At 29.2% G+C, this 68,430-nt stretch overlaps 8 protein-coding genes and 1 non-coding gene across 11 annotated transcripts in view; 6 read left to right on the forward strand and 3 right to left on the reverse strand.

Moving 5' to 3' along the window:
• Positions 1 to 1,822, forward strand: part of LOC101515678 (lanC-like protein GCL1) — a 3,509-nt gene extending 1,687 nt beyond the window's left edge. The window contains exons 3-5 of the mRNA XM_004502349.4: positions 1 to 97; positions 637 to 1,107; positions 1,332 to 1,822. The exon at positions 1 to 97 is cut by the window's left edge and continues 15 nt beyond it. Coding sequence (XP_004502406.1) covers positions 1 to 97; positions 637 to 1,107; positions 1,332 to 1,673 — 910 coding nt within the window. The 3' untranslated portion in view covers positions 1,674 to 1,822. The remainder of the gene's footprint in view (positions 98 to 636; positions 1,108 to 1,331) is intronic.
• A 6,040-nt stretch (positions 1,823 to 7,862) lies between these two features.
• Positions 7,863 to 10,696, forward strand: LOC101488437 (serine/threonine-protein kinase SAPK2-like). Of its 2 annotated transcripts, XM_004502350.4 has the most exons (9): positions 7,863 to 8,125; positions 8,286 to 8,360; positions 8,546 to 8,647; positions 9,267 to 9,320; positions 9,414 to 9,506; positions 9,609 to 9,701; positions 9,819 to 9,923; positions 10,053 to 10,151; positions 10,252 to 10,696. In XM_004502350.4, the coding sequence occupies exons 1-9, from the start codon at positions 8,003 to 8,005 to the stop codon at positions 10,546 to 10,548; spliced, it is 1,041 nt and encodes a 346-aa protein (XP_004502407.1). In that variant the 5' UTR covers positions 7,863 to 8,002; the 3' UTR covers positions 10,549 to 10,696. The 2 variants fall into 2 exon arrangements, with proteins under 2 accessions (XP_004502407.1, XP_004502408.1); XM_004502351.4 differs by lacking the exon at positions 9,267 to 9,320.
• A 1,691-nt stretch (positions 10,697 to 12,387) lies between these two features.
• LOC101488989 (uncharacterized) lies at positions 12,388 to 19,624 on the forward strand. The gene is made up of 14 exons (XM_004502352.4): positions 12,388 to 12,694; positions 13,476 to 13,542; positions 13,636 to 13,751; positions 14,444 to 14,510; positions 14,642 to 14,690; positions 14,812 to 14,897; positions 15,077 to 15,327; positions 15,440 to 15,495; positions 15,969 to 16,054; positions 16,705 to 16,797; positions 17,349 to 17,646; positions 17,786 to 18,300; positions 18,704 to 18,938; positions 19,024 to 19,624. The coding sequence occupies exons 1-14, from the start codon at positions 12,453 to 12,455 to the stop codon at positions 19,278 to 19,280; spliced, it is 2,418 nt and encodes an 805-aa protein (XP_004502409.1). The 5' UTR covers positions 12,388 to 12,452; the 3' UTR covers positions 19,281 to 19,624.
• Positions 19,625 to 21,113: 1,489 nt separating this feature from the next.
• LOC101489316 (ras-related protein Rab11A-like) lies at positions 21,114 to 25,105 on the reverse strand. Its single transcript, XM_004502353.4, has 2 exons — positions 24,758 to 25,105; positions 21,114 to 21,871 (listed from the first exon to the last, which is right to left on the reverse strand). The coding sequence occupies exons 1-2, from the start codon at positions 24,988 to 24,990 to the stop codon at positions 21,433 to 21,435; spliced, it is 672 nt and encodes a 223-aa protein (XP_004502410.1). The 5' UTR covers positions 24,991 to 25,105; the 3' UTR covers positions 21,114 to 21,432.
• Positions 25,106 to 27,998: 2,893 nt separating this feature from the next.
• LOC101489642 (uncharacterized) lies at positions 27,999 to 30,662 on the forward strand. The gene is made up of 3 exons (XM_004502354.4): positions 27,999 to 28,858; positions 29,828 to 29,938; positions 30,224 to 30,662. The coding sequence occupies exons 1-3, from the start codon at positions 28,274 to 28,276 to the stop codon at positions 30,377 to 30,379; spliced, it is 852 nt and encodes a 283-aa protein (XP_004502411.1). The 5' UTR covers positions 27,999 to 28,273; the 3' UTR covers positions 30,380 to 30,662.
• A 1,287-nt stretch (positions 30,663 to 31,949) lies between these two features.
• LOC101489965 (uncharacterized) lies at positions 31,950 to 38,319 on the forward strand. Its single transcript, XM_004502355.4, has 13 exons — positions 31,950 to 32,267; positions 32,352 to 32,412; positions 34,076 to 34,218; positions 34,745 to 34,846; positions 35,765 to 35,815; positions 35,909 to 36,000; positions 36,094 to 36,175; positions 36,285 to 36,377; positions 36,620 to 36,684; positions 36,849 to 36,861; positions 36,949 to 37,029; positions 37,694 to 37,802; positions 37,878 to 38,319. The coding sequence occupies exons 1-13, from the start codon at positions 32,076 to 32,078 to the stop codon at positions 37,976 to 37,978; spliced, it is 1,185 nt and encodes a 394-aa protein (XP_004502412.1). The 5' UTR covers positions 31,950 to 32,075; the 3' UTR covers positions 37,979 to 38,319.
• Positions 38,320 to 48,683: 10,364 nt separating this feature from the next.
• Positions 48,684 to 53,371, reverse strand: LOC101490942 (chaperone protein dnaJ A6, chloroplastic). The gene is made up of 8 exons (XM_004502358.4): positions 53,130 to 53,371; positions 52,615 to 52,797; positions 51,008 to 51,143; positions 50,799 to 50,856; positions 50,172 to 50,214; positions 49,982 to 50,030; positions 49,817 to 49,897; positions 48,684 to 49,729 (listed from the first exon to the last, which is right to left on the reverse strand). Exons 2-8 carry the CDS (start codon positions 52,719 to 52,721, stop codon positions 48,893 to 48,895), a joined length of 1,311 nt encoding a protein of 436 aa, XP_004502415.2. The 5' UTR covers positions 52,722 to 52,797; positions 53,130 to 53,371; the 3' UTR covers positions 48,684 to 48,892.
• A 2,648-nt stretch (positions 53,372 to 56,019) lies between these two features.
• Positions 56,020 to 56,111, forward strand: TRNAY-GUA (transfer RNA tyrosine (anticodon GUA)). Its single transcript is given in 2 exon segments — positions 56,020 to 56,056; positions 56,076 to 56,111. It is a non-coding gene; the product is annotated as a tRNA-Tyr (tRNA).
• Positions 56,112 to 61,890: 5,779 nt separating this feature from the next.
• LOC101491258 (uncharacterized) lies at positions 61,891 to 64,649 on the reverse strand. 2 transcript variants are annotated; one of them, XM_004502359.4, is made up of 3 exons: positions 63,371 to 64,649; positions 63,051 to 63,119; positions 61,891 to 62,356 (listed from the first exon to the last, which is right to left on the reverse strand). In XM_004502359.4, the coding sequence occupies exons 1-3, from the start codon at positions 64,350 to 64,352 to the stop codon at positions 61,983 to 61,985; spliced, it is 1,425 nt and encodes a 474-aa protein (XP_004502416.1). In that variant the 5' UTR covers positions 64,353 to 64,649; the 3' UTR covers positions 61,891 to 61,982. The 2 variants fall into 2 exon arrangements, with proteins under 2 accessions (XP_004502416.1, XP_004502417.1); XM_004502360.4 differs by having other exon boundaries at positions 61,891 to 62,483; positions 63,371 to 64,644.
• Positions 64,650 to 68,430: the final 3,781 nt, after the last annotated feature.

Raw genomic sequence — 68,430 nt, forward strand, 5'->3', positions numbered from 1 at the left:
GTGTGGTAGAGGAGGCGTATATGCACTTGGAGCTGTTGTTGCTAATTACATGGGGGACCTCAATAAGCGTGACTTGTTTTTGGGTCTATTCGTTGAGGTAAGATCAATATTCAATAGTAGTAACACTCAATTCCTATGTCACACCTGCACATTTGGCCCTTATTAATCAATCCACCGTCAGCTGACCTCTTGTTTGTTTGAATTTTAGTATGAAACAGACAGTAATTTGTCTCTAAACATAAGGACTAAAGTCCAAATTAATATGGAATTTGAATTTGAAATTTGATTCAATTGGATTTTTTTATTTAGCTTCACAAGCTCTTAGATGAACATTTCTCCATAATCTATCATGATGGGCCTGCTTACTAAAATAAGTTTGTGACCACATGGAAGTAGGAGTGTAGGACCAATAATGGGATTAGTCTTGATCATTTTTCAAAATTGAGGTAGAAAGAATTATTATTAATAAAAGTAATATCAATGATTATTTTTCAAACTTACTATTGTTTGAGAGGATTTGATTCCATCAGAAAGTTAAACTCTTTTAACTGAGCTAACAGCTCACAGACTAATTTGATCAGTTATATGCAGCATTATAATACAAAAATCTGACCATCCCTTACCATTAATAAGCAGGTTGCAAAAGAGAGAGCCTTGCCTATTGGACCCGAGGAAGGCGGTTTCGGAATGTCATACGATCTTCTATACGGACGAGCTGGATTCTTATGGGCCGCATTGTTTGTAAACAAACACCTAGGAGAAGACACAGTGCCCAAAGATATTCTAATGTCTATTATTGATGCAGTATTGGCTGGTGGTAGAGCAGGAGCTTCTGATATTAAAGACTGTCCATTGATGTATAGATGGCATGGGACTAGGTACTTAGGTGCAGCAAATGGTGTTGCTGGTATTCTTCATGTGCTCCTTCATTTTCCACTTCCAAGTGAGGATGCTGAAGATGTTAAGGGAACTTTGAGATATTTGATAAGTAAACGTTTCCCTCACAGTGGAAATTACCCTTCAAGTGAAGGGAATCCAAGAGATAAGTTGGTGCAGTGGGGTCATGGTGCAACTGGAATGGCCATTACATTGTCTAAAGCAGCACAGGTAATGAACTAGTTTCCAAAACAAATTGTGATTCACTCAAAAGATAATACATAACTGTTTCAAAATAGAGATGAAAATGACAGTTCTTTAATTGAAAATAAAAACAAAGACAAAAACAGGATATATGTTATGTGTTTTCAATGACACATTGCGTAATTTGTAGTTGTAGGCTCTATATATATACCATGTGACAACAACTTTGGATATATGTTATGTGTTTGCAGGTTTTTCCAAGTGACAGAGAACTACGAGATGCAGCAATAGAAGCAGGGGAAGTTGTGTGGAAAAATGGATTGGTGAAGAAGGTAGGACTTGCTGATGGTGTATCCGGAAACGCCTACGCCTTCCTTTCCCTCTACAAACTAACCAAAGACGCTATATATGTGGAGAGGGCAAAATCATTCTCTTGCTTCTTGTATGATAATGCTAGAGTTCTTGCAGCTGAAGGGCAAGATGTTATGGGTGCCAATGGTTACTCTCTCTTCCATGGACTTGCTGGGACAGCATGCCTCTGGTTTGATTTGCTTGCACCTGCTAATTCTAGGTTTCCAGGGTATGAATTATAGATGGTTTTATAGAGATAACTGTTATTTTGTAATGGGAATATATTGTGTGAATATATGGCATGTTGGTCATGGGGTCTGATGGTATTGATTAAATGATGATGTGTACTAAAATATTGGATAATATAAGACTTGTTTTATTACATACAAAATTACCTTGCCCTCTTGATTAAAGTAGCAACTGGTAAGTGTCATGGTGTTTGTGTACTGATATAAAATGGAGATTAAGAGCTACCACATCGGAAAAGGTGAAACTCTCGTGCCCGTTAGAGTAAGTGTATTTTTTAATTGAAAGTGGGATTCTTAAATTGATGAAATCTACATTTTATGGCTTTTGAGAAATGTTGAACTGCACGAGATATTTTAAAAACAATAATAACATATTTACACCTCAATTTTTTCTACATTTATTAAACGGGTATTTTTCCTTATCGTTTTTTCAATTTAAACTCTTTATATATCCTTCATTAAAACTTATAAAAACATTTTTTTTATATAAGAAGTCGCATCCCTTTCATGTGTTTGTCATATTTTTTAACAAATAATTATTAAGTTAATAAATAAAAAATAAAAAATAATTAATCACATTAATTAAATCAAATAAAATATATTAATATAGTTAAGTAGATAACAAATAATCATTAAATTAATAAATAAAAAATAAATAAAATTAAATAAATATATTAATGTAGTTGAGTAGATATAAAAAAAATAACGTTTTATAATTTCTAACAACTTCCTCTATTATATTATATTTTATTAATAACTTTTTATTTATTTTACATTTTAATAAATAAAAAATAAATAAAAATATTAAATTGCATTAATAAAATCTAATAAAATATATTAAATTAAAAAAATACATTACATAACAAAAAGAAAATACATTTTCATATATATGTTTAACATGATATTTGTTTTTCTATTACTCGTACATTTTTACCTACATCGTCAGAGTTAAATATTTTTTAAAACTATTTTAATTTAATAAAATTAATTTTTATAGTTAAATATTTTTTAAAACTATTTTAATTTAATAAAATTAATTTTTATTGTTCTTATATGTATATGTCAGATGTATTTTTTTTTAATTTAATATATTTTATTTTATTAATATTTATTTATTTTATTAAGATGTAAAATAGAAGAAAAAAATTGTTAACAAAATATAATGGAGTTGCTAATTTATTTGTAATAGACTACAAAATAGAAAAAATATAAAAAACTTAACAATTAATTATTTATTAAAAAAATATAGTAACACACGTGGATGTATCCCTAGGATGAACATCTTTAGCATAAAAAATGAAAATAATTCAAATGGTCCTGCCTGGATAAATTTTAATGTATATATAGTATAATGAAGAGCTGCCTTGATAAATTTCAATGTATATAGTATAACGAAGAGTTTTGATTAAAAAAATATATATAAAAAAAATCTTCTATCAAATTAATAATACTAACAACACATTATTTATCATTCTCTTTGCATTATTTATTCTCTTGTAAAATATATATTGATCTTATTATTTTATGTAAAACTTATTTTCAAAGATATATACACCCAATGCAGTGTACAATAATACATTTTTCTTGAGAATGATGATGGCAACGACAATAAGTGGTAGAACAGCATATTGACAACGGCGATTAACCATTTGTGTACTGTTACACATAAAATAATCTACCACTACACAATCTATCACTACCACTGCAACCGGAAATAGATCCAAGACCTTAGGAAAAGGTAGAGTAATTTTAGTGTTTATGCGTCTCTTATAATGATAATTAAAATATTGAGAGAAATATGAGATATAAATGTGAATTAAGAAAGATAGAGAAAAAATCACTCTATTTTTTCCTCCTTTAAAGAAAAGCATCGCTATCCTGCTGCAATCATCAGCGAAAACATCGTCAATCAATTTTTATATAGATTTAATTAATTTGTAGCTTTCTAGACTATTTGAAAACTTTTAAAAATAGGTTTTGTGATTGAGTTCCTAAACTTAATTTTGTTTTAAGTTAAGTTCTTCCGTTAAATAAAATTTACGCAACAGTTGGTCAATATATTTTTTTTTAATATTACAAAAATTAAATAATTGCCTAAACATATTATACCTTTTCCTCTCCCCTTTAACAATAACATTATTTATCAAAGATCAAATCCTCAACAACAAATTCATTTACACTATTATTGTTTTCATTTCCACTTGAAAAAACTCTAGTGGTGCTGCTGCATGTTTCCTTCATTCACGAGTGCATCTTTAGCTGCAGCACCCCAATTGAATATCACGACAGAGGAAGAAGCAGGAGCAGGCAAAGAAGAAAGAATTAGGAAAATTCAATTCAACATTTTTACCCTTGAGATCAAGCGCAGCTACATCATAAGCAATAGCCAACATCTAAGGCATTGGAACTTTTCAGAATCAAATTCTGTTTGGTTTGTTTAGGTTCACGAATTAAAGAAGGAGGTTTCACACTATGAATCTTGAAAATGTGTTTCACACAATAACATAGTTGAATCTAAAAAAGGAGAGAAGAGGTAATGTGTTTAGTGATTTAATTAATCTTTTGTAGTATTGAAAAATATAATAAAATCATCAATTTTCCTCGAAATATTTTTTTTTAAATATCTATGAGGATGGAGATACAAATACTTCACTATTTTTGAATCACTTATACTTTATAACATCATAGCAGTCCTAGGTTATTTCGTTCACGAGTGAGCAATAATTCAGGGCATATTTATTTTATTTTTGACTAAAGGGGCATATTTATTTGGTCTGTCTAAAGCTGTACTATAAATTTATGAGTTTTATTTAAATTATATTTTAGTTGGAACCATCTATTTGAATTATTAAAAGATAAATAATTTTTTGTGCATACCAATCCCTCTAAAATTATTAATACAGACCATTTATTATATAGCTAAGTACGAAAATTATAATATTGTTTTAAGATGCATATTTTAAAATTTTAATATTCGAATACATAATATGAAAAAGAGGTTAAAGTCCAGCTAAGCTGAGTAGTGAGCACAAAAAATCAACGACAAAGATATGTGAGAATCTCCTAACCCCAATTTATAATAGATGCCCCCAACTTGCTCTTTTGATGTAATTACATTCACAACATTCTTGTACGCACGCGTCTCTCCTTCACTTCACTTTCACTCTCTTCCCGGAAACGCCAATTAAACGAACTTTCTTGTCCTTCGCAATCCCATAGATAGCGTAGCATAAATCAAATTGCACAATGGCCCCACATCCACCTTGCCTCTCTTTCTATTCACTGTCCACCTCATTTTCCTCTATTCTTTTCATTCTTTTGTTTATGATTTGAAATAATTAGATTAATTGAGTGGTTTATATATCCTTTTTTAACAAAATTCAACGAAATATCACACTTTGAAAAATATATACTAAAATAGCATTTTTTAGGAGATCGCATCTCCACCATGCGATCATTATTTTTTTTTTGCAGAGATTGTATCTTCGAATGAGACTATCTATAAACTTTTAATTTTTTTTTTAATTTTTTAACTATTTTGTCGTAGGAGGAGGGACCATCTATAAATTTTTAATATTTTTTTTGAGATTAATTGCAATTTTGGTCTCCATATTTTACTGAATCGTGAAAGTAGTCCCATCATTTTATTTCTCTTCAGTTTTGGTCCAAAAACAGAAATTTGGTCCAAAACTTGATGAAATTTCATTTTTCTTTTGCGTTTATTTAAGTCACATCATGTCTCAAGATCTCATGATGCAACAATTGTACTAGAAATCTATGATCATAAATGGTGTAGTGCGACTTTAAAAAATTATACTTCATCAAATTTTAGACCAAAATTTTGTTTGGGACAACAAAACTGAGAGAAATAAAATGGAGGGACTACTTTCATGATTCAACTAAAATAAAGGGACCAAAACTGCAATTAAATATTTTTTTTTAATCAAATTAGTTCTTTATGTTTGTAGACATTATAGTACTGAATTATTTTTAATCATAATTTCATTTCAATCATTTTTAGTTATAAATTTTTAATATTTTATGACGAGTTTTGTTATCGATCATATAAAGAACAAAATAATAAATTTTCATGTAATTTCATGATCCCGATTAAGAGAATTTCATGTTTAATTTTAGGAACTACAATATATATCTCACTGAAATTCTATCTCATTTAATCGTTTTTTTTTTTAAACTTAGATTGATGGTTTATGTTCTTATTGTTATTGCAATCAAAACTCCTTGAGAATTACATGAATGACGAGTTTATCGAAAATTTGGAAGAATTTTAGATTTCAATTGTACTAGTTTTAAAATTGAATCATCAGTGTAAATATTTACAAATATAATATACAAATTTGATATCAAAAGAAAGATAAATAATCAATTTGATACAAAAAGAAAAAAGATAAAGATAAAGAATTAATATGTTATTTTCGTGTAATTTAAAAAAACACATAATGTATTTTGTCTAATTTTATTGATATGATAAATTTTGTGAAAAATGTGTCAATAAAATTAAAGAATAGATAAATGAGATAATTTATAGTTATACTATACAATATAAGCATCAATTGGACGTTGCACCAATCACATTCAATTGAATAGAATAAAGTTTCATATTTTGTTTCAATTTCAAAATAAGGTCACAAATTAGTAGATACTCTAACAAAAAAATATCAAACATCTAATTAGGCACGATATATTGACCATTTTGGCGTTGAAATTCAAATGTTAGATGTTACCACCTAGATGCCAACAAAAATTTGTTATTACTAAAGTTGAATGTAAATGTCGGGTTGTTGTTGATGTTGCTCATGACTACCAAGTCACTGTAAACATCCAAAAAATTATATTTGCAAGATGAAACATTGGTCATGAAGTAACTGTATATTGGTGCACAAATCAAATAGTATTAGCTCAATGTAAAAATATATAGAATCTAAAAATTACAATTATCATTGATGTAATAACTTGTTAATGTGGTATCATAATTTGTTTACTGTACAACAGTTATGTTGAATACGATAACTATCGATTGACAAATTTTGAAGTAGAAATTACAATTATGCTATGAAGATATTGATTGTTAATACACATTCAAATGTCATAAGTTAAAGAAATATATAATTTGTAAATGGATTAGATGATAATATGTAAAATAAATATAACTAGATATTTGTTGTTATGAGTATGATGTTTCAAAGATGATATGTTCATGTATAAAGTATGATGATATTATTGATATCAAGAGATTTGCGACTAATTTTAGTTCTTTAAATTAAATAATTTATCTAAAATAAATGATATCAATTATTAATGATTAAATGAATGAATGATTGATATTTTCTGCACACGATTAATTATGAGTTATTATAATATCAACAAATGATTCATTCATTCTATCAATTTTTCACTTTATAAGATGAGTCAAATTCTATTTAATTTAAAATAAAATATGATGATATTATTGATATAAAGAGATTGGTGCCAAATTTTCGTTCTTTAAACAATTCACTTGAGACAATAAAATAAATGATATCAATTATTGATAATTAAATGAATGATCGACATTATGTACACATGACCAATCGTGCGAGACTATAATATTTATTTGATTCATTCACTTTATCAAATTTTCATTTAAAATAAACTGTCTCATTCAATTTAAGATATTTTTAATACGAACATAATAAAAAATTACATCCCTCTCTCCAAATAAATATGTATACCTTTATTATAAAAAAATACATACAAAAATTGCATGTATAATAATCAAACATGATATATTCATCACATTCAACGGAGGATTTTGAATTGAATTTGAACACGTTTGTCTATAATAATATACCGATTAAGATGATCGAATACAGCTCCATCAAATACTCCTGTATGAGACAAATTAATATTTTTTTTGAGAAGCCAAAGAAAATTTGGACGAGACAAATTAATTAAATTTTAGATGTTAATAGGGACGGTCATATAAAATTGTGATTTTTTCCATTAGAATCTATCAGAAACCACGTCGGATCAACTTGTTTTTAGTTCGTAAGAATTTGAGCCAGTAGATTGTGAACACGTGCTACTTATGTCATTTCTGTTTTAGCCCTCTTTGTGAAGGCACATTGAAATTCCACTTGTAGATATAAATTGCAACAAAGCTAAACATCTTTCATTTTCCCATTGAAATTTTTGAGGCCAAAAATAAAGGAGATTTTCTACATATAGAGGGAGAATATTGTTCAATTTGCTAGCTCAGATATTCTTCAACACAAAAACACTCTTAATTGGCTGTTGTAAATTGTAATATTATTAATATAAGAATGGAAGAAAGGTATGAGATTATTAAAGGTATTGGGTCAGGGAACTTTGGGGTAGCAAAGCTTGTAAGGGAGAGACAAAGTGGTAAACTATACGCTGTCAAGATCATTGATAGAGGCCTCAAGGTTTGTAGTTTTCTTTTTGTTTTTTTCACTTAATTTCTTTGCCTATGTATGCTGTTTTTGTCTTAGGTTATCTTAGGCTTTAAGTTATATATTTTTGGCCTAAAGTTATATGCATGTATGTTATCTAGTACTTTGGAATATAACAATTTGAGTGTTGCAGATTGATGAGCATGTGCAAAGGGAGATTATAAATCATAGGTCCTTGAAGCATCCTAATATCATTAGATTTAAGGAGGTAAGAACTTTTTTTTTTTTGTTATTACTTTCTCCAAACTAGTAAAGAGAATGGGAGCATAATTTTTGTATTTGTTAGTTGTTGCAATTTTTTTCTTTCTTTCTAGATTAGGTGGAACTTGTGAATTTGATCTTTAACTGTAGTAATATTTATTATGATTAAGATGAAATGGAAAATGATTGCAGGTTCTGTGTACTCCAGCTCATCTTGCTATAGTGATGGAGTATGCTGCAGGGGGAGAACTATTTGAAAGAATATGCAGTGCTGGTAGATTCTGTGAGGACGAGGTACATCAAATTTTTTTCCCTAACAAATTTAGCGGCAAAATTTATACACATTAAAGTGAAGAAAAAGAGGTATCTAGTGTCCGAACCTGCACGCCACCATATCAAATATTTTTGCAGCTATCATTTAAATTGTATATATGAAACATATTAGATTTATTATAATTGATGATTATTATCATAATTGAAAGTTCAGTTGACTTAATTATAGTGCTTTTGTCCATGAACCCATTATATTAGTTATGTAATTTATTTACCACTAATTCGACAAAAACAAATAGGATTAGATTGCATCCACGTTACAATTTGTATTAAAGAAAGTTAAAGTGTCATTTCTAACTTTATATATCATTTTTTTATTAGTAATCTAAATTTATATCCAATACCTTAATGTTGAATTTTTCAATAGCAAGTTGTCAGATAACTTGTCCCGAAACTGTTCATCTGATGTTAACTCCTTTAACTATCATGATCATATTCAAATAATAAATGCTCATTATTATAACAAGGTTAATTTAATTTCAAAATCACGTACTAGTACATGGTATCTACCGGAAAAAAAAATGTTTCACAGTAACACATTAAATAGTCTGCATTATAAATTCTTGTGTTGCATGTATAGGCAAGATATTTCTTCCAACAGTTGATTTCTGGAGTGAGCTATTGTCATTCAATGGTATTATTCTTGTCACATTTTGCTTTAAGGGAATATTTTTCTTTAGTCCTAGAATTATTTTAGCTAGTTTAAAAAAAACAAATTTTGATGCAGGAAATTTGCCATAGAGATCTTAAGCTAGAAAACACACTTTTAGATGGAAGCTCAGCACCACAACTCAAAATATGTGACTTTGGATACTCCAAGGCAAGTACTTTCCACTTATTTTTCCATTTAATTAGTAACATATATCAAATATTCAAATGTTAGATAAAAACTGTTACCAATTGTTCTGCCTCTTTCTTTCAGTCTTCTGTTCTGCATTCTCAGCCTAAATCTACAGTAGGAACTCCAGCATATATTGCACCAGAGGTACTGTCAAGAAGAGAATATGATGGGAAGGTAATTTTTCTGCTAATTTTGATTTATTTTTTGTTAAATAATAGTTAATTTGATTTTGGTGTTATAAGAATTTGTAGCTAACATTGGCCACACAAATATTCTTTTGTCTGAGAATAGGTTGCTGATGTTTGGTCTTGTGGGGTAACCTTGTATGTGATGCTTGTTGGAGGTTATCCTTTTGAAGATCCAGATGATCCACGAAATTTTAGAAAGACAATTGAGGTTAGTTTATTAAGCAAATACATATTTGCATTATAATTATAATTAATTTCTATGTCATTTATGCCTAGTACGTACACTTCATATTGAAGATGTGTCTTGTCACTTAATTTTTTGGGGATGTTTTGACAGCGAATTCTTAGGGTCCAATATTCAATTCCAGACTATGTTCGAGTCTCCAAAGACTGTAGACATCTTCTATCTCAAATATTTGTGGCCAATCCTGAGAAGGTAAAATAATTAGTTTATTCTTAAATAAATATTTTTGTTGAATCAATAAAAATATATGGGGTTTTAATTATAACCATATGTTTCTATGTTGTTCATGCAGAGAATCACCATCCCAGAAATTAAAATGCACCCTTGGTTCCTTAATAAATTGCCAACAGAATTTGTAGAGGAAGGGAAAAGTAAGTTACAAAATGATGTGAATAATGTGGATGATTCATGTCAGAGTATTGAGGAAATACTGTCCATAATTCAAGAGGCAAGGAAACCAGGTGAGGGTCCAAGAGTTGATGGACAATTTGTTGGAGGAGGCATGGATCCTGATGAGATGGATGCAGATGATGATTTTGATAATGATATAGAAACAAGTGATGATTTTGATTTTGTGTGTGATATGTGAGTGAGTATTAGTTTTTTTGTGTTTTGTTTTGATGACCAATTGTCTCTCAAACAGTAAGATAAGATAAGATGCTTCTCTTTATGTGCATTTTGATTTTTGATTTTCTGATTAAAAAGTTAGAATAAAGGGGTATCACGGCTTTTTTGCTTTTCTTGTGCATAAATATAATATACTCTTGTTGTTTTATTATTTGGGATTTTAAACAAAATAAAGACAAATATGAAGTGGGACTATAAATAAGTGATCGATCAGTATTGCATAAAAGCAGTAGAGAACTGGTTTCTGATGTGAAAGAGGGCACTATGTATTGTATGCTGCATAACACGAGGAGGACGTGGTTTAAAGTTTGAAGCTAATATGAAAGTTATTTTTTGTTCGAGTGCTGAGTCCTTTTCATCTTAATTTGGCAATAAAGCTACAGCTACTCCCAAGGATGCAAATTTGGAAAGCTTGAAAAAATTAAACTCTCGGACTTTTGTACTCGTGCCTATCTTTTACGGCTCAAGTGCTGATTATTCCATTTCATTTTGCCTTTTTTTCTCCCACACACTATGTGCGGAGAGGAGAGTAATGCGGGTTCCGACGCGCAACAAAATACATTAAATGTCCTTATGATCTCTTTTATCATATGAATTGTGTTGAGAACACTGCTGCAAAGGACTATAACACTGGCAATTAAGTATCATAATAATAATAATAATAATAATAATAATAATAATAATATAATTCTTCATAGTCATCGTAATGATAATAATAATAATCATAATCATTTTGATCATATCCACAAGTTATAATTTACATTTATTTATTAATCCATCTAATTATTAAAAATTCTCTTTATTTGAAAAAAAAACATCCTTTTAATTTATGTGGAATTTTGGGGATGCAATGATTTTTTGGCAATATTTGGGGATGCAATCATATTAAACTTTTTTATTACTTTTCTCACAAATAAACTCTTAAAATTTTATTCTTAATTCCTAATTCAACTCACAAATATTAATATTAATAGATTTGACGTCTTGTTTTGGATTCAAACTAAAGATCTCATGCGAGTTGAATATGAATCTAAGATATAAATAAAAATCTTAAAAAAATATTAATATTGTTAAATTGGATACCTAGTGCTGTGTTCGAATTCATCATCTTATGGTTACAAATTTCTTTACCATTTACTTACATAAATTTTTGTTTTTACATAAAATCTTTACAAATTTAATTTTTAAAAAAAATTAAATTTGTGTGGATTGATAATATAAATAGATTAAGATATTCAATTACTTTTTTACTATTTAAATATCTTTATAACATATTTAAATAATGGGATCTCATTTGGTGTCAGTCTATTTTACTACATTATCAATACATATACATTAAACTTTAAATTTACAGGAATCATGATTTACTTACCTTTCAATCAAACTCTAAATTATTAGGTCTTATTCCAATGGTAATCAAAGTGTTAAAGAAAAAGTATCTCTTAATTAAATTATTTACAAATTTTATTTTATTCCAAACTCCCCACCAAAACATTATATTTCAATCAAAAGTTAATCTTAATATTCGTTCATTGTAAATATTAATAATATCACATCCAACAAAAATTCTTCAAGTTTCATTAAATCTTCACTAAACCTATAAAATACCAAGCGCATACAATTATATCTATAATTTTGTTGTCAATTTATTTTTATGTAAAATTTTAATAAACCTTTTAATTTAAATAAACTTATTTTAAAAGAAAAAAACTTAAACCTTGATTTGAGAGAAAGGCCCAGACCAATATTGAGAGAAAGGCCCAAACGAACTATGTCTTACCGGCCTGCAAATGCTAAGTGCAAACAGCAACAAGCACACTCCGAAACTGAAACTGAAACTGAAACTGAAACTGAAACTGAAACGCAATGGGGAGAGGCAAAGGAGGGAAGAGCCGTACTCAGAGGAAGCATTTTCAGCAAAACAGAGAAAATGTTTGGAAGCAACCGCGTCCAGAATCACTTCCTTCCACCACAAATCTTTTCGATATTCAAAACCCCGATTTCGATCAATATTACAAGGAGCAGAACATTGTGTCCCTCCAAGAATGGGATTCATTTGTGCAAGTTCTCAGAACTCCATTGCCTGCAGCATTTAGAATCAATTCCAGGTTTTCATTTCATCATTCCAATTTTCTACTAAACTTAGATCTTGTATCAACTACTGCAATAGTTCAACTGTCTAGTGTCTACTAACTGATTTCAATTGAATTCAAAGCTAGTTACCAAACTGTAACATAACAGAAGCTATAACAAAAGCTGTAAAACGGTGTTTGGATAGAAAGTGCTTATTCAATAAGAACTTACTGTATAGGTGCTTTTCCATAAGTTGTTTTTACAATCGAATTGGAAATGAAGGAAAGCTCTACATAAACTATCATGAAGAGCTTATTAAAATAAGTTGAAAACAACTCATGTTCACAATGAAGTTATTTAGTAAGCTCTTTCAAATTGTTTATGTCATAAGCCTTAGTAAGCTCTTCCTAAATACTGTCTATTGGTCCAAGTCCCTGTGATGAGAAGTTTAGTATCCTTAAGCAACATCTTGGATTCAAGCTTTCTTCCAAGAGTAATCCATCCAACTTGATACAAATACAATAATTATTTGATTTCCAGATACCAAGAGTCTCTGACAAAAATATTATTGTGTATATTTTTCTTCATAGTTTGAAAAGTCTTATGTCTTAAATTTATGTATCTTTATAGTTTTAAATATTTTCTTTCTTTAATAAGTTTCTTTTAATGGTATTTAATTTTTTTTAAATACCCTGCAATGTACAGATACTAGCTAGTAATATTCAAATCCATTTGAATGTAGATTAGTTCATCCAAATAGTTTTGATGCATAGCTCACTTTCATTTTTATTTATTTATTTTGTTTTGTGATTTCAGTAGCCGGTTTCATGCTGATATTCGGTCCCAACTGGAAAATGACTTTGCACCTGCTCTTCAGGCTATCGTAAGTCATCAATGTCAATGATGTATCAATACTCAAACTGCTTCTTTTTTGTTTGTTTAAAGTCTCTGTTTGGTCCTGAACTGTTGCATATAGGTTGTTGAAAGGGATGAAGAGAATGCTATTAGACCTTTGCCATGGTATCCTGAGAATCTTGCTTGGCATTCTAATTTTTCCCGTATGCAGCTCAGGAAGAATCAAGCACTTCGGAGGTAAATAAGTTATTATCTATGATTGTCTGAGTGCATCTGATTCAACCGAGTTTTGCATTGAGTATCTATGTAGTCAATGGTGGATAGCGGCTGACCCTCAAAAAGCTATAGCAGTATAATGGGTAGTGTTTTGGCCGCTATGTCGAAGTTTAGGGAAACAGTACAAGAATTTTATATCATACACATAAAAGCTAAAAAATAGAAGAATACACAACATTGAAGGTATATTGTTAACTAATAGTCAAAGTTCATTGTTACCAATTTCCAAGCCTCCAAGGCTTAAAATAACTTGCCTAAACATTTAAATTAAAACAGATACAAGTGATTCTTTAATGGAATCACTATCTCCAAGGTGAGGAGGGGAGTTGAAGCTTTCAGATTAAATGACAAGACATAAGGGCCCTATTTTGTTGTCATTCAGAATTTTAGGGTGAAATGACTAAATAGTCCAAAAAGAAAGAGGAAGTGACTTTTAGTTGAGAGAAAACGGCTATTTAAAGGTGAAATGACCAAAAATTCCAAAAAAATTCTGAATTTCTCTAGAGTTTCACTGTACCCACTGCTATTGGTGGCGCTACAGCCGCTAATGACTAGAGTTGGATATGTAGTTCTTAAAATATGGTTATTTCCTTAAATGCTTTTGAGTCTTACTATTACGCCAACTTGTGCTTTTTATTATGTTAATATCTCAGGTTTCATGAATTCTTAAAGGTAGAAAATGAAATTGGAAATATTACAAGACAGGAAGCTGTCAGCATGGTAGGCCAGTCTACATACTCTCTATCCCTTGTCATGACCATATAGAATGATTTGCTTTTCTGTTAACCTGGATGGTTTAGTGCATGTAGTTTACTTTAGACACTTACCTTTAGAGAATTTAAAAAATGCAGGTACCTCCTCTGTTCTTAGATGTACATTCAAATCATATTGTACTTGATAGTAAGTAACTTATGCTGCACCAGTACTTTTGTCATTTTTACCAGCTCTTGTCTATTCTTTTTATTTGATATGTTAATTTCAGTGTTTCTAACTATTTCGCTTTTACATTTCGTCTGCTCAGTGTGTGCTGCACCGGGTTCAAAAACATTCCAATTGCTTGAGATTTTACACCAATCAACTACAGCAGGATCACTGCCTGATGGAATGGTTTGTGTCTCTGTATAAGTACATGATTTTTTTTTTGTAAAAAAAGTGGGAATATATAATTGCATCATGTTTTTCTCTATTACATTTGCTTTTCCAAACCACGTAGTTTTCTGATTGTCACCTGTCCTCATCAAGCTTCATTTGCATAATTTATTGACTAGTCATTGTTTAATACTAAGGTTGTAGCAAATGATCTAGATGTGCAAAGATGTAATCTTCTCATCCACCAAATAAAACGAACATGCACAGCAAACCTAATTGTCACAAACCATGAAGCTCAGCACTTCCCAGGATGTTGTTTAAACAGGCATTATGATAAAATGGGTCCAGATCAGCAGGCTTCCGAATTGTTATTTGACCGTGTTCTGTGTGATGTACCATGCAGTGGAGATGGTACCCTCCGCAAGGCACCTGATCTTTGGAGGAGATGGTAGTTTTTTCCTTCCATCTCCATATCCTTTTTATTCTCTTTTTTTTCCCGTATTTTTGTCTTTAGCCACCATATTCTTCTTATTGCTAAGATTAATTTTGCTTGTATGCAGGAACACAGGGACAGGAAATGGGCTTCACAACCTACAAATTTTAGTTGCCATGCAAGGTATGTTTCAATTGATGTCAACCTGTTTTTAGGGCCTGCTTTTTTAGGCTTGATTTTATTTTCCTTTTAAGATGTGATTGATGTAAAACAAGTTGGGTGGGTCAATCAAAATTATGTTTTGGTTTATTGGGCAAGGACACTGTATAATGCTGTTATGAAGGCCATCTGTGGGTAAAGTGAAAACATGCTTATTTTTCCATTAGGATCACTATGGGTAAAATAAAAATACACTTATTATTGGGACGGGAAGTCGTAGTGAAGATGAAAAGTATTCCTTATACCAAGTATCTTTTTTTAGCATAAACTGACTGTGTCTTATTGCCTTGGTTCTAAAACTGTCAAAGTTAGTAATGGCCTACTAAGATGAAAACATGCTATTTATTGTCTTACAAATGTATATATGAACTAAGGATAATAAGACTTGTCTCGTATTATGACTTTGGCTAACTCAGATGCTATTTTGATGTTATCAGGCCTATCTTTACTTAAAGTTGGTGGAAGAATGGTTTATTCAACCTGCTCAATGAATCCTATTGAAAATGAAGCTGTTGTTGCAGAGGTAATCAGCCTTAAATGCTCTGTAATTATGTCTGGTTCCGACCATGCTAAGTAGTCTGTCAGCTGGGAGATTTGTAAATGAAGTGTTTTGTTTTTCATAAAGTCAAGTAAATAATCCATGCTTTGTTAGGTGAAACCTGGACTTAGATTTGAAGGAGTATTTGATAGCAGTGTGTACTTTTAATGGAATCTAACTGATGGAATAATAGAGTTCTGGAGCTAACTATCAACAGTACAATTATCTACTCGCATCTATCTTATCCTGCCTTGTCCTCATTTCTACATCTGTCAATTTATAATTCAATGTTAATTCATCGTTCTTACTACAGCTAAAATAAAGCATTTAGTTGTTGTGAACTTGTGATTATGAAGGACAAACTCCACTTGAGATGTTACCACTCTATACTTAATATACAACACAAGGAGTTGCATTTTGTTTATCTTACACTGACTTTTTTATAATTTAAAAAATACTAGTAAGTTTTTTTCGAAAAAAGAATAAAAATTTGTTTTCAATGCTTTGGTCTTGATAGTTGATATCTATTAGAGAGTACTTTTAACACTGCTTGTGGCCCTTTTAGTATGTTATACTACAGTGAGGGGCTAGGCTTTATTGTTTCCCTCTCAGCCTACTTTTCTTGTCTATTACAGGTTTTACGGAGGTGTGGAGGGTCCGTTGAACTTGTTGATGTTTCCAGTGAGCTTCCCCAACTTATTCGTCGGCCAGGTCTGAAGAGATGGAAGGTTTGTGTTTTCTGTGACCGTTTATTGCCTTCAGTTCTAGGGTTTTGAAGATACTACTTATAATGTCAAGAAATGGGTATCTTGATTGGGGTACACATGGAAAAGTTGTTCATGTTTCCTCAGCTTTTCCCTTATGGTTATAATCAATATTTTGATCATAGTATAATTCTCATATAGTAGCTGTGGGCAGAAAATCTAGCTCAGACTGACAATTATCTCTTAACGCTTGCCACTCCTTAGTTGATATGTTGTTTAATCAGGAAAGACATTCATTGCCAACTGTGGACTTGGACTGTTACGTTTCTGATTGGCTTATTTTTTAAATGTGTCTTAGTTGTTGATTTTTTCCATTTGTATCATTTGGATGTTCGTCTAGTTATTCCTATGTTCATTTTCATTGGGAACAATTGAGTCTCAAACTTTCTTAATAGAAAATTCATATGTATGTAAAAAAGCTCATATATCCAAATCTAGAAGACTAGAGAGGGTTGAATTTGTCATGCAGCTGTATGCATTTAAACACGTCTGAAGATGTGACTTTGGTGATTCAGGTATGTGACAAGGGCAAGTCGTTGGTTTCCTGTAAAGAGGTTCCCAAGGATCGTAGAAGTGTTGTTCTTCCCAGCATGTTTCTGAATGGCGGAAGCTATCGAGATATTGACTGTAACAGAATTTGCGATGTTAATGGAGATTCTGAAGATGGTGTTCAAGCAGTGTATCCTTTGATGCACGAGTTTACTGAGGAAGTTTCTGATTTTCCACTAGAGCGATGCATGCGGTTGCTGCCCCATGATCAGAACTCTGGAGCTTTCTTTATAGCTGTATTGCAAAAGGTTTCTCCTCTGCCAGGTAATTTCTTATATGATTTATGTTGTTTTTCTATCTCTCTCAAGTCCAGATAAAGATAGCCAAGGAATTCAAATTAATATTAATGATATTCAAGCTGACGTTTTTAATGTTTTGTATACGTTTCTTTCCTGTTTTGCAGCAATTGAGGTAAAAACTAGAAAAGAAGTTGATAATCAGCATGTAGAATCAGTAAACCAGTGCAATGAGGACGCACAAGAATTGCAGAATAATCCATCAGAAAGTACACATGAAGTTCGGGAACAAATTTCCGAGGATGATAAAAATGAAACCAACAATGCAGATTTTAAATTGAGTCCTCTTATAGGTGAAGGGGATTCCAAGGAAGCCGAGGCGCCCCGTAATGTAGAAAACATAGCAAAGATCATTCCAAGCAAAAGAAAACTTCGGATACAAAGCAAATGGAGAGGTGTTGATCCTGTCGTCTTCTTCAAAGATGAAGTAATTATTAAGAACATAAAGGCATTTTATGGTATCCACGACCAGTTTCCATTAGATGGTCATCTTGTAACAAGAAACAGTGATACAAGCCATGTAAAAAGAATTTACTATGTCTCCAAGGCAGTCAAGAATGTTCTTGAGTTGAACTCAGTTGGGCAGCAACTTAAAATAACTTCTGTTGGCCTGAAAATTTTTGTAAGTATAACATATTCTTGGTTTCACTTGTTGCTTTTGTTATCGATATAATATTACTTAATGCACACGCTCCTTAGTTTAAATAAGTCCAATGCAATAGAGAGAACAATTACTTTTAAAGGCAGGGAAAAACGTACATAGCTAAGGATGGTAGATCTAGCCACCAAATTACAGAAATAATTTATTCAAATTGTGTTTTATTAGCAAAAGTATTAATTAGTATTGTAAACACTTTCATATTCAAGAAGTTAGCACCCATTACTTTATGCCATAGACTGTTTTGATTTCTAATAATAATAATTATTGGTCAGTCCTTGACTGTTGGTGAGAAATCATGTTCTTTGATTAGTTGTATCATTTCTTGTCAATAACCAAGTGAAATCCACTTGCTTTCATCATGTAGGAAAGACAAACGTCGCGTGAAGGTAGATCTGTACAATGTGCTTTCCGGATCACTTCTGAAGGATTGCCCCTTATCCTCCCTCACATCACCAAACAGATTCTAAGTGCATCTCTTATAGATTTCAAGCATCTTCTGCAGTATAGAAATGTAAAATTTGCAGATTTTATCGATGCCAAGTTTGGTGAAATGGCAGCAAATCTAATGCCAGGCTGTTGTGTGGTAGTTCTGGGTGAAGGTATTTTACCACCTTGATGCAGAGAGCACATGCCCATTGGGCCATTAACTAGATTGTTAACTTGACCACACTCACTTTTCTGCAGGGAACAGAGACGAAGCAGAGGCCCTCAAGTTGGATGAATCATCAATAGCCATTGGATGCTGGAAGGGTGGGGCAAGTTTGACCGTGATGGTTACATCAATGGAATGTGAAGAACTGCTTGAAAGGCTTTTAATGCGTTCAGACAGGGTAACCGAAAAGGGATCCTCCATGCACGAGGACGAGCTGTCTAACAACGTAGGCAATGTAGAACAGGAGTCAGATGGTAACAGCAAAGATGTGGAAACTATTTGGTGTTAAAAGCCAGATCAGTTCTTATTTATGGGCACAACCAAGCAGGCATCAAAATTCATTTTGAAATTATTTTAATATTATCTTGATTTTTTTATTGGTTGAGTTTATAGTCACGTGATCATGCAAGACATCAAGCAAATAGTTAAATCTTGAGTAGGTTTTTGTTCATGGCTCCCATTCCTAATCTTACACATTTTTAGTCATGGCTCATAACCGTTAGTGTTCTCATCGTTCTTCATAGAAAAGCTAACGTACTGCTTCCATTTTGTATAACTATATCAATATTAATATTCGATGGCTTAGGAAAGTTCATTAACATTGCTTGAACGCGAGAGATGTGTTCCTTTCTAGTTAAACCATCCATACATCTGAACATTGAGGAGATACCCAATTTGATCTATGACTTTAACTTTTTCAATGATCAAGTTAGTCTCTCCGTTAAAAAATTCTACTAAACAATTTGATACTTTTTGATTTTTGATGTGTTCTCAATGTTGGGTGACTTCTATCGTACATTGAAAAATTAATATGTTTTGATGATATCAACATTAAATCACTAATAGTTGAATAACATATAATTTATTTTTTAAATTTTTAATTTAATCAATTTTAATAAATATTATAGTAATGCGTACTTGGAGAGATTAAAAAAAATTATTGGTCAAAAAATTTGTATTGTTGTCTTATCTTTTATTATCGGTAGAACTTGTCATGTTGGGAATATATTTTAATTTAGTTATATACCAAATAAATAAAAAAAATCGCAGAATCATGCGATCATCTTCTTCCTCTACTATCAGATTAACCTTTTATATTATCTCAAATCACTCATCATCGTCGTTCGTCTTTTTTGTTTGATTATCAAAGTTAAGTTTGCAAATCATTTCTCTATGTTGCAGTGAGGTTTCTGAGCTTTTTATTTTTATATTAACTTTTAAGAAATATTTATTTTATAATAGCAACTAGTATAGTAATAAAAAAATAGGTTTAATTGTAGTTTTAGTCTCTTATTTTTATTGATTCACGAAATTGATTCTTTTATTTTAAAAGTGGTCCCTCCTTCTGATTTTTTAACTAAAAAATTATTAGGTGAGATGTTTTAAATAATATGATATATGATATGATAATGTAAAATGATTAACCCAACGAAATTGAAATAAAACGCTATAAAAATTAAGCTTTCTACTAAGGAAATTTTTTATATTTTTAAAATAATTAATAACATGAATAATTAATGCATCTAGATAGTTCTATATCATAAATTGTATGTTACGTCATTTAAAATATGTCAAATCGTTATTTATTTGAAAAATCTGAGTGAGTGACCAAAGCTATCGATTTTTAAAATAGAGAGACCAATTTCGTGAATAGATTATAATAGAGAGACCAAAACTGCAATTAAGTCTAATAAATAAATGCAAATAGTAGAGTAATAAAAAAATGAATTGTCGTTAGAAATAACACAGTGAGAAAGCTTACTTCGCTGTCATCAATAATGAATTGAACAATGCATCTTTAGAAATGTGTTGTATTTCGCTTACTTCGCTGTCATTTATGCACCAATTTTTGTATCTTTTAACTATGGGGACAAGCTCGTAACACATTTTTTACTGATAAATATTTTTTTAAAATTAATCATTCGTGATTAATCGTTAGGAATGTGTTGTATTTCTCTTAAGGTTATGTTGATATATAAAAGATTAATAAATCCCTGATCTTGTAGCACTCGCGATTTGGATTGCCCCATACTCCTAAGTTCTAGCAAGTTCTCACAATAATGGTGATCGATTTGAATCTGCAACTTCAGTAAAATATAACTGCAAGTTCAGACGTGCAATATGTAGATAACCAAGTTCTATATCAGGCTATTTGGCATGTCAATATTACAATCAACTACAATGTTCCGAATCCAACCACCTACGAAATTCTTAAGGATTGCAACAAGCAATTTGTAATTAGCTCCATCTGGGATTGCAACAAGCAATTTGTAATTAGCTCCATCTGCACATCTTACTTATATCGCAAGCAACCAAAATAGATTTTGAATGATTAAAATATACAAGTGAAATGCGCCAAACCATTAAAAATTGGTCATAGGAACTTAGAACCATGAATAAAATCTAGTAAATTAAAAACAAATAATAAATGAACACATGATTTACTGACAACACATGCTCTTCTTAGGGATTTCTTGTGCAGGACCAGGAACAATAATCTTCTTGCCAGCTAGAGATGTCGAGTTGCCATTTTCCTGATTCTCATCAGCAGCCAGGTTCTTCTTATTGACAATGTTAAATATTTCTGTCAAAACAGTCGTGAAGGCTGTCTCAACATTAGTTGCTTCAAGTGCAGAGGTCTCTAAGAAAAATAAGCCTTCTTTCTCAGCAAATTCTTTTGCATCCTCTGTTGGTACTGCTCGCTGGTTCTCAAGATCACTTTTGTTTCCTATAAGAATTATGACTATATTCTTATCAGCATGGTTACGCAGTTCTTCTAACCATCTAGGTATGTGATCAAAGCTCTGACGTTTTGTAATGTCATAAACCAACATTGCCCCAACAGCACCCCTGTAGTATGCACTTGTAACTGCTCTATAACTGCAGAATAAACCATTTATATATATCAGGGAAAACTGCAATCAAAATTTTGATGAACTTGTAATTTAACTAGCCGTGATGAAATTGTCAATAAGTAATTAGACACAACTTTATATGAAGTTATTAATAAATCCTAGAAAAAATAATACAAAACTCTGCAGACTAAAAGAACATGGAAAATGACTTTAAGACAATATTAGCAACATTCCCCACACAGAAAGATAATCATCCAACATTGCCGAGTTTAGAAAACATTTATTAATAACCAATATCCAATTGGATTTAACTGATATAGAGAGTGATAGTTTTAATTTCAAATAGAGGTCATTTTCAAATTATATGTGCTGTAATATAACCCAGCCCCCCTTCAGTTTCGTGGTAGTTGGGTTTTAGAGGGAAAGGCCGAAAGTATTTTGGACAGTGAAAGAGGCACTCATTTTACACACTGGTTTCTTCCTCTTTTATGACCCTGCAATCTCACTAACTCTGAGTCTCTGAGTTACTAAGGAGTTATACTAAATAAACAGGCTGTTGTGTTTTTCTTACTTTCTGATCCAGTTATGTTTTAGCAACATACCTTCTTGATTCCTTCTTCTCTCTATAACTAGGAAATCGGACCAATTCAGCGATAGAGAGTAGGTAATTAAGTTATTGTAGATGATTTAAGGTAATTAAGATGTTATCAAACCCCTATTAGCATACTATATGAATAATGAAAGTTCAAAAAGATTATTTAGCTACCATTGAAGTTCTAATATGCTGATATAAGGACATGGAAACTGTACAGGATATATTTCTACTTGCGACAAAAATATCATATGGAATTTTCTCATTCCCTTGTAAGCTTCATATATAAGTGTTACAGTATAAATGCTTATATATAAGCTGTTTATATAACAAACGATAAAATAAAATCAAACTGTTTTCGAATAAATTATAAGTTGTTTTCAAATAAGTTAAAAGCTTTTTCTATAAGTTATCTCGGAAAGCTTATGAAAATAAGCTAAAACCAACTTATTAGTATGTCATAAGTTGTTTCCATAAACTCTCTTAAACAGTGTCACAAGTAGTTATGTCAGTAGAAAAAGTTCATATAAGTCAATTCAAACGTGTCTTTAGTAGATTTCTAATTCACATGCTAAACCAATTTGAGTATTAGTTTCTTCTTCCTTTTTTAATTTAGTCCTCCATAAAGCACACCCGCTCGTACATCCTCAAAATCATCCCACATAGATCTGGTTCTAATCTTAAACATTGAACCTTAATATAAAAAAGTGCGATTTTAATAATTAAAAAATTGATAACATAAATTTTAGTCTCTATACACATACCAATCATTTGATTAGATTAATTCATGTAACAAGAAAAATTGTGCATATAGCATGTTAACTTCACATATTAGACTCAAATATACATTTTGACAACGACAACAACCACAATTCTACTTATAAAATACATCAATTATAGAACCCACAATAACAATCACATACACCACAATATCAATATTAATTAGCATATCTATCATGTCAAGTCTAGTCGGAATTCATCACACCGGATTAACATATATCAGACTACACAAAACACAATTATCCTATAGTCCTATATAATTTGGTTTTCACAAACTTGTCACAATTAATAATTATTCTTTTTTTAATTTTATTCTAGCATAATTTTTTTTTATAAAATTTAATTACTTTTCCATACGTCCAATCATATTCATATGTAAAAGTTTTTCTAAAATCATTGTCAAAATCACTATTTTACTTTACAATTTTATATTCATTCATACAAATATTTTTTTGTTCGAGTATCATTAATCCATAAACGTAAAAATAATACAACACACAAATAAGTGTAAGTGTGATTCTGTTTATATGGACACAACTAAGTATCTCCCAAGAATCATACTTTGTTTAATTTTACTAACGATTTCAGTTTTAACTGCCAAAACAAGCAAAAATATTAAATAATTTTGTATTTTATGTCCAAGATAAAGTAAGTGAACATTATCATTTATATTTGTAATATTGTATATGTTGTTGGACAACTAATATGTCAACAAGAATTTCCCTATTTAAGTAATTCTTTTGAAAACATTTTTTCAGTATTCCTTCATTTACTGATTAATATTCGAGACATTTTATCATTCGACTTTTTCAATATTTGACACAATTCATGAGTTTTTAAAATTTAAAACCCTAATATAAGAATTCCAACCAAATCAAGTTCCTAACGTTAGTAAATCACAAAACTCTAAAACCCTAACATTTAACATTCAAGATTCTAACATTGAGATTTGGGGCCTCGGTCATATGCTGATGTCTGGTTGCACAAGGTTAATTACCTAGGCAAAAAAACAATAATGCACAAGTTAATAGCAAAAAAAAAAAAAAGATGACTAACAAAAATTATGTTTAGGGTTTAGTTCTGACCTCGAGTAGTTGACATCAGTCAAACTAATTCAGGCGTCAACTACAATTACATTAAAAATATTTACAAGAAAAAATTAAACTCAGCAACATTGAACTTTATTTGACCATTCGCTTCTCTACAACATTGAATCAACATCACCGACACACACCATTATCAACTCACAGTACATCAACTCAGCAAATAAATCTAAGATCCAAACTCAAAGCTAAAATGACACAAAAGTCCTTCGCCGCTATCAGATCGTAAACGAAGGAGGTTAAACAATAAACTACCGCTAAATTCAATTCAAACTCAAAGACACACAACATAACACCAAAGCATGCACATATAATAAACAGTGAAAATCAAATAAGAAAGAAGATCTACGAACCAAGTGAAAAATAATACTTAATAATTAAAAGCATAAATGAAAATCATAGCAAAATGAAAAAAGTGTATGGTGAAGAAGAGAACCGTTCTTGGCCAGCAGTGTCCCAGATCTGAGCTTTAACGCTCTTATGTTGAATGACCAAAGTGCGAGTCTGAAACTCGACGCCGATTGTGGCTTTAGAGTCTAAGCTGAAGTCGTTTCTCGCAAATCGAGCAAGTATTTGAGACTTCCCTACCGCAGAATCACCGATTAGAACTACCTTGAAAACGTAGTCTATTTTCTGGTTTGGATCACCGTACCCTCCTCCACTCGCCATTTTCAAATACTGTGGCTTTTTTTCTTCTTCTCTTTTACTAGCTTTCTTGCTTTTCGATTTGAAATGTAGCTGGATCCATTGATTAGTTAATTAACGGGGTTTAAATTTAGTTGAAAGCCGAGTGGTGTTAATTGTCAAAAGAAATTCTGACAGGTTACGGGAGATTATTGGTTGGTGGGGTCCCGAGAAGATTGGTTATGTTGATTGAGACCGGAAAGCTGTAAATATTTTAATTTACTTTTACCATTTAAGTAAAAAACATTTAACTAATTTCCGGCATAAAAAAATTATAAAAAGAAATATAATTTGAGAAATTGTATATCTAAAATTTTGAAATTTTTTAAAATATGTTTTTATTTTAAACTTTTTTTAACAAATATTTTAGAATATTTGTTAACGTCGCTGAAAAAATGAAATCAAATAAAAAGAAAGAGAATGGATTATTGCATTATTTATAGTGTAATTGCACTAAACTCAAAGTTTGCAGGGAAAAAATTTTGTTTGATAACATTAATTCTTTTATGACTTTATATTTTATAACTTGTAATGCTTTTTTATGAACTATTTCAATTAACTTATAAACTTATATGTTATAATTTATTTATTTTTTTTGTCAATTTTACTTTTATTATTATAACTAAAATTATTTTCCACTCTTTATAATTTATTTAGTATAATTTAAAATAAATAAACTAGCTATATTAATAAATAATTTTTAAAAATAATTTATTACAATTTAAATAAATATTTTTAAATTTTGAAATAATTAAAATAACTACTTTATTTATAAATAATTTTAAGAAATTATATTTAAATTAAATAATTTAAAATATTTATTTATTATAATTTAAAATAAATAAATTAGTTAAATAAATAAAAATGTATAAAATTGGTAAATAATATATTTATTATAGTTTATATTATTTATAAATTTAAATTTTAAAATAGTTAATATTTTAAAGTGAATAGTTTAAAATAAATAAACTATCTAAATAAATATATTAGATTAATAAATTTTAAATTAATAAAAAAATTAACTTAATTAAACTGTTAATTTTATTAAATACTTCAAATAACTCAACAACTATAAATTATAAACTATCAATTATCATCTAGTTCGTTACCTATTAGTTATAAACTATCAATAAGTTTATCAACTGTCAACTAATTTTTATCAAACAAAACCAAAATGTCGAGTTTACATGTCGTATTTTTAGTTGTATTTATCTCGTGTGATCCATTTTCTTTTTAGTAAATAAGAAAATTGATGATGAAAATCGTCAATTATTTTCAAATTACTTTCAAAAAGAAAATAAGTGAATAGGGATGCAAATTGATTTTTAAAGTTGCAAGTATCTATCTAACTCGTCTTCTAATTTGAGTATCAGATATTACTTTAAAAAAGAAAATGAGTTTGGTGTTTGATATCATAATGTAGCATATTAATTGATCGTGACTCTCTCACATCATTTACACTTCAATGTCATCTCATTGATAACACTTTAGTTTATTCTTGAATTTAACAAGATAGTTAATTTATATTAATATGAGATCAACATAGATGTCTTATATTCAATTAGCATGTTATATCATAATATTTAACAATAACTCTTTAGACACAAATTATTTTGACGAATATTTTATAATTTTAAATATTTATTTACCAATTTATAAAATTAACACCACTTACAATTTTGAGGACTTATTTGTCTACTACTTCATTTTCTTTTTAAAGGTGATTTCTCATATTCATATTGGCTTCATTATAAAGAAAAAGTAGCTATTTCATATTTAATATTAATATATGATATGATGGTATTTTTAAAACAATGTCATTAAATATAAATAAATGAATTATATATTGTTTATTTAAGGCCAATAAATATTGATTTTTAATTCATATAATTAAGACTAAAAAGAGTTTTTGTCAAGTTAAAAAAATTAAATTAGTGGAAAAACTTCAAACTTTATATTTGTGCCCACTAAGATTTCTATATATTTTTGTATTAGTACACAAAATTTTAGCCGTGTCCCAGAATATAAGGTGGTAAAGTTTTGTGGAAGACCGTCTTTGTTTTTACTATTTTGCTCACTCACAACTGTTATAAACTCACCAATAAGTGGTGTGGTGTAGATCGACTTGCCTAATGAGAGAGAATAATTTGAGATGTAATAGAAGAGCAAAATATTATCAAAATTTAAGTGTGACCGATTAATTTTACAATAATTAAATTGTTGGAATATACGGTGAACAAAGGAAAAAAGTGAAAAAAAGAATGAGAAGAGATAAATAAATTAAAAAATATAATAAATTTAAAGTATACGGTGGACAAAGGAAAAAAGTGAGAAAAAGAATGAGAAGAGATAAATAAATTAAAAAATATTAAAGTATTGTTTAGTTAAAAAAAAAAAAAAGAAGAAGAAATTGAGAATGAAAAAGTCTTAAATTGTTTTTAAAAATATTAAAATACTCTCAGTAAATATAACCTTTTAAACGAGTGAGCGATGCACAATCATCATGTATGATGCCATCAATATTAAAACACATCAGCATTTTTTTTTTAAAATGACATGTTTTCTTTTTTTTGAATTTTACAAGAGTATAAATTAAAAAAATAATTTTACAGAAATTAAAATTAAAATGACTCCTATTAACATGGATTAAATATATTTAAGTATAATTCAAATATCAATGATGCTAACAAGTGTCTTCATATTAAGCATGTAAAGATATAAATGTTACATTAAAAACAATGTATTGAAAAATGTATATCCAACATTTAAAAGATCAAAATTTAATCTTTTTCAGTTCCAAATTTATACTTTTGTATCGCTCTTAAAAACAATTATTAACATAACCCTTAAATATTAAATGCATATTAATAGAATTCATGCAATATATTTGATGTAACTGGAAGGAAAAAAAAAAGGGTGAAAGTACTTTCAGTGATATTTTTTTCCTTTTAATTAAATAAAACTTAGTTAATCAGTTGTCGAAAAAGGGTAATCAAGCACTATTTAAAGTTAGTCAACGAGGCATTCATGGAATGCAAGTTCCGATTCCGTTTATGAACATCTTATTTTTCATCGCCACCGCTTCTTCGAGCTACCCAGCCAGCAACTAGTATATCCCTTTGCACCAGTTAGCCACCAAAACTATAAAAAAGAAATGCTCAACAACCTACCACAACTTGTTGAAACTCATTCCAATTGAAATGCACTCTCATTTTCCACCCAAAAAATCACAACAAACTGAAACTCCAACAGAAAACGGTTTCCAACAATGACGCTCTCTACTTCTCACCACCTCTTCCCACATTCTTTCTGCTTCACCAGAACCACCATTGCTCCCGCCGCCTGTTTCCGAACTTCGAGCCTCAACTCATTCGGACTTCACAGGTTCGGATCCTTCACGACCCGAACTACCGATGCGTTTCATCTCAAAACCCGCGAATCCGAAGTCTATGTGCAGAAACGCGTCGTCAGCAGCGATCACAATTTCGACTCTCTTCTATCGGCGGTGGAGTTGTCGTGCCTGGTTTCATCGGCAATTGTTTCGGTTGATTTGGCGGTAAATGGATCGAAGAATTGGTTGTTGATGGTGAGTGGTAACAAGGTGAGTGTTGTGTGGGGGGTTTTGATGTTGATGAGTGGGGTTGCGGTTGGACTTGGGGCGTGGATTCGGAGGCGGCAATGGAGGCGGCTTGGTAGGGAGAGTGGGAAAGGTGGATTGATGGAGAGGGTTGAGAAATTGGAGGAAGATTTGAGGAGTACTATGAGAGTTCTTAGGGTTTTGTCGAGACATGCTGAGAAATTGGGGAAAAGGATTCGGGGTACACGCCACGCTTTGAAGGATCCAATCACTCAGGTAATCATCTCTCTCTTATTTTGCAAAATACTCCACTCATGTTGGGGACTTGAGGGTCTGTGTTAACACCATGCATTTTGTCTTGTGAAACTCAAACTATGCTATGGTAATGCTGATTTGATTTCCAACTATGGCTATTTGAAGTATCGAGTACAAGTAATTTTTATTACGGTGTTAATCTCATTAATTTATTTTAAATTGGACAATTCAAATTCTACCATCAATTTAACTGCATAAAACGATCTATTGATCTAAATTAAACGGTTGAGAACTGTAATTGTGTAAAGAATATACAATAGATAATCGGATTCTACCCTTAGCAAGTGTTGCAATAGAGGCCACTTCAATGAAATATTATGAATTTTTCTTCAGAATTTTGTAACGAATATACAATAGATAATCGGATTCTACCCTTGAGTTTTTTTCTTCAGAATTTTGAAAGAAAATCATGATTTGAGTTTTTGAAAACATTTGTGTATCCCGAAAATTTTATTTTAAATTTTGGAAAACTAAGAAATGATATTGAAGAATACCAAAAGAACTTGGTGTGAAAATATAAAAAACTTGTCTCTTTTTATACTTTTATGTTAGTTGTTTTTTTTACAAGTACTTTATGCTAATGTTAATGTTAATTGTTGGACTTTGATTTCTACTTCTTTATATACTTCTTCCCACACATTATAGAGTAATTTATCTCGTAATAAATAACACAACTTCATCTAAACTTCTAGTATAAATTAACAAATAACTTTAGTGACTAGAGTTACACATCAAGTGTAGAGAATTAGAGAATCAAGAATTCGAACTCAAACTCAAACTCTTTCATATCGATATCCTTACAAGATGTTTATTTAGTTAAATAATTAAGTAAATATATACCATTATTTTCTATCAAAGTAGGCCTACTCTATATTATGCTGATTAGCCATATAAATACTAAGTTCTAATTCTTTCTATTTTTTGTTGAAGTCTGCAACTGTAGCACAGAAGAACTCTGAGGCTACAAGAGCTGTAGCGGTGCAATATGAAATTTTGGAGAAGGAGATTCGTGAAATTCAAAAGGTTTTACTAGCGATGCAGGTAATCATCCCTCCGCAACAAAGCTGACAGTATTTAATTTAAAACTGAATGAAATTCGTTACCGATTTAATATAATTATTTATACTAGTTAGCTTATGCATAGCTAGTGTACTCAATTAATCATAGTTATGTACTTATATGTGGCTGGTTCTGTTAATATTTTTCTTGGGATTTTGCTTGCTAAAATATTATCGCAAATGTTTTTTTTTCCTTGGTGATATGGGATGGGAGAATAGTAAAAGGAACCATCAAATCTGACTTGTTTGTATCCATACATCAATGTAGGAACAACAAGAAAAACAGCTTGATCTGATTCTCTCGCTTGGGAAGCCTGGTAAGCCGTGGGAAATTAAAGACAAAACTCTTAAAGAGCAAAATACATTAGAAACTACTAACTCAGCTGAGGATGAGGTAGAGCATGTGGAAGACCACCAAATCTGAAGTTTGGGTTTAGTTAAGGGAGGAAAGTTCATGAAATTTCGAAGTGGCAAATCTTGGTGCCATTCTTCCTTGGTTCCTTTAATTTCTTTGTACATTGAATTGTTGATTACTCATTTTTTTTCAGAGTTCATAAAGTTTGCTGTGGATATAGGTTAGGAGAAATTACTCAAAACTATTGATAGGGATAGTATGAATTGGTTCTTTGCATGTACTTCTGTTTCAAGTTTTGTAAATTTCATCTTCAAATTCATTATTTTTTAATAAATCTTCAAAATTCATTCTATGTGCATCGCATGAGGGTTTATATGAAGATTGCAAAAATATAGTAGACAACAAAATTCATGAGAATAATAAAGGATTTTATTGATGTCATAAAACATTTTCTCAACCTTCTATGAAAGGTTGAAGAAGTTATTTTATCATCTTCAGATAAATATGTACAAAAGTTACACCAAATGATTGGTACAATAGATAATACCTAGACAATAGAGCTACTAAAAAAATAGATCAAAAATAGAAGAGAACACAACAATAGTTGCGTCTGTGGGAGATTTGAGCAGTACCACACCCATCATATGCTTCACACAAACAATAGTTGCCTTCTTTTGTTCAATAAGAAAAATCTAAAACATATAGCGAAATAAAATTGTGTAAGAAATAGATACATTTAGCATGTCATTTAGTACTTCAAGCAATTTTCTTTGGTACTTATTTCAAGAAGTTAAGTAATGATCCTAAAGAGACATCAAGTAGTGTTACTAGCCTTAAACAATCAAGAAAGTGTTAGACAAAAGACTTAGAAAACTAGAATAAATAAATCATTTTACATACATCAATGTTTCAAGTAAGTAGGATGGTAAGGAAATCACTCAATCATTGAAAAACTCTATTTTGTCACATACCTCCATAATTGTATAAGCACCAATTTCCTTTCTCCGGTGAAGCATATCAACCCACGTGTGCTTTGCCTTTTACATATAAAAAAAACCCTTGCTTTTAGAATTATTTGAAAGATGTATACATGAAAAAAATACATCAGTAATGACATTTTTACAAATATCCCAAGTTAAACATAAAAGTTTTACAAACCAAGGAATTGTGCATCTCAATAGGCTTGAATATAATCACAATATCAAAACAAAGTATGAAACAACACCAATGACCTTCTATTACGGCACCTCTTATTTTAACTTTTCCAACAATTTTAACTTTTGAAAATTAGTAACATAATTAATCACGTATGTTTAAAGACCAACTTTTTAGAATTTTCATTGTGTTTATTTAATCTTTAATTTTTTTAGAGTTAACTAATGGGACTGCGGCATTTATATCTAAAAATTTATATATATTTATAGTTTTTCTTTTGACATTAAATGTTGTTGCTTTGTTTTATGTTAAAAAAAATTCTATTGATTATATGTAAATTAAAAATCACTTCAAGTCATTTTTGAATATAATAAGAATTAATTATTTAAAAAGACTAAAAGTGACATTTAATAAATAAATATTAATTAAAAGATAATTTTAGAACACCAAGCTAAAATATATTGTCCAAGATGTTTGAGTCTACCTATTAGCTATTATTTGACCCCCCAAAAAAACTGAGCTATACTAATGTCCTTTTTTGCATAGTGGCCCAAGAAAAATCACCGTAATTTGCAAACGGCGCAGTGGTGCTCGTGGAGGGTAAACGATAATGGAAGAGCTACGGAAACTCGAGAAAGTACAGAGGATGGTAGAATTCATGGATTCTCGGGGCGTTTCAGTTTTAAACTCCGATCACCACTGTAACCGTTTCCTAGCTAATTTCATGCTCTTTTTGTTTGAACCTTGCGGAGAGCTCGGCATCGACGACAAATGCTGCTTGATTTCTGAGCTTATGCCTAGGGTGAGTAATTTCTCCACACCTCACTGTAACTGCGTTCTCTTTTGATGATAAAGTTTGAAAATCGATTCGAATTTTTGTTTTCAGCTTTCATCTCCGTTTGTCGAGGATTCGTATCAACACATTGTTACTGAACAAGAGAACAGTGGTAATTTCATTTGTAATATAGTTGTAGCGACTCGTTTATTTATTATTTGCAAATAAGAATTTAGGACTAAAAGTTAAGCACTTAGGCTCTGTTTGATAAATACATTTTTCAAGCGCTTATTATATAAGAGTTTGTCTATAAGTATTATTTTTTGCTATAAGTGCTTATGTATAACCTATTTCTATAATAAAAGATAAATAAAGTCAAATTGTTTTCATAAGCTAACTTGGAGAGCTTATGGAAAAACTGACAATAGTTTATGGATATGTCACAAGCTGGTTCCATAAGCGTTCTTTTAAATAGTCTTACAAATGCTTATGTCTGTTGATAAGTTCAAATAAGGTTAACCAAATAGGCCCGCAAGCAAACGTTTAGAATTGATTAAATGTATGTTTGGATGTTGAGAGGAGATGGAGTGAGAAGAAATAATAGAAAAATGAAAAGAAGGGAAGTTTAAACGTTTAGAAGGGCATGGAAGAGGAAGTTTATGACTTTCCGTCGCTTTGTTTGTTTGGTTGTTTTAAATCACCTTAAATTGGGACAACTTTGGAATGCTCACAAAAATGTAGTGTTTTGAAGGATCGTATAGAAATCCCTCATTTTCTCCTTTTAATAAAATCTTTCTATTACTCCTCAAAGCGTAGCTTAAGTGGTTTGAGTTTGAACCCTCAAAGGAATTTGAGAATGAGGTATGGGGTTCAAATTCATTGTACTAATAGAACATACTGCAACTAACATCTGCCTATAAAAGTCTATCTATTAGAAGGAGGAACTTTGGCATTGATGTTATTAGTGGGAAAATTAATCAATTCAAAATAAATAAATAAAACTAATAGGCCATTTGTTTGAAGGTTCCATAAGCGTTCTTAGGAACGGTGTTCTTGAGTATATATCCAATCCCGAGTACAAGTCACAAATATATTTGGAAAGTATTTAATATTCTTAGAGATGTTTTTAAACTTTTATTTGGTTAAAAACTAGAGAACATGTGGTACAATGAGGTGGAAATAGGAAGGCAAAGATGTTTGAGTTTATAAATAACTTTTACTCATGAGAATGTAAGATATTTTTAGAACTGGTATCAAACATGAAATGTTACATTTTCAAACTCACATTTGTCAGAATATCTTTGCATATCAAGAAACAAACACACTCTAACTCTTGCTTTTACTTTTCTCCATCATCCCAATATATCATTAGGTAAAATAGATGTAACTATTGGTGGCATTATCCAGGTCTATTTTGCTAAGATATAGTTGTACTTTCTCTTCCATCTCCTATAGTTTCCCTGAAGGGTAATAGGTACTGCAAATTTGCAACTATCTGTGGTGGAGGTGAAATTTTTCTGTGCTACTATAGTACTTATTCAATCGCACTCAAATACCTGGCATGCCTAGTTAGCTATTCCTGATTTTAAAACTATTTTTTTATGGAAGCAAAAGTATAAGAAACTGCAAGATATAATGAAGAAGAATAGTGTCCTACAGGAGTATTGAAAATCTGTTCATGGTGGGGGGCGGAATCAAATGCCGTTCACTGCTGCCTTTAATATTGCGCATATCAATATTGTATAATGCTTTTCTTGGTTTTCATTCTTAAGTTTTGTTGTTTGCTTTTATTTTCATGAATATTGGGAATTTTCTTGAATTTTTGCTTTCCTTAGGTTTTCAGCAAAATCATGTTGGAAATGCACAGTGTACTTGCAATCAGATGAAAGAAAATAATTTATTACAAAGTTTTGATGAAAACATGGCCATGATCGGGCTGGATTCCATGCAAAATGCAAATTCTACCCTTGAGGACTTTGTAAGTATATATTCCAAGAGTAATCTCTTTGATATGATCATGGTGTTATGCTATAACAATAAACAAAAAAATAATTATGCTATAACATTCACTACTCAGTAATTAATTTGGAAAATGTGCTAGTAGTTGCATATCATAGCCGTGAGTGTGTGACAGCCTAACAACAGTTGGTCACAGTGGATGTGGGCTGTGGTCCCAAACAAATATTACTTTCAAATGTAGAGGTTAGAATCCTAGAGTCCTCACTCTAAAGGAGGGGGATTTACCTGACCACCATCTTCAGACCAATAGTTACTATCACAACTATGATGGTGAGGATACATAGTCAAAGATTAAAGATGACCTGGTTTACACCCTTATTTACCATATTGATTAATAGATGAATAAAATGCCTCTTGTTTGCTACTTTCTACAGAAAATTCACAAGAAGAGTAGTTTGTTAGAAGGCTTGGTACAATTTAACAAATGTGCCTAGCTATGCGTAACTTGCTTTGTGATTCCAATGTTGATGTGAACTTCTTTTCAGTGCAGATCATATTTTATGTTTCATGGATTGGATGTAAACAAGCCACAATCAATCTTCAAATATTTACCTCTTCTTTCATTCACAGAGAGCTATATTTATCAGGTACATAATAGATTGTTGTTATTCAATTCGGGGACTTTTTTTATTTATTCAAGTCAGATATTTTTTGTTAAAAAGTGTTGGGTTCCTAAAATTGGTTCTACTGTATGTGTCTTGAAAGAAAAAATATATACTGATAGAGTACCTCAAGCTAGATGGAAGGCATGTCTATGAAACTAATTGACCTTTTTAAGAGGCATGAGTATAACATCACTCATAAGGAGTAACATCTTTTTAGCAATTGAAATGAAGGATATGCAGTGCTAATATGTTCTTAATAGTCGATGCATATATTTTGAATGGAAAAGTGATAATGATAAATAGTATAAGCTTTGATGACTCTTGTTGTCTTAAGCCTGGCCTGTATAAAGACCGCCATTCCATCAGCTAAAATAACACCAGTTGTCATCCCTGGACAGTTTGTGTGCAATGTGTACAAATGATGCATCCCTTCGCCAATATGTGTTTTCTGGGGATTGACGTTTATCCTAGGTGGTGGTTGTGGAAGCACTTACCTCACTTTAGCTACACACTCAGAATAGTCAAACTGTCAAAGGCCAAGTAACCCTCCATGTGCATGAAAACTATTAAAAGCAAACACACCCCACATTTTTCCGCAAAAGCAATTAAATTTCATAAACATCACTTATTCACTACCTTTCACAGCCTTGCAATGACCATCTTTCCATCTAGACACCCATATTCCTATGCACTTGCTTCAGTGTTTCAGAGTGTGGTTACTTGGCCTTTCAGTTTGTTGAGGTGAGATTCTTGACTCAATGATGCATATCTTGTAAGAATTAATGAAATAATTGTGTTACTATTTACTATTGTAGAATTAATGAAGTAAATTTTAACAGTACGTATAAAATATGCAAAAGCTCGTATTTCTGCTGAAAATTTGGAGCTGTTATGATGCAGCTGGATAAAATGAATGAGAATTCGCTACAAACACCAAAAAGGAATGATGAGGTGATTGATTGCATTTGGGATGTACAATGGCAATTCAAATCTTCATTTTTTAAGTAATAAATTTCAGCCTATATAACTTTAATTTGCATGTAGAAAGCAACTCAAGATTTGGCTTCTTGCTTCTCGAATGGCCCATTTAGTCCACTTGTGACTATTTTTGAACACAGGGGCCTTTTGACTGAAAGGTATTTTTCTGAACTCATTACCATGCTTTTCTTGGGAGTAGGTATGGTTGAGTTTAATTTGGTTCTTTGCTCTTTTTGCTTGATGAGCTAAAGAATAACAGAAGAACTTAGACATGGGGAAGAGTACTGGGCTCTTGAAAGAAAGCTCTGTCATGCCCTGATAAACGAAGAAGAGGTATACATAATCCATGTCCCCTTTTCATTCTCTTAAGGGAGTGTACGTGCAGAGTGAAATCCTTCTCTAAGTTCCTTGTTTGAAATCTAATAATTAATTTTCTACTCAGATTCTTATTGATGATGTGATGAAGGCTGTTCACTTAAAGTCTTTTGATTATCGAGTGCTGAATCTTCTTCTTTATCAACTTCAAGGAGCTAAGGTACAATGGATAAGCAAAAAAAAGCAAGCAACATAAATATCTGCTTTAAGCGAAATAAAACTATTCCCTCCGAAATGAAATATAAGCAAAAATGGTAGCTAAAAAGTTGATGTATTTGGTTAAAAATTAAGACCAGATACACCAACTTTTCAGTTGTTTTTGTAGTTTATATTTCATTCCAGAGTGGTATTGGCTAAATACATGTCATTGGGATAATTCTGTTCTTCTGTACCTTTTTGAAGGCTGAGGAGTTGCATATGGAATTTCTTTCAATTTCAGAGTTCTTAGTGGAAGTTTCTGATGATCTGTAAGTACTGTTTTGGTTGCAGTTGGTACTGAGTACCATGATATCTCATACATGAGTTCATACTTGGGTAGAATTTTGTAGTTGCTTCTAACATTGTGCATTTTCCTTTTATTATGTAATATTTCAAGGATTCAACATAATTGTTTTGTTGTGAAATTTTGCAGGTATGACTATGAGGTTAGTTTAATAATCCAAATTTATTTTGGAACCTCCAGCTGCCATAATGGTGTCTGAATCATAATTTGACAAAAAGCCCTCATGCAGGATGATGTTTTAGAAAACAATTTCAACATTTTGCGCATGTTTATCAGAATATATGGAGCTTCTTCTGCCTCTGCTATGTTGGTATGTCAAGCTGGTTACAAGTGGTGATTCTAATTTGCATACTTTCTTATAGAATATACACTCTCTAAATCTGTTGGTTAGCTGGTATCTTTCTTGTAACAATTTAAAATGTTTCGATTGAACCATGCTAATTTATTTTAGTGGGGAGGTCAATGTCCACCTTTTATTAAAATCATTTTAGTGAAATTGATAGCAATAGTGTGTTTTTACAAACACATCTCAAAATCATATCCTCTTTTATTTGTTCATCTATAGGCGAAGTGTTATAGACATCCAACATTTTCCAGCTTTCATTTATTCTTAGGAGATTGTTGAACTAAGTCCAAATAAAAACAATATTTCACTTTGTATTATGCATAACTTAACCAAGCATAGAAGATTTTCAAATATTACATTACTCCCTCTACTCCACCCATCATGAACATATTGAATAGTGCAATAACACTATTCATGTTAGAGGTCTCTGGCATTTCTCACCTATCACGAGAAAGAAGGAGAACCTTATAGTCTAATGTTTGCTAACGTTTTACACAATTGGAAAATATTGTTTATTTTTCTATATAGATCACTTTGTTTTGTTCCTCTGTTAAAATTGGTCTGAATATAGTAACTATATATGTTTATTTAGTATCTTTCAGATATTATGTAAAATTTTCTATTCCAGGCAAAGTGCATTACTGAAGCTGAAAGTAAGTACCAAAATTTACTGGAATTACTGGATCCAAAGCTGGCCTTGAGCTACCAGAAAAGATGTGCAGAAGCCACTGTAGAAGGTAATTTGCTACAGATAGTCAGGGCATTTGGGTAGCATGATATGACCCTAAACTGTACACGACTGAATTTTGTAGGTGGAAAGGTATCTGAGCACCCTCTTGGCACGTGGTGCATTCCAACTGTGATTCAAGATGAGGAATTGTATAGATCAAACATGAAATCAGATACCTCCTAGATATACACTTGATCTGTGTCAGAGGTAATAGTATCGATTCTAATGTTTTCAGTTCAAGTGTGTTGGGCATGCCGAATATCGAGAGCTAGAATTGAAGTAGGAAAGAAAAAAATTAAGTGGTACTTTTCCATTGTTAATCCAAACATTACAAGCAGTTAAAGTACTGATATTAGATGTAGAAGGATCGAATAAATAGCAAATGGCCAAGGTATAGGGCCTAGTTTGGCAAGCCAGTTGATTGATAGAAAGAAAACACTATTGGTCTGAGTATTGTTAGACACTTGTACGTATAACTTTATGTATTCTCTGAATATTTTTTTTTGAAAAGTAACTTATGCTCATTTATCCCTTGTGATATGAAAGATACGGAAAAGATCATTTGACATGATCATGGTTATCTGCAATTTTTGCCTATCTCTCTTCATAAATATTATTAGATTTAAATAGGTGGGTTTATATTATGTTGTTCGTATTTACTGTGAGAAATAGATACAATCAGGATAATAATGTACAAACATGGTTTGGGAGAGGAAAGCGAAAAAGGAGAGTCAGAAGGAAATTTCAAGTTCAATATGTGAGATCCTGCTCCGCTCCTAAACCAGGGTCACTATGTGAGCTTCTGTTTTACCAGTTACGATTTGCTTGAGTAAACATTTAAATATGATTTTGCTAAGATTGACCATTCCTAATGGTTTAAGATATAACTGTATATTGACATTCATTGAGTTCTTGAAAACCGTATTTAAAAAAAGATATATTTACCATTTGAAGTTTGAATTTATGTAATATTTTAAAAAATTAGATTAATGTTTTTAAAATCCTTCAAGAAAACCTTAGAAAATAAAATCCTTTAATAATTGAATTGTGCTGGGTCACAAGAGAGCCTGAAACACCTAGGACCGTTACTTTGGATTAAGAATTAAAGAATCACACAAGTGTATTTTGACTATTTTCCAAAAACCTTGAGACATAGAGAGCCTACAACACTGGAGATCATAACATTGGAGAAAGAGTTTATACACCAATAAGTTGTGTCTTTACACTGTTTTTTAACCATACAGTAAAAAAGTTATATTCAGCATATATTGGGTTTGGCCATTAGCTATAAATATAAAAACATCAACATTGTTTTACACCCTATTCACAGGTCAGTCTTTAAAATTTGAGTGATTTGGGCTAACAAAATAAACTAATGCACTTCTAATTAATTATTTAAATATAATATTATTTTATATTTTTATTGCAAAGTCATCAATAATTAGATTATAGTTAATATTTTTTAAAACAACAATCATTTTTCGATAAAAATCAAAATAAAATTATTTAATTTATCTTATCATATAATAGATCAAATATAAAATTTTAACAATTTAAAATTAGAATTTTTCTTTCAACAATAAAGTAGTAACATAATAGTTAAAAGGCATGTCTATGTTATTCAAAACAAAAATGTCTTCACATTGAATTTCACCAATGATATTATAAGGATTGAATTTCACTATACTGATCAAATTTTCTATTAAGTCAACTGTTAACTTTTAATTTAAATTATATAAATTTTTATTTTAATATCTATATATAGTAATACTATATAGGCAAAATAATTTGATGTCCCTCAAAGATTGGGATTGGACTGTTGTCAATCTCTACTGTATTTAGGGCCACCATTGCTATTCATTTTTATGTTTTGCGACAAACGTCAAGTATTCATGGCTAAAAATTGAAGTATTTGATTTCTAATAGTTGTTGTTTTAAAAATTTCATAAAAAGATCGTTTAAAATTTTGAAAAGTACACGTGAATATGACTTAATACGATAAAGATAAAATATTAAAATTTTCACATGAGCTAAATACAAAATAAAATTTTATAAAATTAAAACTTATTTAACCATATTTGTAAGTAATAATAATTGATTTTTTTTTATATTAAACCTCCAATTTCTAAAAAAAAAATGATGTTTTAATAATTTACGAGAAGAAAATAAAATTTCACAATTCTTTTTAACAATTTGTTCTTAATATTATCCCGTTAATATAACTATAATGCAATTATTCAATTTGCTTTTACGGTCACCAATGAATTCGGAATTGCATGCGATGCGAATGTGAACCCCATATTAATTACTTCCGTATCATTCTTTTGGGTAGAAAGGATTGAAAGATACAGAGGCAGCATGATTGTCCTTGTTTCCGTATTATAATGGTAAATAATTGAATTTCTTATTGTAAAATATACTAACAAATAATTCCAGTAAAGAAAAAAAAAATAGTTACTCCAATTTTATTTTTGTCTTAGTCACATCAAAGAAGTGTGAAGAAAGACAGTGAACAAAAATGGAAAGATAATACAATTTTGGCAGATATATCTTTTTGCTCCTCTAGTGAAAATAGTTCGTACACATCTGGTCACTCAGTGTCACAATCTTTCTGATTAGTTTCTCAGTGCGATGTCAACAATGCAATAGCAGCTTTGGCTATATAGTTCAAAGCTGTGGAATCACATCAAGGAATCCCCAAACCTCCAAGAGGAAACTGAGAAACCAAATACCTTCTAGCTTTTCTTGTGTAAAATCTTCAACTCTTATATTGACTGTTTCACTGAATAAATAAGAGACTATTACTCATATTTCACACACCAAACAGTTTTATGATATAAGTATTTATGTTATGTTTATAAAAATTATTTATAATATATCTTCAAATTGTTTCAATTTGGTTGAATAAAGTCTAAAATATTTTATGAATAATAACTTAGATAAAATGTTTATCCAAACATGAGGAAATAATTTGCCAAAAGGCATAGCACCATATATTTTTAAATTACAAATATTGAGTTGCATGTAACTTTTATATCGGAGTAGGCTGCTTATATTTCTCCATTTTTTTTCTTTCTAAACTAAAAAATATTACCTTTAAAATGTTACAATTTCTATGGTGGTCTATTTTTATAACGCTATACAATGATTCAATACTTAAAAATTATATGAAGCTTCAATTATGGCTTTTGATGCATACATGAAGTTGAAATTTAATATACTTACCTTAATAACGAGTGAGACAATATTTTGATCAGTACCAGTTCAAATAAATAATTATGAATTCTTCAAAACTAAGTTCATTTATTTTTTTAATTGTTTTTTCATTGAATCAATGATGACACTATTTATAATTTCTATGAATATAAGAATAATATTAACAGTATTTAAAAAACATAAAACTAATTTTAAGAGCCACAAAAGATGTAATTAGCGTTATTTTAGTCTATTTTTAGTTTTTCCTTAAAAAAGTGGGGAAAAACAACTTATTTTTAACATTTTACGAAAAAATATGGACTGGTCCCGTGTTTTTTGGATCGGGACCATAAAATTGAGTGAAGTGATTCATGTGTACCTACATTGTTAAATAATAAATTTAAAACTAAAAATGAATTTGAAACTTAAACTCACATATGGAGATAATAACTTCAAATTTCATTTTATTAGAATCTATTCTGAAAAGTAAATTCTAAAAAAGACTCAAATATTTTTCTTGGCAGCTATGGATAAAAAAAGCTAAATATAATTATGACAAGAACAAACAAGACCACATGATATTAAATACTATCTCACATGAGACTATTCGATGATCTGTAGAGTTCCATTTATGAGGGCAAAGTAATAAGTAAATGTCGGCATGTATATTTTGTTCATATACTAGATGTTAAACTTTTCTATAATTAAGCTTGTAGGAGGACTCCTGTTTTTGGGCTAAGAACCAAGGAAGATAATTCATTTTCTACCCTTTGCATCAGCAGACATAATCATATGGAAAACTTATAATTCTAATTGTAAAATGTACTACCACCTATTTCTAAATATTTAATACTTATTTAGATTTTTTTTTTGTCCTTTTTCATAATAATTCATTTAAAATATTAACTATTTTCTTATTAACGTATTTCTAATTATCATATTTCATATTAGCATTATAAACTTATTCTCTCATATAAAGGATAAATAAATAATCTTCAAATACCAACTTTACTATTCTCTATTGAGTCCAAAAAAACTAATTTTCTACAATCTATGTAATAAAATATAAATAAAAATATATAAAATATGATTTTTTTTTACACGTTTGATTTATATTTCATCACACAGCGAGTAATTTAGTCAAGAAGTCATATATCATACATTTACATAGCTGTAAAATATAAACTAGTTAAGTCAAAACTATGGAAGTGTAATTGAATAGACAGTAGTATCTAAATCAACCAGAAGAAGAAGGAATTTGGATTTGGTCATGTGTTGACCGTAATGATTGTGTGATCATCATTAGAAGATTTTAATTTTAAATTGTTTTTAATATTTAAAAAATAAAAATTATTAAATTTAAATTGTTGAATACAATTAATTATTAACTGTATAAATATATGCATTAAGTGATTGCAAAAAGAGTGATGTCTAAGAAGAAGAAGAAGTGAGTCTAAAATTAGATAGGAGCACATTAAATGGTAGTTTTAACTACCACCTGTGATTTAGTAGAGTTGTGTTTTTTACCCCCACTTAGATACAAAAATTGTATCGCTTTCCACCTAACGAGCCTCAAACTACTAATAGAACCAAAGGGTCCTTCACACTGCTTTGGATTCTCCCAATTTGTTTACCTTTATTGAATCGTTCCTTTCACTTTTCTGCCACACTCTGCACTCTCTCTCACCCTCCACTATCCCTCTCTTCTCTACACAACTCATTTCTAATTTATATGGATCTAAGGACACATTTAAATAAATAAAATTAAAAAACTAAAATATTTATTTCTAATTTTAAAATTTAAATTACACCAATTTAATTATCTTTTTTATATCTAAACTCTTAACATATACTTTTAAAACACTTGTTAGTATTATTGTTATATATATATTGTGCACCCCTTATATGTCAAAACTAGTAAAAAGCATTCACGACACAAAATTAGAAATAATGACAAACTTTTCATTCTTAGTCTACATTGACAAAACACAATTAAGAGAATCATTCAATTTTGACTTTTCCTTTTTTATACTTCTTTCTATTAATCAATATTATTTAGGTTTTTATGTATATATTAAAAATGTAATAATTAAAAAAATTATTTGTAAGTTTTTCAATATCATTAATATAAAGAATAATAATATTTTAAAAGTTGTGTATATAATAATCATTAAAAAATAAAATAAAATAAAAATAATTAAAGTTATATTAAAAATTGTAAATAATATTTAATTTTAGATAATTTTTTTTTTCTTAAAATGACACTTATTGTGAGATAGGAGTTTAAAGTCATTTTATATTACTTTAGGTTAATTTTCATTGTAAATTTTTTTAAAACGCCACAAAATTAAAACCAATTATATATACTTCCAAAAAAATAAATATAAATAAAATTAACACATATTCTTTAAAAAAAAATAAACAATTATCAACAACTTCTTTCATACTCCCTCCAATTTTATATATAAAAGAATTTTTTGAGAGATTTTTGGTTCTATATATTAAAAAAATTACAACTTTTAATGTGTATTTATTGTTTAAATTATTTTTATACACTAAGTTAAAAAATTTGTCTTTTTAATATTATTGGTGAGTATTTAACATCTCATAATTTTAATAAAGATATATATGTAAAAATAATCCAAATAATTAAAATAATTCATTAGTACATATTGATGTATTTTGTTATTTTCTCTTATAAATAAAATCAGATATATTTCTCTTATAAATAAAACCAGATATATTTCTCTTATAAATAGAACCAGATGTATGTAGTGATAGTATATCTAAAATAACTTTAATTTAACTTAATTTTTATATTTTCAATTATTTAATTTATTAGTCATAAATAATAATTTAGATAATAGATTTAATTTTTTTTATTGATATTGCATAAATTAAATTAGATCAACTATCTTTCTTCTTTTAGATCGACTATTCACTTTACAAAATAAATTGAATAACATTAACCATTAAATATCAAATCAATAGTTAATATTATATATATATATATATATATATATATATATAACTATGAATAATTATAATATCAACCCTATCAATTTCCCACTTATAAAAACTCAAATTCGTTACTTTTTGTATACAAATGACAATGAATATAAATAAAATGTTTTTATATTTTTCTGTATAATTTTCTTTTGTGACAGTTACAACTGGCATTAGGAATATATCAGTTAACTCACTCACTCACATCTAATTTTGCACATTTTAGTCTTTTTTTGAGTTAGATGGGGAATGACTTCAACAAGTGACATGATAGGCATCTATGGCTTCACTTAATTCATATCAAAACTTTACCACTATCCCCATCTTGTTAATCACTATCATATTCATTCTTCACCTTCTGCTTTGTTCTGTTTCTTGCTTCAACCAACCACACCCTACAATTCCTCCAAGGGTAATTAGGCTATTACTAAAGTACAACATAGCCATGATTTTTCTTCATCATTCACTATTTTCTTTTCTTTGCTTTATGTATATGTGTATGTTGTATAACTAGTTTTTTGAAAAGGATTCGGTTAATTTTGTGTTTGCAGGAATTGTTATTTGAAGAGAAAAACAGAATAGGTTCAGCTCCACCTACATGCCATAACAAGTGTAACCAATGTCATCCATGCATGGCAGTACAAGTTCCAAGTTTACCAAGCCATGAACATGTTCATCCAAGTGTTACTACTCCAACTTCTTCGATAAAAAGTGGTTTCTTTCTTCAAGGTAACAACAGGTACTCAAATTACAAGCCATTGAGTTGGAAATGTCATTGTGGTGGACACTTTTTCAACCCTTAGAAATTACATTGTTAATTTCGACCATCCTTGATGATGAATGGAGATTATTGTAAAATGGAAAAAAAAATGCCCCTTTTCTTTTTTTCATTATCTTTTATTTTATAATTTATTTATCTAAATTATTGTTCCATGAAGGGTCAATGGGATTGCTTTTTTTTTTATTTTTTTTTTTTACTTTTCACTGATGGGCCAGTTGCATCAGCATTGATTGTGTACATCGGAGTTTGATACACTTGTACAGAGTTTGTTACAGACCTGAAATCTTACTTTATGGTTGCGTCTAAATTTTGTCAAACTTTCTTTTCAATTGTTTTTTATCTTCATGTTTTTGTTTAATTCTCTTTCAAGTCAATATAGACTACAGTAATTGCAAATATTGGTTTCCAGAAGAACCTACAATAAGTTTGATCGGAAAATTTTGAAGTAGCATTTGCATTGGAAGACATATGAACTTTTATTAAATATTATATTTGTAAAAATATAAGTAAAAATAATATTTAAAAAGTTATTTAATTGAGCATATATATCAAATTTTCAAATACTATATTTGCTTGTGTTTAATTTCCGATGGATTAGATTTCTTAAGCTGTGTTGTGCCTATAAAATAAGCATGTGTATGCCTACATAAAAAATTATTTTTCTGATAGTTTATAGTTGTTCATTGGAAATGTTATGTCAATTCCTTACTCATTTTAGTTTTCTGGTGATTTTTTTTTTTCTGGTCAGATATGAATCTTGATGAACTTAAGTTCATCATATTGTTGGATATTTTTTGGTCCGCATGTAGAAATTTTCAAGGACCACCGCCACTACATATAGTTGTAAAAAACTTTTACTGACCAATAATAATTGTTTGTTTCTGTCTGAAAACTGGACCAGGTCATTAAATGCATTGACATATTTAAATAAATTTGAATACAGCATTTTTTATAGATTTTCCAACATAATACTCCAAACAAAATAAATGAGTACTTACAAAACTATAAAAGCATCGTGTAAATTGCATTTGTTTTAAATTAAAAAATGCATGGATTTTTTTAAAAGATTTTTTATTTTAGGCAAATGCTTGTGAGTGTCTTAAGAGTATTGTTTATAAAGTCTAAGTAATTTATGTCTCTATTTATGTCATTCTACTACGTTTTTTACATATATTAAAAAAAGTTGATATGAAAATTAATGTGTATAATTTATGTTTTATTTATAAAATTGGGTTGAGAGTTTCTCTATTTTTTTTTATTATTATAGTATTGAAAATATAAATATCATAATGTGATATTTAATTGGTATACACTCAAAAATGAGTAAGAATTCTCTTCATTTCTCACAAGAAATCGAAAATTCAAAATATAATAATGTGATATTTAAAGGTGCAAATATATTTTATACATTTCAAAAAGAGTAAAAATCCTCTTTGTTTTTCAAAAGAAATGGAAAACTCGATTACTAACATCTAAAATTTCAATTATACAAAATATATATATCACAATTTCCGAATCACGTGTATTTATACACCCAAAATTTTAGACATTGAAAAACTAAAAATAGTGAAAAATTAAGAGAATATATAGTAATATAGAGAAGAAGTCAAGAGCGAAAATCAAGATGATCTTAACTGGAGTTTCAAAATTTATTTAAAAGTTTATTATTTATAATATAATATTCTTTAATGATATGAAATTTCACAAAATTTATTTGAAATTTTATTGTTTATAATATAAGATTCTTTTGTGATATGAAATTTCACTTGATCATATGAGATTCTTGATTTGAACTAGAAACAATAAATTTTAAAAGAATAAACTTACATATTTTTCTCAATAAAAACAAAGGAAGAAAGGTTCTTTTTGAAAAAAATAGAAAAAAATGTTATAATAGGATTTCTAGTCCAAGTCAGTAATATCACATACCAAATTTAATTTTACATCGTTAAAAAAACTAACCTCAACCCAAGTTTTGAGATAAAAAAATTTGAAATTTATAAAACAGAGGAACTAAAATCTCAAATTTAGAAATAAAAAAACTAAAGTTATATTTTAAATAAAATAGTAAGATCAAAAAATTATTTAATCATTTTTTAGGAATTGGATTATTTCTTTCAAGATACATTTTTTTTATTATAATCCGATTTTAGTTTGCTTTTTTTTTTTTTTAGATTTTGATTATTTCCCTAAACTTAAACAAGTATAGAGAAAAACTTCAAAAAAAAATTTTTGTAATTTAATCTAAAACAAACTAAGTTTATTTATAGGAAAACATTAGTAAATATATTTAAATTTTTCTAGGTCTTTTAGTTCACCAATCAACTCAAACTATTTATACGGAACAAATTTTTTTTATGATTTAAATATAATTTTGTTCATTTATCTTTTATTTAATATTCATTTTATAAATTGTGTATTTTACTTTTTGTTATAATCATAAGAAAAGTTATAATATCCGATAATTAAAATTCCTTCTAATAATTGTTAATATGTAACTAATATAATATTCTTTAAAAAAAATCAATTTAATTTAATAATAGGTTTGTACTTGAAAAAGGTATTATTGCATGATTTAAAATATATCTAAACTCTTTGAAACGAAATATATTTTATCAAAGTTTATTGTATTTTATCTTATGATCCTTATTAAAATTATATATTTAATTTTATAACTCATATAAGATTTAATTTCAATAGTTCATGACAATAATTACACAATTGTTTAAAATAGTTATGATAAAAATAATTATAATACATTATTTATAAAAAATAAAAGACTAAAAAAAATATCAAAATAAATAATAAATAACTAAAATTATATTTAATAACGTTAAGGTCAATATCAAGCTTGATTCTGTTGATATTGTAAGCTTGATCCTGTTGATACTGTGCTAATTATAAACCCATTAACGGATTGAAGATGACAAGAGAGTCCATATCCTCTCCATTGTTTTTAATATGCATCACTAGTGTGGCATTAACAAAATTTGATATTTCAATCAGTAATAGATTTTGACAAATTTTATCGGAGAACCAACATAAAATAGATTATATATAAATATTATTTAATTAATTTCATAAATTTAATTTTAGTGTAATGGTAATTTTAATTTTTATATATATTAAAAATATTCAATTCGAATCTAAATATTGGAGTGGTCATGGTCTCCCTTGTCATAACTAAGCTCCACCCTGAATTCAACACTTCCCATCGATCGTTGTTCCCACTGTATCATCACCGTTGCCGATTGTGTCACTTTGTCACTTGCTGCATTAGCCCTTTACCCACCACCGGTAGTTTCAAAGACAAACAATGTTTAATTGTAGTTATGAAACATTTTAAATCCACTATCATCAATTTTGAATATGGTATTTAACAAATTATGTATATCCTCCTTTCAATGTTGTGAGCATAAGATTTTATTTGAAAGTTTGAAAGATAAGAATGATGAGAGAACCGAGGAAAAAGGAAGTAAAAAAAGATAACGAAAATAGAGAGTAGTACTAGTCGCCCACTTTTTAAAGTGTTATATTTTTCTTCATTACACTAAAATCCTCCAACAATGAAAAAATCAAAATATATTAGATGAAAATTTTGAAAGTTTTTTGTGAGTGGGTGGAGGGAGTTGCATAACTTAGTAAATTTTGTATCACTCTTCATAATAATAACAATACTTTCAAAATAAATAAAATATTATTCATAAACATTATCTTCTGCTTCCCTCCAAAACACTCTACCAACCAAAGTAAAAGATTCATAATACTTCCCTACCAACTCTCAAACAAAACCTAGAGAAATTAAAATGATTCTTAAGTTTCCAAATGATGGTCATAGGGAGTGCAAAAAAACAAAACAGACAAAATTGGTACTAGAGCAAAAATTAACAGCGGTAAAGAGCAACATCCAAGAAAATAATGAGTATATAATCCTTAAAAATCCCCAACCCCCATGGAAAAATAAAGCATGTAAAAACACATTTCCTCTCTTCATATCCGCCTATGTCTGTAAAGAGTAATAATAACCTATATATACCAAGGTCATGAATGAAGCATCCGTAAAAGGAAAAGAAAATTTATGTCCCATACAAATTCCATCTTCTTCCCACAAAATATCATCTCCTACTGGCGGTAGTCTTACCTTTGCTTAACTCCGAAAGTTCCTCGATAAGTTTTCTCTCGTCGCCGCTAAGTTTTTTAGGAATCTCGACTTGAACTCGAACCAGTTGATCGCCCCTCATATTCTTTTTATTCAGCAGAGGAACACCTTTCTTGGCCATAACAAGTGTTGATCCTGGTTGTGTCCCTGCTGGGATTTTCAAATCTACCATGCCATCTACAGTTGGAACCTTAGTTGTAGTCCCCAAGATTGCATCGATATAAGACACTTTACAAGAGTATAAAATGTTGGTGTCTTCTCGTTTAAGCACGGGATCAGGGATTACTTCAAGAACAACAAAGAGGTCACCGGGAGAACCACCACGCCTTCCAGAATTGCCTTCATTTCGGACCCTTAAACGGCTACCGGAATCCACACCGGCTGGAACCTTGAGACTTATCCGCTTGGTTTTCCTCACCCGACCATCTCCAGAACATGTACTGCAAGGTGTTCGAGTTTCTCCAGTTCCGTTGCAAGAAGAGCAAGTCATTGACTGCTGAAAGATACCTAATGGAGTTCTTGTTGACGTGACAACCCGACCCTGACCACCACAAGTGTTACATCTTGATGATTTAGTCCCTGGTTTAGCCCCTGAACCGTCGCAAGTTCCACAACTCTCTAATCGCCTAATCTCTATCTCCTTTTCCACTCCGAAAACGGCTTCTTTAAAGTTTAAAACAAGACTGTAGTACTCATCTTCACCATCAACTGCTCCATTCCAAGAACTTCTTCCGCCCATGCCACCCATGCCCTCAAACAGCGTCTCAAACAGATCAAACGGATTGCTGAAATCCTATAATCACAAAGATTAATCATTTGTGAGAAACAATAGTATGTTATGCCAAATTAAAATTCTCTATAATCTTCAATGGTAACTTACCCCTGTGCCCATTCCAGAACCTTTAAGTCCTGCCTCCCCATATTTATCATATATGGATCGTTTATCATCATCTGATAAGACCTGCCAAAGAATTATAATTACATAAGATCATTTACAATTGGCCATTCATTAGGATCAGCCATGTTTAATAACCTCTAGTTTTACCTCATATGCATTACTAATTTCCTTAAATTTATCTTCTGCACCGGGATCCCTGCAGCATAAAGTGAATATAAATAATAGTTCAATCAATGATAAGCAACATTAGAAAATAAAGACAGGGTGGTTACAGGGCAAATGTAGGATAATAGAAAGCAGATAATGACAATGGGAAAGAGAGAGGAAAAAAACTCACTTGTTCACATCTGGATGATAATTTCGGGCAAGCTTCCGATAAGCTGAAACATTCACAGTGGAAAGATATGGTAATTAAATGATACAATGGAAAATTCTTGGGCAGTCTTGGGCAGAAATTTTCGTAGAGGATCATGTGCCAGAATTCTAGTTTTGGTTTGTTATGTTAGTCTATACAAAAGCCTCACAACAACATACAATACCAAAGAGCAATCAAAGACAACTAATTTTGAAATCTTCAATATTTGGCTTGGAAAGCTAGCCCCCATGTCCTTTATAATATTGAGAAGAATAACCGGGCATTTAGATTTGATTATCAGGACTTATAATGCATCCTTCACAGACATTCAATTAAAACCTTTTTGAGTAATAGTATTTCAATTAATCAAGGTTAACGAAACAGGAAGAGCAATATACAAAGGAGATAATCATTCGACGTTAACAGACTAGGGCTAATAATAGAGTAATTGGTTTCTGTTAATACAGAGATCACTGCTTTGCTAAAAAAAAGGGGTCAAAGGTGAATTCAACAAGTAATGAGAAAATAAAAACAATGAATTTGAACGCATTAACTGATGATGGAGGGATAATCATATCAGTCAGAAAAGAAGGGACTGCAGAAAAATACCACTCTTAATTTCAGATTTAGTAGAATTTCTTGACACCCCAAGGACGGTGTAGTAATCCTGCAAGTGGGACCGGTACATATTAGATATTCAGCCAATATATTGATGTTCAAGAGAGTTATATGACTTCAAAAAGAAATAATTTCACAAGGACCCCCTGTACGCGAAAACCAGAAAGGAAATCATTGTTGCCTAGAAAAGCATGACTTACTGCATCTGCTCTGACTATCAACCTTGATCCCCTTCGACGATTAACAGTTTGATATGAACCTATGTTAAAACGCAAGGTATCCCGAGCAAAAAAGGTTGAACTTGGGGCTGACATAAAGCTTATCTTGCTTGTAACACTGCAATGAAAATGATTGCTTTAATTTACACTCTCTGGCACAATGAATTATGTTGAAAAATTGTGTGCGTAATGAATAAGGATCTGTTTGTTTTAGATTTTTGCGAAATTGATTATTGAAAGAAGGGTCATGCTAAGAATAGTAACTTTGTCTTAGAAAGAGAAAAAACTGAACACTTCAAAATTCGAATACACAATTTCCAATACACTTTTAAAGAAAATTTTCAATATTTAGATCACCGACAAGGGCACTTGTTGGCATTTCCCTTGAAATAATTGAGATCAAAGTTATAAAATCGCAATTTGAATGGTAAATCCCAAACCTAATATCTGAATAGTGAGTCATAAATCGTATCAAATAATAAGATACAAAAGTTTAATGAAAATAACTCAAATATATCATATAAATGATGAAGTGTTTTAATGCAATGATTTCAAATGCCAACAACACAAATTAATCATGGCGTCACAAAATCATATGTTTTATGCCATAAGTCGAAGCAAGAACATAGGAAAGGTATAGCCAAAAAAGAGCTCGAAATTGTGAGCCAGTAATTGTATGAAGTCCTTGTTTGAGCAAGTAATTAATCAAGTGGACTTTGTAAGGGCCCTATTTAAGAAGAATGGAAATAGATGTATGGAATATTGAATAGGGTACGTTGAGTAGTGTCCCTTCAGTTTTTTACATTTAACAACGTAAGCTGTTTGGTTCTTTCAATTCTTTAATGAGAATTTGTGACAGAAAAAGCAAAAGATAAAAACACAAATTGTTGGATCGTGCAGTTCAAATCAGTGATAAAAAGTGCATGATTAGATTTTTTTACTTAGATTGTTCACTAGCTAAATCGTACCAAATTGTGCAATTTGAAGGTCGAAATAATTGATTTGTTTCAAAATGATACCGCAAGACATTGAAGAATTGATTGAGAAAAAACAAGACAATTGACTATTGGAATCATCTTAAACTGAAGACATCGAGTCGTAGACACGAAGCCATGTAAAAGAGCCAGGTGAATGAAAGGGAGTTTGGAAAAGTTGATTTTGTGTGGCTAATAAAGTATACTCAATTTTGAGGTGTAAATACAAGTAATTATGCAAGTCTCCCACCAAGAAACAATTCTACTCAGCGGAAAAGCTAAAAAAAACTCGCTTCTCTCAAAATCAATTCTACCCACGACAAAACTGCTTTTTCCCATAGTAAAAATTCGCCAAACGCATTGAAATGACTCAACTCCAGTAAAACCCCGTTGCCGCAGATTGATATTTAATGAGAAACAAACCTTAGTTTCAGATAATCTGAGTCTATATTCAAAAGAGTAGAGCTAGTATCACTGACAATTAGAGTAACAAAATCACATTTTTATACCCAATTGAATGGTTTGTTATATTATATCATGTGCCAATTGTATAGATAAAACTACCTTCCAATATACAAGAGCAACAACATTAAGAATTAAAAATATAAGACTCACTTGTGGCCTGATGATGCAAATTTGGCCAAGGTACTGGATCTAGAGATAAGGTGAGGACGAATTCCCCATTGAGTAGCTGATGTACTACCAAATGGTGTAACCGCCATCTAATATTATATATGTGTATATATATTCTCAAAAACACAATATATAATATAGAATTTCTGGATGAAATTCCTCTGGCTGCAAAAAAAAAAAATCAGAAAAAAAAAACAATAAGATAAGATAAAGCAGCAAAAATTGAAACTAGTCAAATTTCAAAAGAATGAAGAAATGTAAACATCGACTACAATTACAAATTCGTAATTCAACTTGCACGAATAAACAAGACTAGAAATGAAATTAATGGGATGTTGTTAACCAATTAAGATAAGGAGCAGAACGACAATAGTTCAATCTATAATGAAGGAGTGAATTAAAAAAAAAGTGTATGTGCCGCATAATTCGAAGATATAACGATGTTTATTTGAATTTGAATAAAAGATAATCCTGTTGGTGGTTGAGTTTTGGTTAACCTTTTAGGAGCTGCTTCGGAGTCTCTGGTGTGAGAGAGAACAGAAATGGGGAATTGGAGATGAGGAAACAGACGGTGTTGTGTTGGGAACTGGAACTCTCTCTCTCTCTCACTCACTCTCTCTCTAATTGCTTTGGTTATGGCTTTAAATATTGGATGAATGGATGAAAGGGAACCTGGTGGTCGAGTTTAGTTTGGTATACACCAAGGTTGCCTTGTCGTTCATTCTAGAACCCTAATAATGCCCCGCTCAACTCTCATTTGGAATGTAAAATTATCTTATCACCTTCAGTAATTCTCTATTTTCGGTCTTCAAATTATAAATGTTACGAATAAATTACTATTTTTAAACTTTAAATTTATGAAATTTTAAATTTTTTATAGTTGAACAATTTCAAATAATAGTTTAATATTTTATAAATTTTAAATTGACTGACATTTATAATTTTATTATTTAAAATCGTGATTTAGTCTTATTAAGTTGATCTATGAAAATTTTATAATAAAATTACAAAATATATATTTTTATTTAAAGTTAAGAGTATACTTTTTATTCTTTTTTAGAGTGAAATCAACAGACAAGAATGTAAATAGATAAAACAGATAATAATTTCCAATTAAAAAATTAATTTCAATCAATAAAAAATTGTCCAAAAAACACAATTCAAATTTTAACTACAATAATAATTTATCAAACTTTATTATTTTATGTCTAAATTTTAAATTATCAAAGGTTCATTCATTAAAAATGGAAGGATTAAGACAAAACAAAAATCAAATGAAATAATTGAAAAAATATTTAAATAACAAATAAAAATAATTTATATCCTTATTTCTAATAAAATAAGTATACAAACTCTAATGTAAATATAAATTTAAATAAATTTTTATAAACAAATTTAACTGAAATAATATTTAAATAAAAAATAATTTGTATACTAATTTTTAATAAAATAAGTATATTAACTCCAATGAAAATACAAATTTAAATAATATTATAAATAAATTTAATCGAAATAATATTTAAATAATAAATAAAAATAAGTACACAAATTATTTTAATATTTAAGTTAATATTCTCATTGAGGTACCGCGATTGGTCCACGTATTCTTCTATTTGTCGACTCACTTATTTGTAACTTTCATTTGACGCAAGGACAAAAAATAAAGTTTTTTTGATATTGCAATGACTAAATTTAAACAAATATTTTTTAAAGACTAAAACTGAAAACTGTTATATTTACAGACACAAAAAATATATTTAAACATTTGGTCCACGTTTTCTTTTTTTAATTAACGTTTTTGTAACGTCCAATTCACGTTACAGATCAAAAATAATTTTTTCTGATATTATAAAAATGAAATTCAAAGAAAATTTTTTACACAGGTTAAAACTAAAAATTATTATATTTACAAAAACCAAAAATATATTTAAACTTATTTATTTTTAAAATAAAATTTATACATGAACTCCCACTTTATATTCTCATGTTAGAAAGTGTTTTTTTTTATTATTATTATTCTCAAGAGAATAAAATGCAACTTCCAAAAGCCACTCGTATATATTTATTTGTTCTATTTTTCATTTTTATATTTTTACTTTGAACGAATTTAAAAAAAGTTATCATAAATATCAAGGACTAACCAAACATAAGTATGGTAATAATATTCCTCGTAATAGGAATCATAAGAATATCATTCATGAGTATGTAATTTTATAACTTGAAACAATTGCTCTATAATATTTTTGGATTAAGTAGTACCATGATCTCTTAACTTAAGTTTAATTAATATTTAAATTATTTTTCTTCAATTTAATTGTTTATTTTTTTTAAGTGATAATTTGATTTTTTATTTTTTTAAATATTAATAATATTATCATTTTTTTACAAAAATTCATCAAATTTTTCAAACAAAACCCATAAAATTAATTATTATCTTCAATATAATATAAATTTGAAAATTTTGATGATTTTTTTGTAAAAAAGGATAACATTGTTGACATTTTAAAACATAAAAGATCAAATTATCACTTAAAATTAAAATAAAAAATTAAATAAAAAAATAATAAATAACTAAAATTATATTTAGGAACCGTAGATACTATATATACTATTTTTCGCAAAATTCACAAACTAATACAATCTTGCTTTATTCATAAACTCAAAACATGCATTGAAAATTCAAGAATAATTTTTGTGATATATAGTATATACACATCCCTCGTAATAGATACTACGTTATCACTCCTGTCAAGTTTCAACTATAATATTAAACACGACAATATTTTAAATGTGGAGAGATTAAATGTATATTTGATTATGCAGTGAAAAATATTTATTTTGAATTAATTTATTTTATAAATTTTATTTTACTTAAAAACAAGTTGAACGTATGATGTATTATGTTTCAATATATTTATGTAAATGTAAATTAAACAATAAAATTTAGTATAAAAATAAAATATATATTTAAAAACTACAAAATTTTAATTTTAAATTAAAATTAATTTTAAAAATAAAATTAATTATATTTAAATGTAATCAAACACATCAAAATAAATTTTAAGCATCTATAATCAATTTCAGTGGCTTTAAACATCCAATTGAACATAGACTAATTAATTACTGTAGATATTTTTTAATTCACTAATGTTATATTTTTTTATGGATGAATCTATACTTTCTGTTGAAATGAGAAAATTACGTAGAACGAAAGCAAAAATATGAGAAAGAAATTTAATATCATCAAATAATTAATTACCAACCTAATTTAAGTAAGTTGAGTTTTAAAATTTTATATAATAATAAAAAAAATAAAAAATGAATGAAGAGCTAAGTACCTTGCTCCAAACGGAAATATATACGTTTTGATAAGCCTTTGAATATAAACCGACCTTAGCTCAGTTGGTAGAGCGGAGGACTGTAGTTGGTTACCCCAAGCTGATATCCTTAGGTCGCTGGTTCGAATCCGGCAGGTCGGATTTTTTCTCATCTTTTTAGCGCATTGTGTAAGCATGCCCTGCATTCTTGTTCTAATTCTCCTACGAGTCAACATAGGATTATAAATAATGTAGTTCAAAACAATTAGTATTTTTATTTTACTGAAAAACAATTAGTATTTTTATTTGGAAGATTATTAATAATTTATTATCCTATAAAACAAGAAACAACTATAAAAAATATAAATTTATCTATATTTAATTTTTTATCACATCATTCTTTGAAAGTAAACAAGTAAACTTAAGATAAAATAAATAAATAATTATTAAAAAAATAAAACTGCATTTAAAAAATATATAACTACCTTAAAGAGAAATAAATAACTATTTTATCAAAAAATAACTAACAAAAAAATCAACATTGTTCTTCTCATTTTTAACCATTATAACATTTTAAAAGATAAAAATGATAATTTGTTTTATTAAATTTTTTTCACAATCAAATATACTATTTTTTAATCATTATTATTATATACACAAATCAAAACAACTTAACCGTGTATTATTTGTTCAACTATATATTATCTTTGATTTTCCAATTATTAATATAACAAATGAGAAAATTAGTAAAAAAATCGAAAGTGTCATTTTCAATTTCAATAATTGGAAGAAAAAAACACAATAAAAAATATGAAATAAACATTTGTCATTGTGAAATATTAAAAGTACGTACACTGGATAAATATTTATAACGGATTCATAAAAAAATGAAACAAATATTTGTATATGAGAAATAAAAAAAAAACATAGGACAAATATTTGACAATAATAAATAAAAAATATGAGATAAATATTAATTATTAATACATATAAAAACACTAGATAAATTTATGTCATTGATAAATATTAAAAAAATATGTATAAATATAAAAATCGTAGGATAAATATTTGTCACTTATATAAAAAAATTAAAAAAATATTTTTCATTGATTAATATTAAAAAAATACAAGACACATATTTACCACTATAAATAAAATAAATTTTTTTGTTTGATGTCCAAATAATGCACATATAACATAACAACAATACACTACAGCTGTGTCAATACGAATTTCTAGTTTGATTTTAATGTTGGCTTAATTATAATTTTAATTCATCTATTTTTACTGATTTACAAAATTAGTTCTCGTATTTTAAAAGTTGACAGTTTTGATCTATTTCTCTTATTTTTTAACTAAAAAATATTGACGTAAGATGTTTTAAATTACGTAAGATATCATAGGATGACGTATAATGATTAATAATTATGAAATTTAAATAAAACATCGTAAAAACTTAAATTACAACTTCATAAATTTGTCATATTTTTTAATTTAATTAATTACATGTGAACAATTAACGCATTTAGATGGTTTTATATTATATAATTGTATGTCACGTCACTAAAAATATGTCAAATTGTCATTTTTTTAGTTCAAAAATATAAAAGAAAGTCTGAAAGTGTCGATTTTTAAAATAAGAAAATCAATTATGTTAAATGATAATAATAGAGGAATCAAAACTACGAGTAAATCTTTAATGTTTGAATAGGACAAATGATTATATCTAAAATATATGGACAAACATGTGCAGAAAGAACAAATTAAATTACAACAAAAATTAATTTCCAATAAATATGAACAACCGTTTTGTTTAATTTCCTAGTATTATATGATCATCTACGATAAGAAGTGTTGGAACTTAAGATAAGTACTAAGCATTAATTTAGAGTTAAGTGTCATGAACTTGAAAAAGTAGAAAAGTTTTATATAAGAGAGAAATAACATATTAGTAGTATTTCAAAGAGATATCATACTTGACTTGTGTCTCAAGGATATCTAATTTTGTGATGAATGCATTCAAATTGAATCGGATATCTAATTTTGTGATGAATGCATTTAAATTGAATCGGGTGCACCACTCTCCTACATCTAGACGGTGTGGTGAATTATTTTTTAATACTCGAAAAAAATTGATAGTTATTTGATCTAATTGCGTTTTAGTCTCTCTATTACTACAAATTTACGAAATGATCCTTCAATTTTGAAAGTCGACAATTTTGGTCTCTTCTTTAAATTTTTGAACTAAAAAAATGCAGATTTGACATATTTTTAGCGACACGACATACAATTCTATAATATAGAACTATTTAAATGCATTAATTATTCGAAAGTTATAAGTTTAATTTTTACTGCGTTTTATTCCAATTTCATTAGTTTTATCATTTTACATTATCGTATCATATGTCACGTTATTTAAAACATCATACGTCGTCATTTTTTAGTTAAAAAATCATAAGGAGGGACCAAAATTATCGACTTTTAAAATAGGTGAACTAATTTTGTGAATCGACAAAAATAGATGGACTAAAATTACAATTAAACCTATTTATTTTTAATGTGTAAGTTTTTCTCTCTTCGAAATTTTTTGACATTTTGTGTGTGTATGCGTTGATCGAGTCCTCTATTCTGATTTTGCATGTCAATTTTTATGTGAATCAATTCGTTTTTAGAGAACTGATACAAAAATCCCTCACGCGGATTTGTTCAAATCGATCGTAGAATTTATCGAGAATTCCACTTAATTCACAAATTGCACCATTAAAAATATATAAAAAGAACAATCTAATTCGCAACTTAATTCAAAATCATTGTTCAAAATTATTTTTTTTAAATGTTTCTCAAAACTCAAAAAACAACAAGAAAGTATCTCTAATTCTAAAATTCTAATATTAGCTTTGGTTTCATTGTTTGATGCAATAGCTTCAGCTCACTCACGCATCTTCATTTTCACCCAGTCCAACCTAAAACTTTCATCAACCCCACGACCGAAACTAAGGTATGTCTCATGCTTATTATGCGGTGGCGTTATTTGCTTTTCCAGTGCACAATAATTGATGGGATATTCCATGTAATGATTGTAATTCACACCAACCATTGCTAGTGCTTCAAGTGACATTTCTATTTCTATAGTATACCCTCATAAATTTTGGATTCTCTTGTTAATTTAATTGAGAACCATATTCGCGTAGGTTTGGTTTTAATTTTGAAAAAGTTAAAATAAATTTTAAAATTGTAAAATTAATTTTGACATGTTTAGATGTTATTGAAAAAGTTGATTTTATTTTGAAGTTAATATTTGTAGCTTTTAAATTCAAACGTAATTTTTATATTAAAATTTATTATTAAATTTACTTTTATTTAAATATATTCAATCATAAATCACTTTACATTTAATTCATTCAAAATCAATTCTAATGGGCACATAATTAAACATACACTTCCGAGAAAGCAAACAAGTTAATTATATTATTATTGGTACTATACAAGTTCTTTTTTGGCTGCTAAAGGGTTAATTAAAGGTTTCACGGGCTTTTCATGTATCTGAGGGAACAAAAAATACTACGAGTTTGATTAAGCTTCAAATTTCTGACTCTAATGGCACGAGCTTTTCTAGCAATCATCATGAATGACCATCTCTATATGGAGTCACTACCAAGACAATAGAAAAGTACTATTGTCAACGGATAGTTGTCTGACCAAAATAGGTAATAAATTTGACATATATATGGCATCTTAATTAATATACCGGCACATTTCTTTTGAGTTGGTATTAGTATTACTATATAAAATAATTTTGCAAGGTACATATAAATTAAATTCATAAAGAAAATGAAAAAGTAATATCTATATTTATTTATTTATAAATTGATATAAATATTCTTAAGCAAAAATTGAATATAATTAAAAAAATAAAAATAAGTATTTTATGTTGATTAATGAAAAGAAAATTAGAAAATATAAAGAGAATAAAAATTTAAAATTTTTAGTGTATTAAATTTTAATATTTTCTTTGATTGTTATATGATTTATTCTCTATTTTTATTTTATACTTAAATATTTGATAAAATGGTATTTTTTGCCTCTAAATTTTAATAACCGGCAATTGTAATCATTGTATAGAAATAACATTTTTAACCTCTTAATTTTAACATTTTTTTGTGAAAGTAAAATTAACATTGATTTACATGGAGATGTCTTTTTTATTATAAGATATAAGTTATGATTATTCTAATCCACTTGAATTTAAAATAATTAATATTATTTTAAAATTACAAAATTAAAATTAAAAAACACAAAATAATGTTTCTCCTTTGATCATCATATTCTTCCTTTTCACTTAAAATTCCACATCAATCTTTATTTCTAAAACCAAACTCATAACCTTGAAATTCGAAACTTTGAACATAATCTTCCTTCAACACAACAACAACATCGAAACCAATTCCTTTTATATAAAACAAAAAGGCAGTTGAAGAATCAGAAATGTCCAGTTAGTAAGTAGAAGGAGTTGAAGATAGAGGAGATAAATATTGTTTATTTTTTTTATTCAACTCAGTAAAAACATTTTTTAATTTGATAAATTATAATTTTTGTGTAATTTTGTGTAATTAAGTGATAAATGAATTTTTACTAACATTTAAATAACTAAAAAATGTCCAGTTAGTATGTGTACATCATTTAAATAGATATTGACCAAGACAAAATTAAAGCGATCAGACTTTTGCAAAATAGATTAAAATTATGGGATAAAAATACTATTTTTAAAACTTGAGCCCAAAATCAATGTATTTTGAAACATGGAAAACAAAAAATATTTATATTGATTGTAATAAAATACTTTTTTTTTTATCGTATATAATTTTTGCTTAAGGTGATTAATTTATGCCATTTTTAAATACTCCTATTTCCTTGCTATCATTATTTTCTTTTCTCAAACTACTAACTATCAATTTATTTTCAATTCTTTGTTATTTTTTTTCTTCTCATGGTCTCATTCATCAAACAAAAGAAAGTGTAAAGAATGTAAGAATTAAGTTGTCTTGATTTGATTTAATTTTCTTATAATTAAAAATGACATTTATTTTTCTCACGACTAAAATAAATTTTATAGTTTTTCTCATAGACTAAAATAAATTTTCATTTATAAAAATATTTATTTTGTACAAAGTTGAATAGTTTTTCATTAAAAACAATTACATTCATTCATTTCAATTATTATAGTAAATTGATGGAAACCAATACTAATATCAAGTTCTTGAAATAAAAAATGATAAATATGCGAACAAATTTATAATATATAAACTAATAACTAAAATGGTAAAATACTTACAAATATGACAAATTTAAAAATACTAAAAGATCTTTACTTTTAGAGGGTTGCACCAATAACTTTGATAAAATTAAACCTATTAATTGAATTTGTAATAGATTGGAATTAATTTTTTAATTTGAATTAAACAAAATATCGCACTAAGGATAATTATTGTATAATATATTATTGTTGTGGGTTGTGACAATTTAATAAGTTTGTTCCGTTCACAATTTTATTAGTTCATTGCTGCCAGGTCCAGAGCTGGTGCTAAAGAAAATGTGGTACTTAACTGTTAACACTAGATAGACACTACCAATCTATGTTTAATGCAATACTATGATTAATTGTAAATCGTTACTGCTTTTCTTACAAATTTTATCCCAATGCATTTCATGTGTTCTGGATGCTAGATATATATATACATACAGTTTTGAAGTTATTTTTATTCTCTCTAAACTCGGTAGTGTGATCGTTCTAAATTGAACGGCTTGGTAAACAAAACTTACAACCAAAATCTCCTAATTAATTTAATGATGATAAATGGATGAGTAATTCTCATCTCATGAAAGAATGAATTACAATTATCTAGCTAGTAGCCTGCCGTAGCAGGATGTATAACCTTGAATATGATGCAGTAAATAACATGTTTGGTTTTCAATATTGATAAAATGTCAAAACACATTTGGACAAAACATAGAATTTGTTAGAACCTCTTGTGCTTAATTATGGCCCAAGATCATGATTAACATAGCAAGCACTCTGGTCATAATTAATTTTATCGACCTCGTGCATTCTTCTGGCCTTCTAGTTTCCATAGTTCTAACTAATTTTTCTCCATGATTGGTGAAGGTGAAACTTTCTCTGTCATTCTTCTTGCTGTTTTTATTCGGAAGGAAATGACTTGTAGTGGTAGGAAGGCCATATACTTTGCCCTGAGCAGTGTACCTTCTGGCTCTATTAATGCTACTTTTCTCTTCTTCTTCTTCTTGGGCTAGCAAATGTGGTGGTGGATATTGCTCTAAATCTTTGCGTTCCCATTCTTCAATATCTATGCTACACTCCACACCACTTGCGCCAGCCATTGCCAATGCTTCTAAAGAAACCACCATTTTCAGCAACACCGTTAAACAAAAAAAAGTTATATTCTTGTTTGTTCAGGAAGGAGTGATGTGTCTAAAAAATGCTTAAAGATGTGTTGGATGTGTCTTCAACTTATCAACCTACAAGTATTTATATATGTGAAGGAGAACCGTGTCAGAAGAAGGCAATGAATTTTACCCCCAAAATTATATTTGACTTGTTTGGTAAAAATCAAACATGGTACTGTACTAATTTGAATAAAGGAAATATGGGAACATTGCTCAAAGCAGAGGGTAGAGGTTCGTTAGACTCGTGAGCAAGCCGTATATTCCTATTTACTAGTCAAGTCATTCTATTTTTCTTAAACCTTGCTCTTAATTGATTATTATGCAGATGATTCACGTGATAAGTGATTATTGATGATTGAGGCAATGATGCAAATGCAATCGTAGGACCCTGTTGTCATATTTCCCTCGCATGACTGTCTCAAGAGTTAAACTTGATTGTTCCCCAAGAAACCCAAGAGGAAAAAACCCAAGAGTAAAACTTTATTAACTTCTGATAGCAACAGGAAAAACCGAGTTCTCAACATCCTATGAACAGAGGATATAAAGACATAAATACAAAACTACTACTAATAGAATGGAATAATAATTTTAATCGGAGAAAAATTTGAGATTGAAGTTGAGAACAAAAAGTGTTACTACCGGCAATGGCGCAACACCAATACTCCAACCTCAAGTTACTATTCTGGTGTGAGTCCTTACAATTTTGTCCTGTATAAAAAGGAACTCGATCAATTGAGAAAAAAGGCACTCGATGGATTGAGAAAGTAGGTGTTTATAACCTATCTTTAATCTTGATTGCTGCACAATATGAGACATTATTTGGTGGTATAGAATACATATGCATGGGTTTAATGTTTGAATCATCATATGAAACTAGTTAGCATTAGGAAATCCCAAGACTTCCCTCAAACAATAGTTATCAATAGAGCCAAAATCATCAAAAAACTCTTCATCCATACCCAATTCAACTTGGGTAAATGTCATGGCCATAGGATCTTCTTCACTCTCCTCAACCATAACTTGCTTCCCTTTCTCTTTCTCCTCATCTTCAAATAGAAAATCAGGCATGTGACCCTCAAATAGTGCAACGTGTCCAAACAACTTGTCCTTCCTAGAAAAAGTGGTCCCACACGAACACTTCCACCTACACTCACCACACTGCTTCATATGGCTCTTCAAATCCGATAACACCGAGTAATTCTTCTTATGGCACCGGTTGCACGAATACATCTTCGGGCAATGGCTCCTCTTGAAATGATTCTTCACACAAACCACCGATTTCAACGCCCTAAACTTCATATGCATCTTGTTTCTGTTACATCCTTGGAAAGGACAAGAGAACCGCGTCGCGCGGCGGCGTCCTCCGTCGTCTATAGGTTTCGCGAGAGCTTCCGGCGTCTTGAACTTGTTCCCGTGCGCCCGCATGTGCATCCGGAGATTCGCGTCGCGCTTGAAACCTTTCCCGCAAATCTCGCAGAAGTGGATGTGTTCTGCTAGCAATTCCACGGCGTCGAGCTCCACGATTTCGCAATCTTCGTCGACGAGGTAGTCGTCGTCGTCTTCGGCGGGTTCGATTCTCGAATCGGACTTCTGATGGTTGGTTTTGTCCACGGCGGAGGGTTCTGGTTTGAGTTTTAATGGTGGGAAGACAGAGGGTCCGGGAACGGTGAGATTTTCAGAGTAGGAGACGAGGGCGGCGGCGTTGACTATGGTATTGTGGATGGCGGAGACGATCTGGTTGGAGACGAGGGTTATGTGATCGGTGGTGAGGGGAGTGTTTGTGTTGATGGATTGGGATAAGAAGGTTCGTAGAGAATCGATTCTTGTCCGAACCAGGGACAGGTTCCGAAGCGGAACCTGAGGGTTTGGAGTGCTATTTGGATCTTCTTGCGGGTGAAGTCTCCGGGTCGTGTAACGGGAGTCTGGGTTCGGATTATACATGTTAAAGGCTATGTATGCTAAGGATATTCTTTTTCTTTTTTCTTTTTTCTTTTTGGGCTAAGGATATTCAACGGTAGTCACCAGACAAGAGAGAAATAGAGGAAGAGTGATGGTGGATACAGTGAAGGGTGGGATGTGGGATGTTCCAGTGGAAAATGGATTCCCTGCTTTCGGGGTCCATTTGCTGACAGCAAGCAAATCATTTTGCGTCCCAACCCATTTTTATCACTCGTACTCGTACCTAAGATCATTCACAATCAACACCCTCAAATTGGGGCTGAAATGTGTCACACACACGTAGATATCATTTATTTTATTGACTTTTAATATAAGCACCATTCGCTTAAATTTACCATCTAAGCAAAAAATTAAATGAATCTCACAAACAATTGTATATCGACAACAATCATTTACTTTTATACAATTTATTAAATGAGATTCACACAATAAATGATGAAAGATGATATTTCCATAGTCTTCCTTCTTCACAAACACTCATTTTTTAACTCTAAAATAAAATACCTTAATTAGGGAAGCACACCTTTTATAAATGCTTTAAGGCAAACAATTAGATGTTAGCATATCGGGTTTAAAAATAAAAAATAATTAAGTTAATATATCAAATTTAATTGATCAACAGTAAAATTCTTAATAATTACTAAGTTATTTAAATATAAATTTAAATTTCACAAAAAATAAAAATGTATCATATTTGATTTTGTACTCTTGAAATACGATATTGATATCTTTTTCAACGTAAAATCAAAATTATTTAAAAGAAATCTATTATTTCATTTGTTTAGATTTTACCTCAATAATTTTCATTGCTAACAATTTTTTTTATTGTATTTGTTATAGAGATCGAAAGTGACAAAACAAAAACAAAAAATTTATTAATCAAATAATATTTTTTTAAAATTTTATTTTAATTAATTTTTGACACATCAAGTTTTTGAGTGTCCGATATGCTATTTGGTTTGGGAGGCGGTGTTGAAATGGTGGAATGTATGTACTATGCAGGGCACTGTCCATTATTGCTCTAGACCATGCTAATCAAATTGGCAGTCTGGGCATGAGTGGAAGAAGGACCACCAAAGTTTTGAATCTTTCATGACTGTCATGTGTGTTGGTTAATTTGAAAGTTTTGATTAATGTTCTCTTTCGTCACCAAGCATTTGATGTTGATCAAACGGTGGAAAATATTAGTTATGCTCAAGTGTTGGTTAAAACATAAAGAAAAAACACTTCATTACAATTTGTCTCATTAGTGTTTTCAACCATTTCTAAATTTTATTACTTCTCATAGGTTATCTTTTTTCTTGTCGGGTTAGGTGATGGTAGTGGGTGACTTTTGCATAGTAATGTTTTTATAAAGAGTATTTTATCGTATTATGTATAATTTTTTAGGCACACAATTTATTTAAAATAGTTAAAAAGATTTATTAAGGTAACCAGATATAAAAATAGAGCTGTATTATTAAAACACAATTTTTGATTCAGACAACCGTACATATATATACCGTATACTCTTTATTTACTTTTTTTCATACAAAAAACTTTTTAAAAAACAAAAAAGCTTTTTTATATAATATATAATTTTTAATATTTTATTAACCACTAAAATAGATATTATTAATTATTTTTTAAATATATATCTAATTAATCGCTAAAATACATGACATTGACCGCTTTCAATTTTTTTTAACTACTCAATCGAAATAATGTAAAATAGTCAACGCCTAGCATTTTAGTGATTAATGAAATATATGCTAAATAAGTAGTTAATAATTTATATTTTATTAATTAATAAAGTATTTAAAGTGATTAATGATATAAATTTATATATTTTTCATAAAAAGATATTTCAATAATAAAAATAAAATAGATTTTTATTTTATTTTGAAAAAAATATTATTCACCATATAAATATAGGGGCCAGCACCTACTGTGTCAAATGTGTGTTCTAATTTCATGTTTCATATAAAAATATACTATCTCTAATATGCAAAATAGTGACATCAAATTTTTATCACTGTTATAAATAAAAGTTAACTAATTTTGACTCATTTAATATTAATGTTTCTAATATATCTCTAATTTAATAATTTTTTTTAAATTTTTGTAGTTTAATGTTTGACATTTAAAAGAAGAATTTAAAAAAATTGAATTATGTTTTACATAATATCTAAAAAATTAATTGCACTTAACTATTTTCTTAATAATTATAAAAGTAGTTATTTTTATTTATAATAATGATCGAATATGATACTTATTTACTCTAAAAATAATTTGGGTATCTATTGTAGTCCTATCACAACATTAGATTTCGCCTTTTAACTTTGACTCTATCGTTACGTGCAAAATATATCCACGTTCGGTAAGGTAAAATGTTGTACTATGAGTATAGATAGAGACACGTGTAATTAACCGCAAAATTTAACTATATAACCGCATAGGTGTGTGTATGATACTTTATTACCCACTACGCCCTATAAATGCACATAATCACTTGAAAAAGTAGCACATAATCATTTAAAAACATAATATAATTTTTTTTTCTAATTTTAATCATATGGTTGTGTGCTCAAAATTTAACCATTTCATTCTCATTTGATATAAGAGCGTATTAAATAATAAACGAAAACTATTAATAACAATTATTACATTTAATTAAATTAAATTAATCACTAAACAATATGACGTGAGTGTGTATCCATCCAATATCTCTTAAATGACATATGTTATCACTTTAATGATAAATTCCTTTCTTGTATGTTTAGTAATAAAAAAAAAATCTCCATTCACAAAAAATAAAAACTCTTTTCTCTTTTTTGTTAATGATAAAATACAAGTCAAAAACCAAATTACTAATCACATCCATGCTGAGGGAATAATATAAGAGCATATCAAATGATAAACGAAAATTATTAATAACAATTATTAAATTAAATTAAAATTAAATTAACCACTAAAAATATGACGTGAGTGTGTATCCATCCAATATCTCTTAAATGACATATATTTTCACTTTAGTGATAAACTCCTTTCTTGTATGTTTAATAATAAAAAAAGATCCCCGTTCACAAAAAATAAAAACACTTTTCTCTTTTTTGTTAACCATAAAATACAACTCAAAAACCAAATTATTAATCACATCCAAGCTGAGGGAATAGAGGCTAACTTGCATATTTGAATTACTTCAATCGGTTTTCACGTAAAATTGTTTGATTGTACTGTGGTTTTGGCTAATAAAATGCAGAGCAACTTAAGCTTGCATCACTGTGAAATTGACATTTGGTGGAAATAGACAACTAAGGGAACTAGAATGGTGCGGTACTTACATTATTAGTATTTATTTTTTTATCAATGGACTTTTCGGCCTTGTATGTTTATTGCTATTGTTACGTCTCTCACCAATGTTTCTGGGTTGAGTATTTTAGTAAATTCTTAATTCATTATCTCATCCTTTAGAGTTGAGTTGTGTATTTGCTTCAAATAATCTCAATAAACAACTTTCAAGGAATGAATATGTTTCTCCTTCCTTAGAGCACAAACTCTAATTTAAAAATTATACCCATGAATTTGTTAAAATATAAGAAAGCTTGCTTAGAGTGTACATCCTTTCTATATGTTTGTGATTTAAGAAGATTAGTTTGTGACTTTAAATTGAAAAAAAAAAGAGGAAGTTTATAGTTTTTAACATATATTCTTAACACATTTTAGCATTTATCAGTTAATCAATAAATAGAAGAACCAACAATAATTATGTAACCATTTCAATAAATAGATGCACCAATTTTAGAATTTAGAACTCTTTTGGAAGTTTTAGCCAAATTTTGATGCATAACATCAACCTTTTTTTCTTCTAATAAAAGATGTATATGTTTTAACAGTTTAAATATAAGATTAAGTGATCCATTATTAATATAAAATCTTTATCTTAAATACAATCCTGAGTGGTTTTTAAATGATGGCAGTTGTGCTTGTCTAAATACATGAAAAAATTAGGGATTGTTATTCATTGTAAAATTTGTTTACACTTACCGTGTACTATTTATCATATATATATATATATATA

This window comes from Cicer arietinum, chromosome 5, assembly GCF_000331145.2.
Source record: "Cicer arietinum cultivar CDC Frontier isolate Library 1 chromosome 5, Cicar.CDCFrontier_v2.0, whole genome shotgun sequence".
Classification (NCBI taxonomy): domain Eukaryota; kingdom Viridiplantae; phylum Streptophyta; class Magnoliopsida; order Fabales; family Fabaceae; genus Cicer; species Cicer arietinum.

Coding starts and splice junctions, on each gene's coding strand:
- LOC101488437 (XM_004502350.4), top strand. CDS start 8,003: ATGGAAGAAAGGTATGAGATTATTAAAGGTATTGGGTCAGGGAACTTT. Junction 8,126..8,285: donor TCATTGATAGAGGCCTCAAG/GTTTGTAGTTTT, acceptor TGAGTGTTGCAG/ATTGATGAGCATGTGCAAAG. Junction 9,507..9,608: donor GTGACTTTGGATACTCCAAG/GCAAGTACTTTC, acceptor TCTTTCTTTCAG/TCTTCTGTTCTGCATTCTCA.
- LOC101488989 (XM_004502352.4), top strand. CDS start 12,453: ATGGGGAGAGGCAAAGGAGGGAAGAGCCGTACTCAGAGGAAGCATTTT. Junction 13,752..14,443: donor AAGAATCAAGCACTTCGGAG/GTAAATAAGTTA, acceptor TTAATATCTCAG/GTTTCATGAATTCTTAAAGG. Junction 14,691..14,811: donor AAATCATATTGTACTTGATA/GTAAGTAACTTA, acceptor TCGTCTGCTCAG/TGTGTGCTGCACCGGGTTCA.
- LOC101489316 (XM_004502353.4), bottom strand. CDS start 24,990: ATGGCGAGTGGAGGAGGGTACGGTGATCCAAACCAGAAAATAGACTAC. Junction 21,872..24,757: donor GACACTGCTGGCCAAGAACG/GTTCTCTTCTTC, acceptor TTTATTCTGCAG/TTATAGAGCAGTTACAAGTG.
- LOC101489642 (XM_004502354.4), top strand. CDS start 28,274: ATGACGCTCTCTACTTCTCACCACCTCTTCCCACATTCTTTCTGCTTC. Junction 28,859..29,827: donor TGAAGGATCCAATCACTCAG/GTAATCATCTCT, acceptor TTTTTGTTGAAG/TCTGCAACTGTAGCACAGAA. Junction 29,939..30,223: donor AGGTTTTACTAGCGATGCAG/GTAATCATCCCT, acceptor ACATCAATGTAG/GAACAACAAGAAAAACAGCT.
- LOC101489965 (XM_004502355.4), top strand. CDS start 32,076: ATGGAAGAGCTACGGAAACTCGAGAAAGTACAGAGGATGGTAGAATTC. Junction 32,413..34,075: donor TACTGAACAAGAGAACAGTG/GTAATTTCATTT, acceptor TGCTTTCCTTAG/GTTTTCAGCAAAATCATGTT. Junction 36,378..36,619: donor ATCAACTTCAAGGAGCTAAG/GTACAATGGATA, acceptor ACCTTTTTGAAG/GCTGAGGAGTTGCATATGGA.
- LOC101490942 (XM_004502358.4), bottom strand. CDS start 52,721: ATGGCGGTTACACCATTTGGTAGTACATCAGCTACTCAATGGGGAATT. Junction 51,144..52,614: donor TTTGCATCATCAGGCCACAA/GTGAGTCTTATA, acceptor TTTTCATTGCAG/TGTTACAAGCAAGATAAGCT. Junction 49,730..49,816: donor GTTCTGGAATGGGCACAGGG/GTAAGTTACCAT, acceptor TTGTGATTATAG/GATTTCAGCAATCCGTTTGA.
- LOC101491258 (XM_004502359.4), bottom strand. CDS start 64,352: ATGTATAATCCGAACCCAGACTCCCGTTACACGACCCGGAGACTTCAC. Junction 63,120..63,370: donor ATTTACCCAAGTTGAATTGG/GTATGGATGAAG, acceptor CTTTTTATACAG/GACAAAATTGTAAGGACTCA. Junction 62,357..63,050: donor TTGGTGTTGCGCCATTGCCG/GTAGTAACACTT, acceptor TGGTTTCTTTAG/AAGCATTGGCAATGGCTGGC.